The following is a 72,089-nucleotide window of genomic DNA, read 5'->3' on the forward strand; positions in this document are numbered from 1 at the left end:
GTTAGTGTACTATGAGCCATCACATCCAAAGTCATAGTAGAGGGTACAGCTTTGTTAACCTATGGTAGGGACTCTAGTGAAACTTGGCAATAAATTTAAGGAGTGATGTTTTTTGTTTGAAGTATAGTTTAGTCTAGACTAACTCCTTGTGAACTCAAGGACATTAGCACACCAGGCCTGTCAACAGCTGTTTTTTTTTTTCGTTGTAAATTCATATTCATTACTGCATCAGTGTTCTGTTTCATCTTAGCCTCTACATCCCTCTTATTTTGCCTTTGATCTTTCCCAGCATCTTTCTTTTGTCTGGAGAATCCTGTTTTCACATTATGTGGCCAAAGTATTCAAATTGTAGTTTTCCTATCAGGTATTCCACTGTGGTTTCAAGGTTTATTTCCTTAAGAATTAACTGATTTCATCTTCCTGCAGTATATGAAATTCTCAGTCTTTTTATCCAACACCAACCAGAATTCTGAAAGATTGTTTTTTCCAATGCAAAGCCTTACTTATAGTCCAGCTTTACACAGCCATATATCAGTGGGAACACCATAATTTTGACTATATGCACCTGTGTTGATATTGTAATATCTTTGCTCTCAAATTGTTATCTAGACTTGCCATAGCAATTCCTAGAATTCAGCACCGGTTTATGGATTCAGTCACCACTAGCAGAGATCTTTAAGCCCAGTGAGATAGAAACAGCCTCCACTTTTCTCATCTCTTTGCAAAGAACTAGTCAGACAACATAACATAATTTTTATATACGCAAGCCAAAAAAACAAAACGAAAAACTGAAGTGTAAAATATCAGTTAATCACCATCCAAAAGCAAATATAAAACTTTAATACGTTAAGTGCTTTTGTTCATTAAGAACTTCTTCAGAACAATTGAAACTTCTAAGTCACACCCATAAATACCCCTTGATGTGTGACACATGATCCAATCATCCAATGTAATCACAGCACATAAATACATATAAAAAAAGAACATGCAAAAAATTACTAATAAAGTAATAATAATATTAATAATTTGTTATTAATTGTGCTAAAACTGATTAGTTTTAACTGGCCCCATAGAACTTTAGTTTTAATAAAGAATTGATACAACAGGAATCATTAAGTCCAGGATGATTTGTGGCATCCAATATTAACTGCCATTTGAGCTCATTTTTGTCCAGGTGTTCATTAATGACCCTTACCTCTATATCTTTTTAAACCTGCTCTATTATAATAAAATTAAAACTATGCATGCTACACCTATCAATGTGCCTATACAATGCATTGGTTAGTTTTTTATTTTTAATATCTAACATATGCTCATATATATGCTTTTTGAATTGTCTATTGGTCTTGCCGATATAGATTGCAGGACAACAATTAGATTGGGCTAAATAAACAACATTTGAAGTGTAGCATGAAAAATATCCTGCAGTTCTATATACCTTGTCCCTAACAACAAATCTTTCAGCAGTATTAATATAACTACATTGGGAACAGCTACCACATTGTGAAGTACCAAATTGCCTATTTACCTTTTTATCCAGTCTACTCCACTTCCTTTCCATAAAAACTTTCAAAGTTTTATCTTTTTTTTTTTTTTATATGTACCTAACTAAAGGCCTGTCTCCTAGTTTCTCAACCAGCTCAACATCCCTCAAGAATAATTCTCAATTTTTGTTAATACAATTAATAATAGAGGGACTATCCAAGGTATCAGTAGTTATAAAACTTCTAGTAGAATTAGAATTGTTAGGTGTCTTCTGCCAATCCTGTCTAAGTGTCTCTGATGTTGCATTCCATTGAAACCCAAAATGGGTGTGTAAAACCTGTTGTTTCTTTTATTAATTACTTTCTTTTTTATTTCAACCAAAAATTGTTCTGGGTATCATTTCCTATGAAACATTTCTAATACAGTATCACATTCAGAATAAAATGTATCCACATTAGAAATCATGCTAGCCAGATATACTAATTGGCCTTTAACCAGCACCTTCTTTTGAAATATTGGATGCCAGCTTGAAAAATGTAAATACATATTTGAAAATGTGGATTTCCTGAAAATATTAGAATTAAAAAAAAACTTATTTTCCACATCTTTACCCATTTCCACATCCAAAAAAGAAATCTTGAACTCATTAAACTGAGAAGTAAATTTTAAGAAGTCCGCTGTATTGTTGATATACATAAAAAATTCTAATTTGTCCCTGGTATCAACCCAAAAAATAAACACATCATCTAAATATTTAATATATAATGACCAACAGTTGGTATAAGTGCTTGCAAAAATATATTCTACTTCCCACTGGGCCATGACATAATTTGGAAAACTTGGGGTGCATGCCGTCCCCACTACGACTCCAGTGGTTTGTCTATACATCTGGCCCTCAAAACATATGGAATTGTTTTTTAAGACTATGTCCATTAAAGTGACACATGCATTGACCTTATTTAAATTTAAAGTCCCGATACTAAATAACTGTAATTTTGTGTGTGCGTGCGTGCATGCGTGCGTGCGTGTTACAGTTGGAGCTTAGAATGTTATCACTGAAATGCTTGCCTTGGAGTCTAATTGAGATCATTCTATTAATTTTGGGTGGTAACTAATGACTTCTTTTGGCATCCTTTTATTATCTATGAGCACTACTCCATTTCCTCTGTAAGATTCTTGTCCACAGTAGAACATCTGATGATTAGCTTGTAAAATGACAAATTCAAGTCCATTTTAGGTCACTGCTTCCCAAGGAGTTAGTGTTTACTTGTTATCTTATCGTTAACCACACTGTTGATATTGGCTCATCATTATTGTATTCCATATTCCAGTGGAGTATACTCCTTTGCAGCACTCAACTTTCTATTCATCTCTTAAGCACCCCAGTAGATGGATATCCTGTCTGCTTTAATATGTCTGTGTCATAACCTCTAGCTGTACTGTAAGTTGCTCTCTGCTCTTCCCCCAGTAGTATGCTGGACAGCTTCATACCAGAGGTTCTCATCCTTCAGTGTTAAATTGATGTGTTTCTAGTTGCTTATGTTCATTTTTTACAGTATCAAAATATTTTATTCTTAAGTTGTATGGGCCATTTATACAATGGATAATATATATTTAATTTTCTAGTCATATGGAGCCAGTGATATATTTCTTTGCTATGATAAAGGCAGCAGATGTCTTCCTACGGTGTTTTGTCCTGTGAAAAGACAGGCAAAAGAATACATGTCAGACTTTAAGCTTAACGAATGTGGTTTATATATTGTAAGGTAGGATTTCCTTCCTTGTTTTTGTAGGATCTTGCTTCTTAATTGCTATGTCCTTTACTTGATTTTGATATATTTAAGCAAAGAGTTGGATGGGTCTTCATTTGAATTTAGCTTATGGTTTATATGTAGCAGCAAAGTTTAAGCATAGTACCTTTATGTGTGATTTTAGATCATGGATATGACAATTCAAATTAATGTTGATTGGTATTTTTATCTAGCTAATATCCAGTGATTCAGCATGTGAGGAGCTTTCTCTTGTCTCTACAGTTGTGCTACATACATCTCAACCTTTTGGTGCAAGAAATCTGGACAAAGCCTGACATAATGGGGAACAAAGGCCCAAAAATAGGGAAACATTTTAAATATTGCTGTTATAAACCTAGAAAGTTGCTAGCATAATAGGATTTGTGTTAGCATGCATTTTCTGAAGGATATGAAGTCTGAAACTCAAATACATGTCATTATTTATAGGTTCTTAGGTGTGTACTAGGCTAGCCTTTACAAGCCTAGTCCAAAAAAATTGCCAAGGCACCGTATCACCCGATGTTAGTTCACAGTGCCCCTATCCAGTAGGGCAACTGGAATGATCCCTGGAGTGAACTTTCTGTTACCCATCCACTTGTCAAGATTCATCTGAAGAGGGCCAGCAAGGAGCTCTGCTTGACATGAATGGGAAGCTTATTCCAGAGTATGGGCAGTCTTTGGGAGGTGAACCTGTCCCTCCAGCATGTTCTGTTAATTGCAGTAATAAGGTTGTGATCTCTGGATTGTGTGGCATGGGTGGGAATTGGAATTTCTTTAGGTGTAGAATTTCAGTTTAGTGACCTTAATCCTTAGATCATCCTAGTGATTTGTCAAAAACACGCAATTTTTTATGAGGAACAGACCAAAAATATGAAGCAAAAATCTATACAGTTGAGAGGTATGTGCAACTATGGAGCATAGGATCATAACGAGTTACTAGGCTAATGGCCTTAGGGCTCTTACAAGCCTAGCCAAGTTCTACCTTTATTTCCACGTTCAGCACCTAATGTCCTTGTCCAAGAGGGACACAGGTGGAACCCCCAGGATGAATTTATGGTTACCCATCTAATCATCCAGATTGCATTTGATGGGTGCTAATGAGGTGCTCTGATTGACATGAAGTGGGAGTCTGTTCCAAAGGTGTGGTAACTTCTGGGAGACAAATGTCCCTCCAGCAGGTTTTATTAATGTCACATACCAAGTTAAGGACTTTAGAGCAAGCAACCTGTGTACCATTTGACTTGCGGTTATGTAGCATTTCCAGTAACACGGGCTGGTATTGCCTTATATGCAAGACAGAGATCTCCTCTGAGTAGTCTGTATGAAACAGAATAAAGTGACAGTGATTTCATACGACAGATGCTGAAGATTTTGAATTTTCCTTGTGAGGAACCTTTGTGGTTTCTCCAATTGCTGCAAGTGCTTGGAAAGGTACATACCAAAAGAGGCATTTTACTCAATTATTGGCCTGATGAGGGAAGAGTACAGGGAGGTTATATCTTCTTTTTTTCTGGAGGCAATGCCCTTATTTATATGAGCACTATAGAATGCCCTTCTTACCACTGTGGAGACATGGTGACCAAAGGTAAGATTGCTGCCAACCTGTGTGTCCAGGTCTCTCGCCACTGAGTGCATACTTAGGGTGTTGCTATTGATGTGGTAGTTAGAAGGAACACTGCTCTTACCGAAAGGGATGATAATACATATTTTTGCATTGAGTTTAAGGCCATGACTTTGGAACCCGTCATTTGTTTAAGACCCTATTGTAGGATGTTGACATCATTTGGAGATTCTATGACCACTCCCAGTTTGCAGTCATCAGCAAACGTTGTAAGCCACAGACCTTTAGTTTTTGCTTGTACTTTGGAAAAATAGATTCCAAACAGTAGAGGTCCCAGAACTGATCCCTGTGGAACACCTCTGATTACAGGTCTGCTGTTGGAGGTGGATTCTCCTATTTTGACTATGTGTTCTGTTAGTGACCCAGTTAGCAACCCATCTAATGATATGTGTTGATACCTAGCTGGGTGAGTTTGTCAATCATGTCTGAGTGGGTTATAGTGTCAAAAGCCTCGGCTAAGTCTAGGTAGGTTGTATGCACAGAATCTGATGGTGTCCATTTCATTATGCATCACAAATTGGTCTTCTGCTCCATCCTTGGATCGAACTCAGCCTTCCAGACATACGATCTGAGCCTCAAACTTCTCCCTCTCCCATGATACCTCACTCCTCTTCCAACACAGATCTCGTTTGCCACCTTCCAGCACAGACATGATTGCGAGCCTCTCTTCAGTTAAATAGAATTTTCTTTTGTCTTCTTGTAAATTTTCCCTTAATTTTAGAACTCTTTCTTCTTTATAGTATTTAGCGTACCTTTAGATATAAATATAACCTCCCTTCCCGTTAGACAGTTTTTTCCTTCAGTTTCTTCAGTTTTTCAGGTGCTAGGGCTTTTCCTGCCTTCCCATTTTTTCTTCCTGTCTTTCTCTCTTTACAATTCTCTCTCTTTTTAAACAAAAAAAAAAAGCATTCCCTCTATTTTTAGTTGTAATTTTAATGGTAGAGTAGTTGGTTGTGAGTGAATGAGTGTGCGTGTAGCGATTGGGTGAGTGCTTTTTTCCAGCATGTCAGATAAACCAGAAAAACCCTCTTGCTTTGAGAGATGTGCCTCTTGTTAGCATAAGATTCCCCAGTCGAATGCCCACAAGAAGTGCATTTATTGTTTGGGTCTGGGGCACTTGGAGATGCCATGTGACATCTGCTCGGCCTTCAATCCCCATGCCCTCGCCAGTAGCAGGAATAAGCTTATTTTAAGAGAACTTCTTCTTTCCCCTGGAGTCCAGACTCCTGTTCAAAAGAAGTGTGCCCCCTCTGCTTCCCCAGGGACATCGTCTTCTACTACAGAAAAATGCAGGAAGCTTTTGGATCTGTCAACATTGGATCCCTCCTGCCTTCTCTTCTTTTTGGCTCTGAGAGGCCCCTCAGATGCAGGGGAATCAGTGCCGACCAAACCTCCCACTCTGCTGGATCCCCTGACCTTGGGTCCGAGCAGCCACTCAGAGCTATTGGAAATCATGCATATCCACAGCTCCTAGTCTCTGGATCAGACTCCGGGTCACACCCAACAGTATCAGAGATCTCAGAGTCATACTCTGCACTGGAGCAAGTCCCTCTCAGTGGCTCAGACTGCACGGCCAAGCATGTCACCAGTTCAGTCAAGTCATTCCTCCCTGTCTTCTCAATGCTCTTGGCTCTCCCATGCTGATATGGATCAGATGATGAGGGGTTTGCTCAAAGCCCAGATCCAGCTGAGGATTTTGCTTTCTCTGACCCTTGCTGGACCTATGAGAACTCTGACCTTGATACAGCAACCTCCTCCTCTGCTCCAGTCCTCAGCTTCAGAGCTGCAGGGCCTAGTATTCCTAAGTGGACCAGCATCAGATCATGGAATATATCTTTCCCTGGCTCTGACAGTGTTCAAGATCGCCTCAGCCCTTATTCTGTCAGAGCAGAGGGGGTCCCGGATCTGAGGTGTCGGTGCTGGGTCCTCAGGGCTGGTGTTGGCTCCAACCTTCTCAGAGATGTCTCTTCCTCTGGGGGCCTCAGCCTTCGACAGCTCAGGTCTGGTGCCTTCTGGTGATGTCTGATCCAGGATGGCCTCATCTCTTTCTCCCTTAGGGGCTTCAGCCTGTGGGGGGGGGGTGCCAGGATCTCCTAGCATCCTTGGCATTCCAGGTGATAGAGAGGGCTTCCTCGATGCCACTAGACATGGTTCCTCCTCTGCCAGGCCCTACCCAAGCCCCTGTGGATCAAAGCTTTGCTCCCATCTGTCTGAGCCATGGTCAACCCCTCCTGGAAAGCCTCCAGCCTACCCTCAGCAAGCAGTTCCCCTGTCTTCTGAGTCCTTCCCCGAGTATCCTGTGGAGGAGGTCCCCTGGAAGCGTTGGCGCAAGAGAAAGCACATCGACTCCACTTTGGAGTCATTGACAGAGGACACTGACTTCGACAAAGGGGAAGGGTCCCCCTGATCTCCTCCCAATTATATCTCCTTTGGAGAGACCTTAGAAATCGTGAAACAAAAGGGTGGATGGTCTTCCCAACCCCCTTTCTTGGAGGAGTCAGTGTTCCTGGAGGCATTCAGGATGGGACTATCTACAGCCTGGGTGACCCCACTGGTGGATCAGCTTATTGACCTTATTGCCCACCGGGCTTGGAAGGACCCAGACACCATGGAACCAGTCCAGAAGTATGTGAATAAGTACCTTATCCTCCCTCAGGATCATCTCTTCTGGAGTAAAGGTGTCCTGGATGATGCCACTGTGGTGTCGGCAGCCACCATCAAAGCTCATTGAACAGAGTTCTACTCTTCACCCCCCCCCCCCCCGAACAAAGAGTCTTAGGCCTTGGACAGACATGGGAAGGGGGTGTGTGCCTCAGCCACTTTTTCACTGAGAGCATTGAATTACCTGGCACACTTCACGCACCTCCAGAGAGACCTGGTGAAGGAAATCTCCACCTCTCTGATGCAGTCACTGTTGGAGGAAAACTTCAAAAAGGTTTCCACCTAGCTAAACACTATGGCTTCTATTGCTAACTCCTTGATGAAGTTAATCTCCCACGTGGCACAGGGAACCTCTGGAGTGGCTGGTTCAGACAGCCCTTAGAAGACATGCCTGGATGAGATTGTGTGGGCTTGTGGACCCTTTTAAGACATAATTTATTAACACCCCCTTTGATGGTTCCTGCTTGTTCAGACCATCAGTTAAGGAGATTTTTATTTTACCCACAGCAAACAGGAGGGCAAGACCTTATCTGCCATAGGGTTGTAGTTATCTTCCCCCCAACAGACCTTTTCCAGGAACCAATTGAGCGGGAATAAGATGTCGTTCTGTAAATTCCAAGGGCCTTTTCTTGATTCACAAGATGAATCCTCTTCTAGAGGCAGAGGGAGAGGATTCAATAGTAGATGCTGCCCTAGAGGGAGAGGGGATCCAAAAAAACAGAGCTTCAGGGAACCCTTCTCTGACAGGCCTTTTCAGTGCTCCTGCAGCACTGCCCGACTGTCCTACTCAGGATGCAGTCGGGGGCAGACTATCTTTATACCCAGAAGTCTGGACAGACATAACAAGTGATGCCTGTGTGTTAAACATAATTTCCAGACGTTACTATATTCCCTTTTCCCTTCCTCCTCCCTGCATCTCCCTGATGTGCCACCCATCCAGAGGGAGAGTGTCCTTTTAGAAGTACCTAAACTTTTAGACAAAAAAGTCTTCCAGTAGGTACCACACAAACAACTAGGATGTGGAACTTACGCTTCTTTCTGGTCCCAAAGAAGACTGGTGACCTTCGACCCATCCTGGATCTGAGCAGTCTGAATCTATTTGTCAAGAAGGCACAGTTCCACATGGTTACAGTACAGTCCATTCTGCTGCTCCTGTTCAAGGATGACTGGATGTGCTCTGTAGATCTCTAGGATGCATACTATCATATCAAAATAGACAGGTGCTCCAGAAGATATCTACTCTTCCAGGTGGGGGCCGATCACTGCCCTTTGGCCTCACCAAATGCATGGCAGTAGTTGCAGCACACCTCTGTCTGCAAGGATTCCAGGTGTTTCCCTACCTGGACGATTGACTCCTAATGGCACCCACAAGGCATCAACTACTCCAGGTGATTCAGGTGATGGTGCACTTGTTCTGTCACATGGGAATCATAAGTGAACATGGCAAAATCCAAAATGACCCCAGTACAAGATATCAAATTCATCAGGACACAATTGAACACAGTCACTTAAGTTGCAGCCCCACCCATACATAGAATAAGATCTCTGAGATAGCAGGTTCAATGCCTACTAGTCCTCATGGCCTTAGGTTCCATGTCAGCTGCCATTCTTCTAATGCCCTTAGCCAGGTTTTTCATGCAAGTTCTCCAGTGGGCTCTGGCACTACAATGGTCGGTTCAATATCACCCATTATCAACCCCAGTCAGGCTTACTGCAATTTGCAGGCATCACCTGCAATGGTGGATGATTACAGACAACCTTCATCTTACCAGACCCTTCGATGTTCTTCGGGTTTCACTGTTGCAGTCATCACATTTGGGTGATCCCTGCCAGGGTAGCCCTCAGCCGCCCCGAATACCAGAGGCTTAGTATTTCTGTGTCAGTTGCTGTCGTTTCAGGACTGATGTCAGGTCATCAGTAGTATAAAGTAAGGCAGCCGACACCATTACATCAGTCTTTCTTGCCGAGGAGCCCGAAGCAGAAGCAGTTCACATGAGTGCCGGTCGGCCGCTACCTGAGTTTCATCTTCCGAATTGAAGCTTAAGTCTTTTAAAGCTAAGTACCCTGTTGGGGATCCTTTTTTCTTGCTCTAACTGATGTCAGAAAAAGTTAACAATCGTCTTGCCTGTGGAAAGCAAATACCACACCGAGACTTTCATTCTTACTGCGTCACTTACTTAGGCCCAGACCACAATGTCCGTCACTGTCACTTTTGTGCTTTGTTCAATGCCAGAACTATACATCGTCAGGCCCTTTTTGAAGCTAGATATTTTTGCTCACAGTCCTTGAATTCCGATATGGCTTCAGTAAGCCATCCGACAGCAGATCTTCCGAAAAAAATGTAAGGATAAAGACAGAGACAGACCGCACAGGTATGCTGCAAAATTCTTTTTCGACTAAGGATCCTGCAGTTGTCTCTACCATGGATGGGTCCGGAGCCGCTAAGCAGGCACCTGCTTCCGAGGAAGTACTTCACACTACTGATTCTCGATACAAACCGACTTCTTTTGTGTCTACCATTCTTTTGAAAACTACTGAGTTTCTAAGACCCAGGGTACGAACCACACCCAAGAAACCGACGACCCAATCTCAGACAGCTGCTTCATTGCCTCAGACTCAAATGCTTAAAATGGCAGAAGATCTTATAATGGTGACCAGGGGAAGCCAAGCTACCCCTTCCAAAAGAAAAAGAGATCTGTCCCCAGTAGTTTTATCTGAACAGGAGTCTGATGACAATGATGCATCTGAATATGAAGACATGCATCCCCTCTCTATGAGGATTCTGATGCAGAGGAATCCATTACTTCAGCCTCTCCACCCAATGACTTTTCCTTTGGGGAAACCCTTCATACTTTAAGGGAGCATTTCCAGTGGGAATGTCAGGACTACCCTCAGTCTAAAAAGAGACTCAGAGAATACTTAGATCTTCCACAGCACAGACTCCTGGCCATCCCCCCTGTCCTGGATGTTGTGGATGATGTTTTCATGGAATCTAGTTTGACTCCTGACACCCTCCCTCCTGCTCCCAAAAAACCTGACAGGTATTACAGAGTCCCTGACTCACACAAATTTCTTTTAAAAAAATCCTACTGCTGATCCTGAAGTTATTTCCCAAGGGCCTAAAGGAATTAAAGCAACTTCTACTAAGAATCCCACCCCCTCAGATAGGGATTCCCGAGCACTAGACAGATGGGGTAAAAAAGTATACACCTCTGCTACTCTTGCTATCAGAGCACTAAATTGTCAGTTCCATATGCTAAAATTTCAGCAACATACCATGGAACTCCTCAAATAAAAAATATCATCCTTTCCTGCTTGTGCAGAAAATAGAGTTACAAGATTTAATGCATTCTGCAAGTCAAGTAACTAAGCACACCTTACACTGTGGTTTTGATGCCCTAGAAGCTTCTTGCAGGGCAGCAGTTACTGGTTGTGACATTAGAAGGTGTGCTTGGCTTAAGGAACAGCCCTTGCCAAACCATGTCAAATCTAAATTATTGGATGCACCCTTGCACAAAGACAACTTATTTTGCACCAAGGCAGAGGAGGTCTTAAAAAAGATGGAAGAAAAAGCTAAATCTATGCAGACAATTAAGGATTTCCTACAGGTCCAGCCACCCAGGTTCAGTAGGCATTGCCCTTCCAAGCACTGGTCCTTTCCTGTCCCCTCCAGGTCAGTTCATCCCAGACCCCAGGGAAGCAGACCCCCCCCCCCCAGACAGCAGCCAAGGGAGTGCAGAGATCAAAGCAAAGGAGTTCCTCCACTTCCAAACCAGGGAGTGCAAAGCCACCCCCTCATGGTAAGAACTCACAATGACTCTCCACCACAACCCCTTCCCTCTGCCCACCTGCACTTGCCCCAGGAGGAAAACTCTTCTTCCACGCAAGCACCTGGGCCACCATTACGAGCGACTGCTGGGTCTTCAACATAGTGTCCCAGGGATACAGATTTTCTTTCTACACTCTCCCAACCCCAAAAGGGTTCCCAGATCTTCCTCCAAACCAGTGGGCAGAGGCAAAAAAGCAAGTCCTTTCCCTGCTCTCTATGAGGGCAATATCGCATGTTCCTGCAGAACAGATAGGCCAAGGTTTCTACTTCAGACTTTTTCTGGTACCCAGAAAAGAGGGCACCTGGTGCCTTATCCTCGGTTTAGCCATTGTAAACACCTTCCTGGTGATAGCAAAATTCAGAATGCTCACCCTCCAGCAACTACTACCTGTGCTCTCCAAGAATGCGTGCTAGACCTAACGCAGGAAATATCTACGTTTCAGGGCAGGATCTCTGCACTTTCTATTCTATGCGCTTCCCTTTGGCTTATCTACTGCTCGCAGAGTTTTCACAAAATGTATGGCTCCTGCCATTGCCTTTTGCAGACAAAGAAATATACAAATTTACCCATACTTAGACGACTGCCTAATTCAGGCAGACAGTCAGAAAAAGCTGCTCAAGCACTTGGCCTTTGTAAAGTCCCTACTGTCCTTCCTAGGGTACACTATCAACAAAAAGAAATTCAAACTAGTACCCACCCAAATGATTGTATTCCTGGGAGCAAACCTGGACACAGCATCCCAGATGGCATTCCTTACACAGAAAAGCAAACTTATCTGACAGCCTACTTCTCTCAACTAGCCACCAGACCCCAGTTATCTGCAAGGAAAATCCTGCAAGCTCTGGGGTTCATGGCATCTTGCATTCTACTCATTCCATATGCCAGACTGCATATGAGTAAACTTCAGTGGTACCTAAAAAGCCTGTGGTGTCATCACTGTCAAGACCTGGAAACTCTTATACCAATGATACCTTTCCTAAGGAAAGATTTTCTTTGGTGGGCAGAAGCATGCTCCTACAACAAGGGACTACCTTTCTCAACAACCCCCACCACCCAGACCCTCACCACAGATGCATCAGACTATGCTTGGGGTGCACACCTGGATGGCAGGTGCATACAGGGCCAATGGAGCCCACAGCAAATACATCTGCACATCAACCAAAAAGAGATGTTAGCTGTCCAGCACGCATTGACATCTTTCAGGCACCTTCTATTCCCAGAGGCTCTCCTGATCAAAATAGACAATACCACTGTGATGTGGTATATCAACAAGCAGGGAGGCACTCACTCCTACCCTCTCTGCAGGCTCGCCATGACCCTTTGGCACACAGCCTCAGCCATGCAACTACATCTGTTAGCACAATTCCTGCCAGACTCTCTAAACTCTCTTGCAGACAACTTAAGCAGAAATCTTTTGGACCCGCATAAGTGGCAGCTAGACCAAAGAACCTTCACCCTAATAACTCAGAAATGAGGCACCCCGAAGGTCAACCTCTTTGCTTCTCACTCCAACCACCAGCTCAGCAAGTTCTGCACCAGGGAGCCTCACTGCAGGGCCTGGAAAGTGGATGCCCTATCCTTCCCCAACGTCAACCTCTCGGTTTATGCATTTCCCCCACTATCTGTCATAACCAGGGTACTGCTCAAAATAAGGGAGGAAAAACCAAGGACAATTCTGATTGCTCCAGACTGACCTCACCAGCACTGGTACCCACTGCTGCACAGCCTGTCCCCACTGCCACCATGGCATCTCCCACAGACCCCAACCCTCTTGACCAAGAGGGAAGGAGAATTTATGCATCCCCAATTGCAGACCCTCAATTTAGCAGCCTGGCTTATTCCCTGACCAGTGATCAAGCTGCCAATCTCAGTAAACAGGTTGTAGATGTTATACGTGAGGCTAGACGCCCTAGCACTAGAAAGTCTTATGCTGATAAATGGAAAAGGTTCTGCACCTGGATTCAGGCTAAGGGAACAGATATCGCCCAGCCCTCCCAAACTCTCATCCTGGATTACCTAGCTGACCTACTACACAGTGATCTCTCCTTTTCCTCTATTAAAATTCATGCCGCTGCTATCTCTGCTCATTTCAACACCGAGCACCCACTTTTCTCACACCCTCTGATCAAACAGTTCCTAAGAGGGGCTAGCAATTTGAGGCCACCCAGAAGAGCACCCACCCCAGCTTGGGACTTAACTTTGTGTTGGAAAAGCTCACCCTACCCCCTTTGAACCAACATCTTCAGCAGAGTTAAAGTTTCTCTCCTAGAAGACAGCCTTGCTTCTGGCCATCACTTCAGCCAGAAGAGTATCCAAGCTACAAGCACGCATGGCTGTAAAGCCCTTCATTATCTTCCATGCTGACAGGGTGTCCCTCAGGACTAACCTATCCTTCATGCCCAAAGTGGTGTCCAGTGTGGCTCTCAACCAATCCATTCATTTGCCCACCTTTTTCCCCTAACCCACAAAACAAGGGGGAAAGGATCCTGCACTCTCTAGATGTGCACAGACAGCTCAGATTCTATCTAGACAGGACTAAATCATTCAAAAAGACTGATCAATTGCTAGTCAGCTTTGCTGCAGGGGCAGAGGGCAAAGCCATATACAAACAAACCATTTCCAAATGGATAGCACACTGCATCCATTTCTGTTACTAGCAACACGGGAAACTTCCCCCTAAGGAGGTCAGGACTCACTCTACCAGAGCAGTCTCCACCTCTGCAGCTTTCCTCAGAGGAGTCCCCACCAGGGACATCCTGGAGGCTGCCACATGGACATCTGTTCACACCTTCACCAAGCATTACCACCTGCCTATCTTCACCAAATCCAGAGCAGGCTTTGCCACTGCAGTCTTGTAGGGCATCCTAGCCAGCCCCTCGTCTCCTTGACTGCCTCCACCCTTTTCCTCAGCTTTAGGAATCAACCCAAATGTGATGACTGTAACCATAAAACTCGAAGAACATAGTGCAGTTGTGTACACTTACCATAAATGTAGATGTTCGAGTGTATTCACTGTTGCAGTCCTGGTTTCCCTCCCTCCATCCCCCTTTTCTTCTCTCTCTCTCTCTCTCCTTACAAGGAACTTTTTGGTATTTACTTTCTACTGGTGGGATTCTTCCACCATATCCTGGCTCCCACTTGGGGGCTCCCGACAGTTAGTGCAAGAAAAACTGATGTAATGGCGTCTGCTGCCTTACTTTATACTACTGACGACCTGACGTCAGTCCTGAAGCGACAGCAACTGACGTAGAAATACTAAGCCTCTGGTATTCAGGCCGGCCAAGGGCTACCCTGGCAGGGATAACCCAAATGTGATGACTGCAGCAGTGAATACACTCAAACATCCACATTTATGCTAAGTGTACACAACTGTACTTTCTGCCCCCTTTGGTCACAGTGAGCATGGATTCCTCCTCCTCCTTGGGGTGGGGGTGGGCCATTTTCAGGGAAAGATGGTCCAAGGTACATGGACCCCACAGAGACCAGATTGCACATAAACATTCTGTAGATGAGGGTGGTTCTTCTCACGTTGCAAGCCTCTCAGGACTGCCTTCCTCTGGGGACAATTGCAATTTCGACAGACAATATGTCGGTGGTATGGTACATCACCAGGCAGGGGGGAACCCATTCTTACCCACTCTGGAGAGAAGCCATGAGTGTTTGGGAATGGGTGATTGCATCCAACTGCTTTCTCATTGCAACCCACATCTGGGGTGAATCCAACTTCCTAGCGGACAGTTTGAGCAGGTCAATATTAAGTCCTCATGAGTGGTCCCTGAACCAGTCAGTAGCAAAGCAGATATTCAGTCATTGGTTCTAACCTTGCTGCAACCTCTTTGCCCCTCCTCTAAACAACAAGTGCAGCAAGTACTTCTCATTTCCACTTCTCATTTCCTTACCCTTATGCCATCATTAACCCATACCCCTATACCTTCACACTAACCTTTACCTCCATGTATCCACTTCTTGATCAAATAAAGATTCACTTGATATACTCCTTTTATAGGTTCATAGGCTCATAGGTTCATAGGTGTTAATTAGGCTAATGACCAGAAGGGCCTTTTTAAGCCTAGCCATGCACCCCAAATATCTGACGAGTTCTGATACCCTGGTAAGCCTGGGAGATGAGCCATTTACAGGTTACCTGTTTGGATCAGAGACATAGGTGCCAAACCAGGGATGAATTTCCAGTTTCCCATCCATTTGTCCAAGTTGCATTTGAATTGGATTATTGAGGAACTTTGCTTCACATGGATGGGGAGCCTGATCCATAGACAGGGTAGTCTCTGGGATACATACCTATCTCTCCAGCAGGTCCTGTTTATATCACAGGCAAGGTTTAAGTCAGAACAGGTAATTCTGGTACTGTTTGTTTTGTGGATATGCAGGAGGTCCATCAGAGCTGGGTCTGACAAGGCACTGCATGCCAGGCATAAATCTCCCCTCAGAACCCTGTAGGAGACAGAATACAGGGATAGGGCCTTGAGGTGGTCTGCGTAAGACATATTACTTATGCAAAACAAAAACAATGTGGAAATCTGTGCCAAAGAGAGCAAAAATGCTCCCTCACCCTCAAAAATGCTACTAGCCCTTACAGTGCACATTGGTGTTGCTACTAGCCCTTGCAGTGCTCTGTGTACCTAAATCTCTTATGTATTACTTATGCCCTGTATTCTTTTAGGGAGGAGCCTCTGTGGACGTTCCAGTTGTTGGATATGCCTGGTTAGGTGCATACCAAAGGGGGCATTGTACTCAATGATAGGTCTGATGGATGCCGAATATAGTGGAACAATGACTTCCTTGGCTTAGATGCCATACCTTTGTTTATAAGTTGCGCAACATAGAATGATTTCCTCACCACTGTAGACACGTGATGATCAAAGGCTAGATTACTATCTATGTGTATCCCTAACCCCCTGACTGCTGGGTCAACTCTAAGGGGTGTGTTGTCAATATGATAGTTACCAGGGATGGATGATTTCCCAAAGGATACTATTATACATTTCTTGGCATTTAGTTATAGTTCATGATTCTGACACCAGTTGTTTGTCTGTGTCACCTTTCCTGGAGAACATTTGTGTCAGTGTGAGATCCAATGACAGCTCCTAATTTGCAATCATCTACAAATTTAGTCAGCCAGAGACCACTGACATTGGCCTTGACTTTTGAGAAGTAAATGCCAAAAAGGAGCAGTCCAAAGGACTGATCCCTGAAGGACTTCACTTGTGACTGGCCTCTTTGTAGAGGTGGACTCCCCAATTCTAATTTCTTGGGTCTTGTCTGTAAGCCAGTTGGCTATCCACTGGGTGACATACCGATTTGTCCCTAACCTTTTCAGTTTGACAACAATGCCCGAGTGGGTATTGTGTCAAATGCCTTGGCCAGGTCAAGGTAGGCAGTGTGAATGATTTTGTCCTCATCCATTGCTTTGGTGACCTTCTCAAAGAAGTACACTAGGTTGAATAGGCATGATCTGCCCTTTACGAAACCAAACTGGGTTGGGTCCAGTGTCTGGAGGTTTACTATATCTCTGTTGATCATCTCCATGATAAATTTTTTCCATGGAAGGCATTACAGTAGGGGGTGTGCAGCACTCCCCCACATTGGTGAGGACCAGTTCCAGTATGGTTGCACCCTTTGTTGGTGTATTGACTATCTGGTCCAGGGAGTTTGTGTTTACAAAATTCAGGAATCTCTGTGCATGTACGTTTGATGTCATATAGAATTTCCAGTTAATAGTGGGGTAATTAAAGTCACCCATGAATATGGTATTGGGTTGGACGGTTAGTGTTTCTAATAAGTGTAAATACATGGTATGGGTTTCCTGTGTCATAGAGGGGGACCTATAGCTTGCAAGGAAATGGTAGTGAATTTTACATATGGTGATTTGAACATAGAGCAGCTCAAGTGCATTGTCCTGTCTGACCAGCTTTGAAGTATATTTATTTTTGATGTAAATAGAGACACCTCCACCTTTAGTCCCTGTCTGTGAAGTAGCTGGTCTAAATGTGTGGAAGGCATTATAACCCTGCACTGTTGATATGTTGTCTGTGGCTTTAAACCACGTCTCTGAGACTGCGCAGACATTTTCTTTTGATTATAACAGCTTGTTCTCTATTGCCAAACACCACTGTATTATGCTTTACATGATGTACTAGATTTCTTTATTCTTACCCCTATGCCTTCTCACTAACCTTTACTTCCATGTTCCCACTACTTTATCAAATAAAGATTCAATTGATATACTCCTTTACTTTTGAGTATAACAATTTGTTATTCTCTGTTGCTAAACACCACTGTATTATGCTTTGTATGATGTACTAAATTTATTTACTGAATCATACTTTATAATATGTGATTTTTCTTTTGTGTTTTCCAATAAGTTTATCTTTCGTCTGTAATTTTATATACTATTTTTAAGATACTTTTTATGTAAAAATATGTCTTAATTGTGTTTTATATACTATGTATGTTCCCTGAAGCTTTTCTGTCTAGGCCTGCACTGAAAATGGGCTAGCCTGGCCCAGTGGATTTTCCTGGTAAATAAATGTCAATAAATAAATAATAATTCGCTCTGATCCCTCCTGTGGGGGAGTTACCAAGGAATGCTGTAGTCCACGATTGGCCCCCGGGTCTCCTTTATGCTTGTCCTCTGATTCCCAAAGTTCTACAGAAAGCCAGCAGGTTGAAGACCAATCTAATCCTCCTTGCCCTGGCCTTGTCAGGTATGGTTCCCCTTCCTGCAGTCTCACAGCAAATATCCTCCATGGATGCTGGATCGACAGGATCTGATTTCCCATCTGTCGGAATGACAGATTCCCTATCTCCGATCCCTCAAACTAACCGCTTGGTCTCTCCACTTCCAGTGATTTTGCTGAAGTCCAGGCTACCTTCCCCAGTCCGCAAAATTATCTTTGCCTCTCAAAAGCCCTCCACCAAGAAATTATATTGTAGCAAACAGAAGAGGTTTTCCATCTGGGCCTCCTTGTTCAGTTTCTTTTTGGATGTCCTTGGGTTCCTAAGATCACTTTTCCATGATGGAACTAGTTATTCTACCATAAAGGTGCAACTTGTGGCTATTACAAATTTCCATGTGGGGAAGGTAGTTGGGTTTTCCTATATCCTTTCCACTTCCAGAATGTGTCAGGCCTTTCTAAAAAGGGTTTTTCATGTTAGGCCTCCGATCAAAGATCCTTCTCCTCCTTGGAATCTTACATTGGTACTACAGGGACTCACCCGGAAATGCTTTGAACCTGCTAGTACTTGTAAGTTAAAGTATTTCTCATGTAAATAAATAATAAGATAATCCTTACTAAAAGGATGCAAGGCCTACATGGACCACCTCAAAGCACAAGTTCCTCAATATCCCAAAGTTCAAAATTTTTATGTTGCAAAAACTAGTGTCTATTATCTTCTGAGATGCCTTCATGGTCACTCTAGGCCTATAAGACACTTACCTCCATGTCCTCATAGCAGACAGTCACAGAAAGTACTGATGGTTTGTACCAACAGGCTCTCTCTCTTCCAATTCTGTGCTTTACCATTTGGGCTCTGTTCACTGCTTTCAGATCTTTCACAAAATGCCCAGCTTCTCTGATACCACATTACAGAACTCTAGGGTTCATATTTACTCTTACATAGATGACCATCTCATTCAGGGAATATCCACAGCAGAAATCCTAGACACTTTGGAGATTACTGTAAACTTCTTTCAGAAAGTAAGTCTCGCCTTAAATCTTCTAGGGTCACAGACTCTTCCTCAAACAAGGATCCTTTTACTGGGAGCCCTCATAGATTCTGTCCAGCAGAAAACCTTCCAGGACAAGATAGCTTTCCTAACAGGCTAACTGACCAGCCTGCTTACAAAACAACACATGCCAGCAAAGAAGTTCCTGAGGATTTTGCGGTACATGACAACCTGCATTCTCATAATCTCCCTTGCAAAGTTACATATGAGAAAACTTAAATTGTTCCTAAAAATGCTTGGAAACAGCATTCTTAACCCCCTGGAAATCCTACTGCCTCTCCTTTCATGCCTGAAGAAGGAGCTTTTATGGTGGAAGAACACCATACAGTAGAACCCAGGGGCAAATTTCTCTTTGTCATACGTAGACAAATCCATCACCACAGACATTTCAAACATAGCTTGGGGGGTCCACTTAGGTTCCCTGAAAGTGCAGGGCATCTGGACACTTGCGTATAAATCAGAAGAAGCAACTAGCTGTCTATATTGCCATAAAGGCTTTTCAGCAAAACTTAGGCCCAGGGACCCTGCAGATCTGGACAGGCAACACCACAGTGATGTGTTGCATAAACACGCAAGGGGGAACACTCTCCTACCCTTTGTGCAGTATTTCAAGGAAGATGTGCATGCTGGCTCAAGAAAGAGGGCTAACCCTCATATCTTCTTGCATTCTGGGTCAGAACAGTACCCTGGTGGATTCTCTGTGCAGGGAGCTTTTTGACCCCAGTGAATGGATGCTGAAGAGATAGGTCTTCCTGAACCTAACTCTACAACTGGGAGTCCCCTCAAGAGACCTGTTCACTTCTCACCAAAACAAACAACTACAGAAGTTCTGCTCCTGAACATGGTGATAATGCAGAACACTGAGCTGAAATAGCATCTTTGTATGATGGTTGAAGTGTTGTGTTAGCAGCATAGTGGTACAAATACATTGTTATAACATTTGAACACTGGGCTGAGCATAACTTGTGTTGGGTAAGTAGTAGGGATAGGTCTAAAGTCTTTATATGGGGGAAATATACAACATTTCTTTAGATACTAGCACCTTTAACTGTGCTAACTGAAACATGCAAACTCAGAATCTAATGTCGATAGATATGTAAATGAATGGTCTTTCTCTCTACATAAATTGTTTTGCCTATGAAGCGTCTTTCCTCAGGACTTTACATAAAAGGGACACGTGTACCACCCAGACTATCCTGCTCACCAAAAATAAATAAAACTGATGTAAACCCCTTAAAGGTAAGTTTCCCTCCACACAAACAGTAATCTATAAATCCTGCTCATATTTTTACAGTGGTGTATTAAAGAACAGCATTTTCTCTCTGGGACTCTCATTGAAACAGGGCAGCATTTACTCAGTTGGACTACTCGAGTGAACAATCCAGAAATGAATTAAAACAGTTAATAAAACCAAAACATCTGCAACTGACCAATAAATAATAAATGTCTGTCTTTAAAAATAATGAAAACATACTTAGCAAAAGTGCTCATAATACTCCCTCAACATAAGTAAACACGGAAACGCAACTTAAAATATTGACCAATTTTATATAGGAACACTACTGACACTCAAAATGCTTCTTTTAAAATGCGTCTTTCAAAAGCCTGATGCCTCCCAAAAATGCTGTTTCCTTGATTCAATGGCATAACATCATTGCCTACAAACCATTCCTCCACCGAGTAACAACATAAAAAATAGTGGAAGCTTACAGTCAAACCCAGAAGAAATAAGACCAATGAGGGGGGCCCTGACTACTAAAAGCTGGAGCGATCGTTACACTAAAAAAAACCCCAGCAACCCTGGTAACAGTAACAAAGCACCAACATTACAATTAAAAAAAAAAAAAAAAAAACTCGGACCTACATTTTTCAGCAAAAATGGAGAACACTGGATTGATTGTAACTCACATACATATTCATAGATGTGAGTTACACTCAAGCCAGTGCTCTCCATTGTCCCTCAGAACTCAACAGATGGGGACTTGGGAAATGGATGATTTCTCTTTCACCTGGACAAACTGGTTCCCGTATCTATTCTTGCTCTTGTCTGTGATTCCCAGGTTATTCACAAAGGTCAGGGTGGATAGACCCATCATGATCCTAATGGCCACCTTCTGGCTGAGGCAACACTGGTTCTCCCTTCTTTTAATCCTCGGTGAGGGGAGATTCCACACCATACTGCAGGAAGTAGAACTCCTCAACCAAGCCAGAGGATCTGTTTTTCATCCTGACTTATCCACACTCTGGTTAACAGCCTGGAGGATTGGATTTTAACACCAAAGAATGCCTCCTACCTCAAGGATGTGCTTTCCATTCTAAAGGAAATCCAATACCAGAAAATCATACATGGCAAAATGGAAGAGATTTTCCACCTGATGTCACATCAAGAACACCAACCCTTCTCAGGCAGGCATCAAATCAGTCTTGAGGTACTTGTCAGGCCTGTTTAGACAGGAGCTTTTCTACTTCATTATCAATGTACATGTATCTGCCATATCAGCTTGCCTACACAGTCCTCCACCTATCTTCCCACACCCCCATATCAAGTTTTTCCCTAAAAGGTGTAATTCACTTGAGACCACCCAGAAGGACCCCATTCCTGCCTGGGATCTAAATTATGTGTTACAGAAACTAGCAACACCCACCTTTGAACCTGCTGACAATGCCTCTGTAAAGGTGCTCACCTAAAAGACCACCTTTCTAATAGCTGTCATATCAGCAAGGAGTGTTTCAGTGCTTTAGGCCCACATGTAAAGAACCTTTTACTATCTTTCACAGGATAGGGTAAACCTTAGAACAAACCCATCTTTTATGCCTAAGGTGGTTGCAGAACTTCCCTAAACAAAGCTATTCGCTTACTAGTCTTCCTAAATTCACAGAATAGGGCAAAGCAATTCCTTCATTCCCTGGATGTGCACAGGCAGATCAGGTACTACCTACACAGGATAAAACCCACTAGTGCAGCAGAGCAACTACTGGTGACTTTCGTAGAGGGTAAACGGCAGACCTGTCTTCAAACCTTTTAAAAATGGATATCTAACTGCCTTAAGTTCTGTTATATACAACATGGGAAAGATCTATCTGGGCATATTAAATCCCACTCTACTAGGCATGGGACAACTGCCATGGCTTTCCTCAAAGGAGTCCCTGTCCAGTCCATCCTAGAGGCAGCCACATGGAACTCTGTGCACATCTTTACAAAATGCTATATCCTAGGCAATGTCTCCATGGCTAGAGCAGGATTAGCTACTGCTGCCATTCTGAAAAACCTTATTTCCTAGGGTCATACACATCTGTTAGCTTTGGGAGTCCTCCCAAGAATGAGTACTGCAATACTGACTGTAAAGAACATAGTACAGTTGTCTAATTGCAATAATTGTAGATGTTAGAATAGATCATTGTTGCATTACACACTCCCACCCTTCAACCCCAACTATCTGCTGACCACTTTTGTTTCCCTTGTTGGGTGCAAGGGCTAGAGGAGTTCTTATCTCCATCATCTGTTCTCTGACAACTGGGGTGGTTGTGCTGTCCTCAAGTATCAGACTGCTTGTCCACTGCTTAGAAAGACCTGAAGATGGAACTGACTGACACCCTTCTTATACCCTGATGTCCAGACATTGATCATTGGACGTCCGTTGGTTAGGAATAATGCAAAGAATCTGGAAATCAGGCTGGTTGCAGGCTTCTGCATGGCAGGAAGGCCCCAAGCATCAGTACTGCAACACTGATCTCATACTTAGAAGAGTGACTCCTCACAGTGGCAACCAGAGAGTCTGTACTGTCAACCAGATTACTTTTTACAGCTGTGCCTATCTTTAGGTATTTCTGCAAATCACAAACAATCATGCCTCCATCCATCCCCCGAAAATTTCCTTATTGATTGCCATATGAATGCAAAAACTTGAATGATCAGTCTTCCTCCAGACAGTATTTAATCCATCAAAGCTGCATTTTAAGCACTTTTACAAACCACACTCCACCAGCCTGCTTGGTTCTCAATATCGTACGTCTGAAGGCTTCTTCTTTCATCACTGTTACTAACACTTGCCTTCACAAAAGGATACTGCAGTGGTTACTTTCTACTAGTGGTCTCAAATCTCAGATGAATAATCCACACAAGTTTGCATAATTCATCTCTGGAGGAGTCACCTAACAGTCTCTGTAGGTTGATCCTTTGTATTACCCACCTCCATTGATTACAGTAACTACAGACACCTCATCCATGGGTTGGGGATCACTTCAAAGGGAGAATCATCCAAGGAGCTTGGATGTAGACATAATCCAGTCTATACATCAATATCCTAGAGATGAGGGCAGTTCTTCTCGCACTGCAGAAATTTCAGAAACTTCTCTCCTGTGAGTGATTACTATTCAGTCAAACAATATGTCTGTGGTATGGTATATCAATAACTAAAGCAGAGCCAAATCCTACCCCTTTTGCAAAGAGGCCATAAGAGCATGACAATAGGCAATAACATTGCATTGATTTCTAGTTGCAATGAACATTCTGGGGGAAAGTAAGCTGTCTGGCAGACAAGCTCAGCTGTTCCAGCTTGATGCCTCACAAGTGGACATTCAACCCTTCAATGGCTCAACAAGTTGTCAACTGCTGGGTCCAGCCTAAATGCAACCATTTTGTATCTCCTTCCAACACTAAATGCAGTAGCTACTTCTCCTTGATCCTTCTTGAGGGTCAATCATCATGGGATGATCAGGTCTGTCAGTGTTTCCCTGGACTTCTATATACCTTTCCTTCCATTCTCCTAATTTCCAAATTTCTACAGAAAGCTAAAGCATGCAAAGGTACAGTAATTCTCAGTGCCTCCCCTCCTGTCCCAGGCAAATCTAGTTCCTCCTGTGTAGACCTCACTTAAGGAAGCCCCCACAGCTTCTGGATCCCCACCTAGATCTCTCTCACCCATTTAGACAGCCTTATCCAGACTTGCAAAACTTCTAGCTACCTCATGGTTTCTCCATTTCCCATGATGGCTAAAAATCCGTTATCTCAGGTTGTAATAAATATCTTGTTTGCTTTGTGAAAGCAATCCACTCATAAACTTGACAAGAACAAATGGAAGCAGTTTTCCATATGAGCTACAGGACAAGGTTTAGATCCATTCTGTACCTCCATTATAGAAGTCTTCCAGATGTTCATCGTGTTACACTTCAGTTTTTCTTGCCCCAGATGTCAGGTGCCCCCAAGTGGGTAGGCAATACATATTGCTAATCAAAAATATACATATAAAATAAAAACAATACCTTCAGTTACCAGCAAATACACCCCAAAGGTTGTATAGCATAGAAGGGTATAGATAAGTCCAGCTAGTTCAGAGGGGATGGAGGGAGGGTAACCTGGACTGCAGCATTGTGAACACTCGAACATCTACATTTATGGCAGGTACAAAACTGTACTATCTGCAAAGCAAACAAGACCACACAGCCAACGGGGCTCGGACTCTGTAAAAAGCAGACAAGCAGTAATAAATCCAAACCCCAACAGCATAAACAGAGTCCTACGGCAGAGGCGATGTCAAAGCCTAAATGTTCACAAAGGTTCCAAAGTGAAAATAGCAAGTGCAATAAAGCGAACAGTTAAACTCAGAAAAACGTTTTTAATTAAAACAGACGTGAGCGCTTTCACCATTAGGCTTCCTCAGACGTTTCATGAAAACACAACTACAATACATTTAAATACTGATACACAAATTTCAGTATGTTGTATTCATGAGCTGCTTCATTAGTGACTTTGTACACGTGATGATTTTTACTTGCCAATAAGAATTTGTGTATCAGTATTTAAATGTATTGTAGTTGTGTTTTCATGAAACGTCTGAGGAAGCCTAATGGTGAAAGCGCTCACGTCTGTTTTAATTAAAAACGTTTTTCTGAGTTTAACTGTTCGCTTTATTGCACTTGCTATTTTCACTTTGGAACCTTTGTGAACATTTAGGCTTTGACATCGCCTCTGCCGTAGGACTCTGTTTATGCTGTTGGGGTTTGGACAAAACTGTACTATGTTCATCGTGTTACACTGTTGCAGTCATCACACTTGGGTTGAATCCCAAAGCTAAGCTTGGGTGGCTAGTCTATAAAGAGTTAGGATTGGCTAAGAGGCCCTGCAGAACTGCAGTGGCAAATCCTGCTCTGGATTTAGAGTAAAGAGGCAGGTGGTAATGCTTGGTGAAGGTGTGCACTGAACTCCAAGTTGCAGCCTCCAAAATTTCCTTGGTAGGTACTCCTCTGAGAAAGGCTTCTGAAGTGGCTGTTGCCCTGGTGGAATGAGGTCTAATGTTATTAGGGACTGATTTTCCATGCTGTGTGTAGCAGTACCAGATACAGTGTCCTATCCATTTGGATATAGTCTGCTTTGAGATAGCCTTGCCTTGTAATCCTGCAGCATATGCTACAAACAGTTGATCAGTTTTCCTGAAAGCTTTTGTTTTGTCCAAGTAGAAGCGTAGCTGCCTGTGTATGTCCAAAGAATGCAGAAGTTTCTCCCCTTTATTTTGGGGGTTTGGATAAAAAGTAGGCAAATGGATGGTTTGGTTAAGAGCCACACTAGATACCGCCTTTGGCATGAAGGTAGGGTTTGTCCTTAAAGATACCCTATCCTGATGAAAAATTATAAAAGGTTCCACTGCCATTAATGCCTGTAGCTCTGAGACTCTTCGTGCTGAAGTTACTGCCAGGAGCAGAGCTGTTTTCCATGATAAAAAATTTAGATCGGCTGTATTGGCTGGCTCAAAAGGTGGTACGGTCAGTTTTTCCAAAACTAAATTGAGGTCCCAAGTTGGTGTTGGTGCTCTCCGGGGCAGTCTTATGTTTTTAGCCCCTCTGAGGTACTGCTTTAGCAAGGGATGAGAGAATAAAGGAGGATCCGTGTTGTAATGTGCAGAAATGGCAGAGGCGTGAATCTTAATTGATGAAAAGGATAGGCCTCTGTCCAGCATCTCAGTTAAGTATTGTAAAATCTGAGGAATGTTTGGAACAAGAGGGTCAAGGCTGTGAGCCTGGTTCCAGGCGCAGAATCTCTTCCATTTTTCTGAGTAAGCTTTCTTGGTGCTAGGCCTCCTGGCCTCCAAAATGACATCCATAACAGCTTTAGAGAGAGGTGTTGCCTTTTTGCCTAAAGTATCTGCCATGCAGCCAGGTTTAGGGTTTTGAGCTGACTGTGCAGGATCTGATTGTTTTGTTGAGTCAGAAGGTGTGGAATTTGGGGCAAAATCCATGGCGGGCCCTGAGCCAAGTTCCTTAAGATAGGGTACCAGTGCTGGTGTGGCCAGTCTGGAGCGATCAGGATCGTCTGTGATGTTCATCGTGTTACCCTGCTGCAGTCATCACACTTGGGTTATCCTGTCGTCAGGCGGTCCCGCAGTCGGCCGGAATTCCAAAGTCTTGGTCCGGCGTCGGTTGCTGTCGCTTCTTCCCTGATGTCAGTGCGCCAGGGGTATATATAATGCATCCAATGCCATTTTCTCCAGTCTTTCTTGCTGCGCAGTGCCCAAAGCAGAAGCAGTTTGCAAGTGCCGGTCGGCCGACTACTGAGATTTTCGAAGTCGAATTTCAGATCCGAAGTCTTCAATAAAGCTAAGTACCCCGTTGGGGAAACTTTTCTTGCCTCAGACCGATGTCAGAAAAAGTTAACAATTGTATTTCTTGTGGGAAGCAAATACCTAATAAGGATTTTCATTCTTACTGCATATCTTGCCTAGGGCCAGACCACAACATCACTTGTTGTCATTTTTGTGCTAGGTTTAATAAGTGTACTATAAAAAGACGCTTTGATTTTGCACGACACTACTTCGGTAGAAAATTTAACTACACTATGCCATCGGAACAACCGACCACCGGCGTGCACAAAAAATGCAAGGATAAGGGCAGGCAGCCTAGACCCAAGCCAGACTCCGAGGCCTCGGCTGGTCCGGTGTCCGGTTCACCGGTCTTCAGTGAGGCTCCGACGCAGCCCCTGATTACCGCAGATCTGGAACCCGAGACCACTTCGGAGCTTTTGGCGGAGAGTACTAGGCCGACGCAGCCATTTTGTTTAGCCCCCACCAACGACACTGCTGAAAAAGATGTCGGTGCTGCAGAAACACCTTCGGTTTCTGAAGGCGTCTTCAGACTGACGGCGCTCACCATAAAAACGTATCCTAAAACTAAGACTCCTATTAAACCAAAAAAGACTGCACTTCAGTCTCCAGTTCAAGGCCCCATGCCTAAGAAACAGATGCTTAAAATGGCTGAAGATTTGATCTCTTTAATCAGGGGTTCCCAACCCCCACCCGACAAAAAGCCTAGACAAGAGGAAGATTATGCCTCCTCTGAACAAGTGTCTATTTTCTCAGGCTCTTCTGAGGACCAAGATTACTCCTTTTTCCCTTATGAAGATTCTGATGCTGAGGATTCCATTCACTCAGCTTCTCCTCCTGAAGATTACTCCTTTGGGGAAACATTACACACTATGAGGGAACATTTTCACTGGGAAGGTCAGGACTACTCTGACTCAAAGAAAAGGCTCAGAGAGTTCCTTTTACTCCCCCAGCACAGACCACTTGCCATCCCCCCAGTTTTAGACATTGGAGATTATGTTTACTTAGAATCCAGTTTGAACCCAGATTCTCTGCCTCCTGCTCCGGCCAAACCTGACAGATACTATAGAGTGCCTGATTCCCACAAATTTCTTTATAAAAGCCCTGTTGCTGATCCAGAGACTATCTCCCAGGGTCCCAGAGGGGCTAAGGCTTCTATGGCAAAAAATCCTGTACCCTCTGAAAGGGACTCCAGAGCACTAGACAGGTGGGGGAAAAAGGTTTACACCTCAGCCACTCTAGCTATGAGGGCACTAAATTGCCAATTTCACATGCTAAAATATCAGCAATTTCTACTGTCTCGGTTAAAACAAAAAATGAGCACACTCCCTCAACAATCTGATTTGAAAGAAATGCAGGATCTGTTGCATGCAACTGAACAGGTGGGCAAACATACTTTACAATGTGGGTTTGATGCTTTGGAGGCTTCCTGCAGAGCAGCTGTCACTGGGTCTGTTATACGTAGGCATGCTTGTTTAAAGGAACAAACTCTGCCTGATCATGTTAAAGCAAAGCTTCTAGATGCTCCCTTACAGCAGGATGTTCTTTTTGGAGTTAAAGCAGAAGAAGTCTTAAAGAAAATGGAAGATAAAGCAAAATCTATGCAGACATTCAAAGATTTCCTACAGGTACAGCCCCCTCGCTTCAGCAGAAATTGGCCAACAAAAAATAGGTCCTTTCCAGCTTCTGACAGACCACAGAGGGGTAAATACAGATGTCCAAGAGGCAGAGGACAACCACAAGCCCAGTACAAACCTCGCCAATGGGGCACTGCAACACTGAAGGGAGGAGAAGACAGGTCCCAAACTACCAGAAGGCAAACTCAATGACTTGCACCTCATCTGGCCAAGCAACACTCTCTTGGCAGCCCCCTTGGGAGGAAAACTCGCACTTTTTTCAGACAGCTGGCACATTGTCACAAAGGACAAATGGGTCCTAGACATAATTTCACAAGGATACAGATTCCATTTTCACACCGTGCCAATGAAAAAAAAGAATACCAAACCTGCCACAAAATCAATGGGCAGAGGCACAAAAACAAATTACAGCTCTCATGGACATGAGAGCCATTCAACTGGTACCTACTCGAGAGCAAGGCCAAGGATTTTACTCAAGACTCTTTGTATTTCCCAGAAAGGACAATGCCTGGAGACCAATTCTGGACCTTTCAATTCTAAAAACCTTTTTACAAGTACCCAAATTGAAGATGCTAACACTACAGCAGCTTCTTCCCATGTTGGGCAAGAAAGCATGGCTAGTAATGTTGGACCTCAAGGAGGCATACCTGCATGTCCCTATCAGACAAAGTTGCAGAAGATACCTCCGTTTCATTGCAGGTTCAACCCATTACCAATTCTCTGCACTGCCCTTTGGCTTATCTACTGTGCCCAGGGTATTCACAAAATGCCTGGCACCAGTAATTGCATACTGCAGACAAAGAAGAATTCAAATATACCCATACCTGGACAACTGCCTCATCCAAGCAGAAAGCAAGGACATCCTCTTACAACATCTGGCTTTTGTAAAACATCTTCTAAGTTGCCTGGGGTACACAGTAAACGAAAAGAAATCAAAACTAGTACCCTCACAAAATATGACATTCCTGGGTGCCAGCTTGAATACAACGGCCCAGAAGGCTTATCTGACGCCAGACAAACAACTACAACTGACTCGATATTTCAAAACAACTGCAACAAAGACCCAACTACCTGCAAGAAAAATTCTGCAGGCCTTGGGCTTCATGGCATCTTGCATACTACTAATACCATTTGCAAAGCTGCATATGAGGAAATTACAGTGGTACCTAAAAAGCGTATGGTCTCAACACAGCCACAGCTTGGACACAATGATATCTCTCATTCCCTGCCTACAACAGGAGTTTCTATGGTGGTCACAGGCAAGTCACCTCAACAAGGGTCAGCCTTTCACCTTGCCACCAGCCAGGCAAACTATGACAACAGATGCATCGGACTACGCCTGGGGGGCACACATGGCAGGACAGTGCGTTCAAGGCTTATGGACTGCAGATCAAAGGAATCTGCACATCAATCAAAAAGAGATGCTAGCTGTACAGAATGCTCTGACAGCCTTCAAGAATCTATTACATCCAGGACAACTTACAATAAGGACGGACAACACCACAGTAATGTGGTACATAAACAAACAAGGGGGTACACACTCCTACCCTCTATACAGGCAAGCAATGACCTTGTGGAACACAGCTCTGGCTTACCAAGTTCAGTTACAAGCTCAATTCCTGCCAGGAAAAAAGAACACATTGGCAGACGACCTCAGCAGAAACATCATGGATCCCCACGAGTGGAAACTGGATCCACAAGTATTTGCAATGATAACTCAAAAATGGGGCCTTCCAGACATGGACCTGTTTGCCAGTCCTCAAAACTATCAACTAACAAAATTTTGTACAAGGACACTTCACCATCAAGTTTGGAAAGTGGACGCACTCTCATTCAGTTGGAAAAACCTGACAGTATATGCCTTCCCTCCACTGCCCCTCCTCACAAAGGTGCTTTTGAAAGTCAGAAAGGAGAGACCACGACTGATACTCATAGCCCCAGACTGGCCACGCCAGCACTGGTACCTACTATTGAAGAATATGGCCCAGGGCCCACCTTGGATTCTACCACAAATTGCCCATTTGCTCACACAGCAAAACAATCAGATTCTTCACAGCCAGCTCAAAACCTTAAATCTGGCTGCATGGCAAATCACCTAAGCATCCGGCCAGCTCCTCTTTCCCAAGCAGTTATGGATGTTATTCTGGAATCTAGAAGGCCCAGCACCAGGAAGGCCTATTCGGACAAATGGAAAAGGTTTTGTGCCTGGAACCAAGCTAAAGGCCAAAACACTCTTCAGCCTCACATGCTTCAAATTCTACAGTATTTAACTGAGATGTTGCACAATGGACTTTCTTTTTCTTCCATTAAAATCCATGCATCAGCCATTTCAGCCCACTACAACATGGATCCACCCTTATTTTTGCATCCACTTCTAAGGCAGTTCCTCAGAGGGGCAAAAAACATTAGGCCCCCCAGGAGAGCACCTACACCAACATGGGACCTCAATTTTGTTCTGGAAAAACTTACGCTGCCTCCCTTTGAACCAGCTTTCTCTGCAGATGTACAGTTTCTATCATGGAAGACTGCCCTGCTGCTAGCAATAACTTCAGCTAGAAGAGTACCAGAACTGCAGGCACTAATGGCAGTGGAACCTTTCCTCATTTTCCATCAAGACAGAGTTTCTCTACGAACTAACCTTTCCTTCATGCCTAAGGTGGTTTCCAGTGTGGCTTTAAATCAAACCATCCACTTACCCACCTTCTTCCCAAATCCAGAGAACAAAGGAGACCGACTCCTGCATTCCTTGGACATTCACAGGCAACTTCGTTACTACTTGGATAAAACTAAGGCTTTCAGAAAATCTGATCAGCTCTTTGTATCCTATGCTACAGCTTCACAAGGGATGGCTATATCAAAGCAAACCATTTCCAAATGGATAGGACATTGCATTTATTTTTGCTATACCCATCATGGAAAACAAGTTCCTGCTACCATTAGGTCCCACTCTACCAGGGCAACAGCTACATCTACAGCCTTCCTCAGGGGGGGTTCCAACCAAGGAGATTTTGGAAGCTGCAACTTGGAGTTCAGTACACACCTTTACCAAACACTACCACTTACCACTTTACTCTAAGACTAGAGCTGGCTTCGCCACTGCAGTTCTGCAGGGCCTTCTAGCCTCCTCTAACCCTCTATAACTCCTCCACCCATCCTTAGCTTTGGGATTCTACCCAAGTGTGATGACTGAAGCAGGGTAACACGATGAACATAGTACAGTTTTGTACCCACCATAAATGTAGATGTTCGAGTGTACACCCTGCTGCAGTCCAGGTTACCCTCCCTCCATCCCCTCTGATCTAACTGGCTAAATCTCTACAATATCTTCCTGATGTATTTGCTTATAGCTGGAGAGATTTTGTGTTTGTACAAAAATTACTTAATTTGGTACTAATTACTGATCACCTTTTTGGGGGCACCTGACATCTGGGGCAAGAAAAAGTGAAGAAAATGGCATTGGATGCATTATATATACCCCTGGCGCACTGATGTCAGGGAAGAAGCGGCAGCAACCGACGCCAGACCAAGACTTTGGAATTCCGGCAAACTGCAGGACCGCCTGAAGACAGGATAACCCAAGTGTGATGACAGCAGCAGGGTGTACACTCGAACATCTACATTTATGGTAGGTACAAAACTGTACTTTTTTTCTTGTCTGGCTTTTAGGAGTACCTTTGAAAGGAGAGGCAGTGGTGGGAAGGCATAGACTTTTAGGTTTTTCCAGCTGAACAGAAGAGCATCCATTTTCCATGCTTGTTTGTGATAAGTCCTTGTGCAGAATTTTTGTAGTTGGCAATTCAGAGGGGAGGTAAAAAGATCTATGTCTGGGCATCCCCATTTTTGTGTTATCATGCTGAAGATTTGTGGGTTCAATTTCCATTCGTGAGGGTCCATGATATTTCTGCTTAGGTCGTCTGCCAGAGTATTTTTCTTTCCTGGCAGGAATTGTGCTTGCAGGTGAACTTGATACGTTAGAGCTGTGTTCCACAAGGTCATGGCTTGCCTGCATAGGGAATAAGAGTGAGTGCCCCCTTGTTTGTTTATGTACCACATTACTGTGGTGTTGTCTGTCTTTAGTAATAGTTGTCCTGGGTGTAGAAGGTCCTTGAAAGCTGTTAGGGCATTTTGAACAGCCAACATCTCTTTTCGATTGATGTGAAGATGCATCTGGTCTGTGGTCCACTTGCCCTGAATGCATGTTCCTGCCATGTGTGCTCCCCAGGCGTAATCCGAAGCATCTGTTGTTAGAGTTTGCCTGGCTGTGGTTTGGGTAAAAGGCTGACCCTTGTTTAGGTGACATGCCTGTGCCCACCATCGAAACTCCTGTTGTAGGCAGGGAATTATTGGAATTACTGCTTCTAGACTGTGAGAATGTTGAGTCCAAACACTTTTTAGGTACCATTGTAATTTCCTCATATGCAGTCTGGCATATGGTATTAGTAGTATGCAGGGTGCCATGAATCCCAGGGCCTGCAGAATTTTTCTTGCAGGGAGATGGGACGTTTTTGCCAGTATGTGAAAATATTGAGTTAGTTGCACTTGTTTGTCTGGCGTGAGGTAAGCCATCTGGGCCATTGTATTTAAGCTGGCACCCAGGAATGTAATCTGTTGTGAGGGCACTAGTTTTGACTTCTTTTCGTTTACTGTGTACCCTAGAGAAATTAGCAACCTTTTCACAAATGCCAGATGCTGTAGAAGATTGTCCTTTGTCTCTGCTTGAATGAGGCAGTCGTCCAGGTATGGATATATTTGAATTCCTTTTTGTCTGCAAAATGCAATTACTGGTGCCAGGCACTTTGTGAAGACCCTGGGCACAGTAGATAAGCCAAAGGGCAATGCAGAGAATTGGTAGTGCATTGTACCAGCTTTGAATTGGAGGTATCTTCTGCAATTTTGTCTGATAGGGACATGCAGGTATGCCTCTTTGAGGTCCAGAGTAACAAGCCAAGCCTTCTTGCCCAGCATGGGTAGAAGCTGCTGTAATGTCAACATTTTCAATTTCAGAATATCCAGGTAAGTATTCAGAATTGAAAGGTCCAGTATAGGCCTCCAGGTTTTGTCCTTTCTGGGGACCAGGAAGAGTCTTGAGTAAAATCCTTGTCCTTGTTCCTGTTGTGGTACTTTTTGTATAGCTCTCATGTCCATAACGGTTGAAATTTGTTTTTGTGCCTCTGCCCATTGGTTTTGTGGCAGGTCTGGCATTCCTTTTAGCTTTGGAAAGTATGGAAGTGGAATCTGTAACCTTGAGACACAATATTCAGGACCCATTTGTCTTGGGTGATTGTTTGCCAGTTTTGAGAAAAAAGTGCTAGTTTCCCCGTAAGGGGGCTTCCAGAAGGGACGTGCTTGGCGTACGCAAGGGAAAGTCATTGTGACTATTTCCTGTAAGGTTGAGACTTGTCCTCACCTCCTTTTGGGGTTGAGGTGCCCCACTGTCGTTGTCTGTTTGAGCCTTGGGGTTGAGATCTGCCTCTTGGGCGTCTGTATCTGCCTCTCTGTGGCCTGTCTGACACTGGAAAGGACCAATTTTTTGTTGGCCAATTTCTGCTAAACCGAGGTGGCTGTACCTGTAAGAAATCCTTGACTGTTTGCATAGATTTAGCTTTATCCTCCATTTTCTTTAACACCTCTTCTGCCTTAACACCAAACAAGGTATCATGTTGTAAAGGAGCATCCAATAACTTTGCCTTAACATGTTCAGGTAAACTCTGTTCTTTTAACCAAGCATGTCTTCGAATAACAGAGCCTGTAACTGCGGCTCTACAAGAGGCCTCTAAAGAATAAAAACCACATTGCAGAAAATGTTTTCCCACCTGTTCAACTGCATGCAATAAATCCTGCTTTTCTTTACAATCAGGAGCTTCTGAGCTAGCAAGCATTTTCTGTTTTAACTGAGCCATTAAATATTGTTGGTACTTAAGCATGTGAAACTGGCAATTTAAAGCTCTTAGACGTGTATACTTTCTTCCCCTATCTATCCAAAGCTCTGGAATCTCTGTCAGAGGGTACTGGATTTTTTGCAATGGAAGCCTTAACCCCTTTTGGACCCTGGGAAATAGTTTCTGAATCAGCAGAAGGGTTTTTGTATAGAAACTTGTGAGAGTCAGGGACTCTATAATACCTATCTGGCTTGGCTGGAGCAGGGGGCAAAGAGTCAGGAGATAAGCTGGATTCAGAGAACACATCATCCACAATGTCTAGTACAGGCGGAATAGCCAGGGGCCTGTGCTGAGGCAATAAGAGGAAATCCCTGAGCCTTTTCTTGGATTCTGAGTATTCCTGACTTTCCCAATGGAAATGTTCCCACATGGTATATAAAGTTTCCCCAAAAGAGTAATCCTCAGGAGGAGAGGCTGAAGGGATAGATTCCTCAGCATCAGAGTCCTCATAGGGGGGTAAGGAGTATCCCTTGTCTGAAGAGGAATCAGAGGAAATGGAAACCTGATCAGAGGAGTCATAGTCTGTATCCTGCCTAGGCCTTTTCTCAGGAGGGGGATGGGAACCCCTGATTAGAGTAGGTCTTCGGCCATTTTAAGCATCTGTTTCTTAGGCATGGAGGACTGTCCAGGAGAATGCTGTACTTGTTTCTTTGTCTTTAATGGTACCTTTGTCTTGGCTGTTGATTTAATGGTAAGTTGTGAAGGTCTGAAAACACCCTCAGAAGCCGGTGCCTGCTCAGCGGCTCCGGACCCATCTGAGGGATTAGTTTCTGTAGGCCCAGTACCTTGAGTTTCCAGAGGCCTAGTTGTCTCCACGTGGGAGTCGGAGGCGACCTGTGGCTGTGAGGTAGCGGGTGTCAGGGGCTGCGAAAGCGCCTCACTGAGAACCGGTGACTGGCCTAGAAGAGGTTTTGTTGTCGGTTTTGGACCTCGGATGCCTGTCTTTATCCTTGTCTTTGCGTTTTTTTGGAATTGCGGTCGTCGGTTGATCCGACGGCATAGTATAATTGAACCTTCGGCCAAAGTAGTGCAAAGCAAAATCAAAATGTCTTTTTATAGTGCGTTTGTTAAATCTGGCACAAAACCGACAACTAGTGACGTCGTGATCAGGGCCTAGGCATGGAATACAGTAAGAGTGGAAGTCCTTATGAGGTATTTGCTTCCCACAAGAAATACAATTCTTAACTTTTTCTGACATCGGTCTGAGGCAAGAAAAAAGTTTCCCAACGGAGTACTTAGCTTTATTCAAGACTTCGGATCTGAAATTCAACTTCGAAAATCTCAGGAGTCGGCCGACTGGCACTTGCGAACTGCTTCTGCTTTGGGCACTGCGCGGCAAGAAAGACTGAAGAAAATGGCATCGGATGCATCTTATATACCCCAGGCGCACTGACGTCAGGGAAGAAGCGACAGCAGCCAATGCCGGACCAAGACTTTGGAACTCTGGCTGACTGCGGGACCACCTGACAGCAGGATAACCCAAGTGTGATGACTGCAGCAGTGTGAACACTCGAACATCTACATTTATGGTAGGTACAAAATTGTACTTTTCTTTCATACTTATTTGATGCTGGCACCAGTTATTCTACCATTAAGGTAAAACTAGCACCCATTTCAAAATTGCACATTGGTTTCCAAAATCATTTTCTGGCTTTTCACAAGCTCTGTAAAACTGTCCTCAAAAGTATTTTTTTTTCTTACACTCTCCAGTAAAAGATCCATCCCCTACATGGGACCTTTGTTTTCTACTAGAGATTCTAAGGCTCTCTTTTAGTCGGTTTCTTTTACAGACCTAAAGTTTTTTTTTTCTTGGAAAACTCTGTTTTTGGTTGCAATCACATCAGCCAGGAGAATTTCAGAGCTACACCCATTATCATATACTGTGCCATACTTACTCTTTAAGAAGGACTGTGACTCTCTGAGAACCAGAATTGGCATCAGACCTAAACAAGTCAACCCATTTACTGGTATATTTTCCTTGTCACTCTAATAAAGGAGAGTATCCTCTACACACCTTGGATGTACAAAGACCACAGAACTAGACTATTGAAAAAGGATGCTCAGTTATTCATATCCTTTACCTTGGAAACTTTCTTGTCTATCTTATCTGGGGCAATGTCATCCAGATGATTTTCCGACTGTATCTTGTTCATTTACTCTTCCAGAAATAAAAGCTTACCATTTAAACAAAGACATGACTTCATCAGATCTGCATCTGTTTCCATTGCCTTTTTCAGAAATTCTAATGTGGATGAAATTTATGCTGCAGCAATGTGGCCTATTTTTCTTACCATCACCAAACATAAACTGGATATAATATCTAGGTCTAGAGTTTCCGTCAAAGCTACAGTTCTGAGAGGTATCCTGTCATGATGCCTTCAGAGACATTATGTAGCTTTGGATTCTGTCCCAAAAGTTAGATCAGGCAGGAACAGATGAAATACAATGCTGAAGTTATGTACTTACTGTAATTCGGGATCCTTTTCATCCTAGTCTCTGATACAACATCCTTCCCTTGGTCTCAATCCAAAGTGTTGCCTCGATGTTCTTTGTGTTTCACTGTTGCAGTCATTACATTTGGGTTATCTGCTTGCAGGTAGCCCTCAGTCAGCCTGATTATCAAAGTCTTGGGTCCTGCGTCAGTTGCTGTCTCATCTTCCATGACGTCAGGTAGTCAGGGGTATAAGGCATGCAGCCGACGCCATTACATCAGCCTTTCTTGCTGTCTGGTGCCCGAAGCAGAATCAGTTTGCAAGTGCCGGTCAACCGACTCCTGAAATTTTCGTTTCGAGTTTCAGATCCGAAGTCTTCGAAAAAGCTAAGTACCCTGTTGGGGATCCTTTTTCTTGCTCTAAACTGATGTCAGTAAAAGTTAACAATTGTATTTCTTGTGGAAAGCAAATACCTCATAAAGATTTTCATTCGTACTGCATTCCTTGCTTAGGCCCAGACCACGACGTCCCTCGCTGCCTGTTTTGTGCCTTATTCAATCTTCAAACTATTCGTCGTCGGTTCATTTTCACATCTAACTATTTTGGTGCTTGGTTCAATTATCCAGAAATGGCTTCGGTAAGCCATCCGACTACCGACATTCCGAAAAAATGTAAAGAAAAAGACAGAGACCGCATAGGTCCAAAGCTGCCGATGATGCTTCCATTAAGCTAGTCGCCAGTTCACCGGTACTCAGTGAGGAGCTTTTGCAGCCCCTGATACCCACTACTTCGGATTCGCAGGCATCTACTGAGACCCATTCAGAGTCCAGTATGCCCTGAGATGCTTCTTCAACTAAGGAACCTGCAGATGTCTCTACCTTGGATGGGTTTGGAGCCGCTGTGCAGGCACCGGCTTCTGAAGGTATATTCAAGCCTACTGACTTGCATATCAAACCGACGCCATCTTCTTCTTCAAGGCCTAAAACTCGATCCACGCCTAGAAAACTGATGCCCAGACCACATGGTCAGGCCCCTATGCCTAAAAAACAAATGATAAGAATGGCTGAAGACCTTATTACTCTAATCAAGGGAAGCTACCCTTCTCCCTCTAAGAGACCTAGAACTGATTTTCCTTCTGATTCTTTGGATCAGGATTCTGAAATTTCTGTTTCTTCTGATGACCAGTATTTGCCCTTATCTACCTATGAGGATTCTGATGCAGAGGACTCCATTCCCTCTACTTCCCCTCCAGAAGATTTCTCTTTTGGTGAAACTTTGCATACCCTTAGGTAGCATTTCTGCTGGGAAAGCCAGGATTACTCTGACTCTAAAAAGAGGCTTAGGGAATTCTTACTCCTACCTCAACACAGGCCTTTAGCAATCTCTTCTGTACTGGACATTGTAGATGATGCCTTCATGGAATCTAGCCTGGGCCCAGACACTTTACCTCCAGCTCCCAGGAAACCTGACAGGTATTACAGAGTACCTGACTCTCACAAGTTCTCTTTAAGAATCCTACTGCAGATCCAGAGACTATTTCGCAGGGACCCAAAGACATTAAGGCTACTACTGCCAAAAACCCTACCCCCTCTGATAGAGATTCCAGGGCCCTGGACAGATGGGGTAAGAAGGTATACATGTCTGCTACTTTGGCCATTAGGGCCTTAAACTGTCAGTTCCATATGTTAAAATATCAGCAGCATATTATTGGATTCCTGACTGTGCTTAAAATAAAGAATTACAGGATTTAATGCATTTTGCTGAAAAAGTTGGTAAACGTACTTTGCAATGTGGTTTTGATTCCTTAGAGGCATCTTGCAGGGCTGCTGTCGCTGGGTCTGTACTTAGAAGGCATGCTTGGCTTAAGGGGCAAACTTTACCAGATCATATTAAAGCTAAATTACTGGGTGCTACCTTAAACCAAGACCACCTGTTTGGCAACAAAGCAGAAGAAGTACTTAAAAAGATGGAGGAAAAAGCTAAATCTATGCAAAATTTTAAAGATTTCCTGCAAGTACAGCCTCCCAGATTTAGTAAGCACTGGCCTACTAAGAATTGGTCCTTTCTTGTCTCTTCCAGGCCTTCTCAGTCCAAACTCAGGACCAGCAGACCACCCAGGCTTCAGTCTGAAGGTAATCACAGGCCTAAGTAGTGAGGGGCTCCCTCTTCCAAAGCTGGAAGTGGTAAGGCACCCCCCTGTAGTAAGCTGTCACAATGACTTAACCGTAAACCTTCCCAGCTCTTCTTAACTGACTGTTCCTTTAGGGGGAAAGATCGCTCTGCATGCAAAAAGCTGGGAACTCATTACCCAAGACAAATGGGTTCTAAATATAGTTTCCCAAGGATACAGATTTCACTTCCACTCCTTACCAACCCCAAACAGTTGGCCAGACCTACCCCAAAATCAGTGGGCAGAGGCTCAACAGCAGGTTCTTAATCTTCTAAGTATCAGGGCTATTCAACCTGTCCCAGAAGAGGAATGGGGACAAGGTTTTTACTCAAGACTTTTCCTTGTACCCAGAAAAGACAATACCTGGCGTCCTATCCTGGACTTGTCTATCCTAACCACCTTTTTGGTAATCCCAAAATTCAAAATGCTAACTCTTCATCAGCTGCTTCCCATGCTAGGCAAAAATACGTGGTTGGCAACATTGGATTTAAAGGAAGCTTACCTGCACATCCTAATAATGGAAAATTGCAGAAAATATCTACGCTTCAGAGCAGACTACATGCACTATCAGTTCTCTGCACTGCCCTTTGGCTTATCTACTGCACCCAGGGTATTCACAAAGTGCCTAGCTCCAGTCATTGCATTCTGCAGACAAAGAAATATTCAAATATACCCATACCTGGACAATTGTCTAATTCAGGCAGAAAGCCAGGACATACTATTAAATCATGTGGCATTTGTAAAGAAACTGCTAATCTCACTAGGGTGTACCATAAACAAAAATAAATCTCACCTAGTACCCTGCCAACAAATTGTATTCCTGGGAGCAAGCTTGAGTACAACTTCCCAGATGGCTTATCTCACACCAGAGAAACAAAATTGTTTGACAGCCTACTTCAAACTACTGGCCACAAAGACCCAGCTATCTGCAAGGAAAATACTGCAAGCCCTGGGGTTCATGGCCTCTTGCATTCTACTAATTCCATATGCAAGACTGCATATGAGGAAACTACAATGGTATCTAAAAAGCCTATGGTGTCAACATTCTCAGGACCTGGAATCAATGATTCCCATCATTCGTTGTATATAGACAGGGTTCCTTTGGTGGGCAGAGGCCTGCCACCACAACAATGGACTGCCATTCACTCTACCCCCTGCCGCCCAAACCCTAACAACAGACGCATCAGACTATGCATGGGGGGCTCACTTGGCAGGGAAGTGCATTCAGGGCAAATGGAACCCGAGTCAAATGTACCTGCATATATCAATCAAAAAGAAATTTTAACTGTACAGAATTCTCTGACAGCCTTCAAGGACCACATTTTTCCAGGACAATTATTTATAAAGACGGACAACACCACAGACAAGCAGGGGGGAACTCACTCATACCCCCTCTGCAGACTAGCCATGGCTATGTGGAACACAGCCTTGCACTACCAAGTGCACCTACAAGCTCAATTCCTGCCAGGCAAGCTAAATACACTGTCTTTCTAGTTGCCCGCCTCTTATGTTAATCTGACCATATGTCTCATTTCTCTCTACTTTCACTGGCTTATGTGAGTAATCACAAAACCATCATTTTTGAAATCCCACCCCTTCAATTATTTAAATTTATTGGCCATCCTACAGTATTTCGTAGTACCAAAATACAAAAGTGACCACCCCTTTCAATCCATCTTGCTGTTTTAAAAATAGTAACTCTCCACTAAACCTTAACTTTTTAAACAGGTAAAACTCAAGTTACCTACTTTCACATCTAACTTCTCTAGTGCACACTGCAAAGTGCATTCTTTTCAATCTTACCTTTAAGCATCCCTGTGACTAGCACTTTCTCTAATACCTGCTGGAAAGCACTAGGAAGCCTTAAACTCATACAAACACTGAACTCTCCTTGTTAACAAGGAGAAATTAATAGTAGGCACTAAACAGCCTATAATTGCAAAGTACCTTGCTAAGGAAACAGCTCCTATACTTTACAAAGAAAAAAAAAAAGCCCCAAACCAGGCATGTCCAGGGGTCAGCTTCCGGTGATTTCTCCTGTCCACCTGGTGAATCTGGGCATACTAGGGCAATGCAGCAATTGTCTCATGTACACAGACAACCCTCTTCTCCTACCACCCAACACTACAACCTGTGAGAGATGCACTTACATAGCCAAAATGGAAGCAAAGCTCTCTCCACCCAAGATTGTGCTAAACAGTCAAGAGGAGAAGGTTAACACCCACACTACACCTCAAGCAACACATAGCCCTTCTAAACCCGCACCACCAACACCCACATATAGCAACACTAAATCCACATATGCAGAGGCCCTTAACTGTAACCTGCCCAAGCAACAAAGACCTCTGAAGCTGAAACATAAACAAACACCAATCACAACCAATGTGTCACATAGTTCACAACACCAGTGTGCCACCCAGCAACAGCCCCTAAGGCAAGACAATGTACCTAACACTGTAGTCATAGGTGACTCTATAGTCCGGCATACTGATGTCCCTCTCACCAGGTTGAATAAGGAGAAAATTACAGTCAGCTGCCTGTCGGGTGCCAGGATCCGCCACATAATGCATGCACTCAAGTCACTCCACAACAAGTACAAATATGACTCTGTCATTGTCCATGTTGGAGTGAATGACATGAGACGTACCTCCCTGGACTACATGAAAAGAGACATGGAAGAGCTTTCAGATCATGTGGCCCAGGCAGGTACGACCCTAGCCCTGAGTAGCATCCTGCCTTCACCCAGAATGATACCACAATATAAGGATAAAATGATTGACTTCAACAATTGGCTGAGCTTATGGTGTCATTCAAAGGGGATCCAGTATCTGTCTGCCTGGGATGACATGATTGACAGACCACGATGCTTTGCCAGAGATGGTCTGCACCTGTCGCCCCTGGGATTCAGGTTACTGGCTAAGGCTCTTACCACCCCTATAGTGCCTTTTTTAGGCAAACTTCAAAGGACAAAACCACCACCGTAACAGGTACAAGCATGCAAAATCTGAAGGTAATGCTACTCAATGCTAGAAGTCTAAACCTCAAAATGCACTCTCTCGAGGCACTCCTAAAATGGAGAACATCGATATCTGTGCAGTAACTGAGACCTGGTTCAAGGCTCCAGAGAGCACCCCTGCAATACCAGGCTACAACTCTTACCACACTTTTCGGCCACCAAACCAGGACCGAAACACTAAAGGTGGAGGAGTGTCAATATTCACCAAGGATATTCACACCACCAGGCTAGTTGGCCAACACAATGTGTCTGAAATTCTCCAAGTGCAACTAACACTAGGTAAGACTGCAATCCAAATTGTAGCTTGCTACAGATCCCCACCATACCCCAAGATTCTCACTACACCTTTCTAAACATACTGGAAAATATTAAGATAGAACCAAACACCCTAATACTGGGTGATTTTAACTATCCTGCCATTAACTGGGAAAACTACTCATGTCCCAACACCTTTGTGCAACGGTTCTTGGAATTCATAAATTCCAACGCCCTGGATCAACTAATCCATAGTCCCACCAGGGGCTCCAATATCCTAGACCTGGTCATTACCAACATGGGAAATCAATGCTCCATACCTATGGTCACCCCCTCGTTAGTCAGGTCTGACCATAAGCAAATCACCCTTAACATCCACATCCCACCCCCACCCCCCAGTAAAGAAACCACCATAAAAAACTTCTCCAAAGCCAACTTCATGCTACTCAAGTCAGAAGTGACAAACTTCATGACACCCATGCAGACGAGAACTCAAAGTTCAACTGCTGAATCCTACACTAAGGCACTGTACTAGCACATCCACTCATGCATGAATCGTGCCATCCCAAATAGAACCAAAATGCTCTCATCCAAAAAAAGGAAGCCAATCTGGTGGTCCCCTGCCATAAACAAACTTTACAACAAAAGGAAGAAACTTTTGCAGAAAAGAGGAAAATCCCAGGATGCAAAAAACTCCCTTACTAGCCTCAGTAAGAAACTGAGATGCCTCATAAAATCCTCCAAAGCTAGTTACGAAAATAAAATTGCCAAAGATTCCAAAGACAACCACAAAGCATTCTATACCTATGTCAAGAATCTAAATGGCAATGCTCAGATCTGCTCTGAGCTAAAACAGAATGGCATTAAATATACTGATCCGAAGGATATTGCCAATATCCTGGCAGATCGATTCAGTGCCGACTTCACCCCCCTCTCACCCCCTAAATGGCCCATCTCAATACCGGAAGATTGCCAAATTCCAGTAACAACGGCCACACAGGTACAAAACGCACTCTCTAAAGCCAAGAATACAGCATCCATGGGACCAGATGACATCCCGGGCTGTGTACTACATGAACTACAATATGAACTGGCACCTCACCTAAGTGTCATGTTTAATCATAGCCTCACCTCAGGTTTCGTGCCCACTGAGTGGCGCAGAGCTACAGTTATCCCAATCCACAAGGGGGGATCCACCTTGGATCCCGGAAACTACCGTCCCATCAGTCTGACAAGCCTTATCTGCAAGGCCATGGAGCGTATTATCATGGAACTTATAAACAAAGACATTGGCAACCTTCAAACACTGGACCCCACCCAGTTTGGGTTTGTGAAGGGCCGATCTTGTCTCCTGAACCTGATTGACTTCTTTGAATCAGTCTCCAGAGCCATGGACAAGGGTAAGCTGGTCCACACAGCCTATCTAGACCTTGCCAAGGCCTTTGACACCATCCCCCACTCTGGAATCATAGATAAACTTACTAAGTTGGGCATTAATCCCTATGTCACCCAATGTGTTGCTAAATGGCTTACTGATAGAACCCACACTGTAAAAGTAGCCAACTCCAAATCCAGCTCCAGACAAGTGACAAGTGGAGTACCTCAGGGTTCAGTCCTGGGGCCGCTCTTGTTTGGCATCTACTTCTCTGAAGTACAGGTCAACACTAAGGGACTCTGGCTAACAAAGTTTGCAGATAACTGCAAACTGGGAGCCATTATTGAATCCCCAAATGATGTGGATACTCTACAAAAGGGCCTTAGAGAAACAGATGCTTGGTGCCAGAGCCACGGGCTCAAGCTCAATGCCAAGAAATGTATTGTTATCCCCTTTGGGAAAAAACATGTATCCATGAATTACCATATAGGTGGCAGTACACTAAACACAGAAAGTGTGATAAGAGACTTAGGGACACAGGTGGACAGTGGTCTCACCTTCGATAACCACATCGCCACAACAGTCAGGAAATCCTTCTATGTGGCACACCTCATCACGAAGGGCTTTTCATCCAGAAAAAAGGAGGTCATTGTCCCACTGTACTCATCCCTCATTAGACCCATTATAGAATACAACGCCCCATTTGGTATGTACCTCTCAAGACATCTGCAACAACTGGAAAGGCCTCAGAAATACCTCACTAAAAGAATCACAGGCCTAAAGCAGATGCCCTACGCTGACCGCCTTAACAAACTCCAGCTATACTCTGTCGCAAATCGTCTACTCAGAGGCGATCTCTGCTTAACATACAAGGCCATGTCAAACCCAGAGCTGTTGGACATGCTACACTTAAAGAAATCCCAATCCCTCAGAGCTACACGCTCCAGGGATCTAAACCTTGTCATCACAATAAACAAAACATGCTGGAGGGATTGGTTCCTGACCCAGAGACTCCCCAGACTCTGGAATAGATTGCCCATACATGTCAAGCAGAGTGCCTCTTTGGACCTCTTCAAGAGGAACCTTGACGATTGGATGGGAGAAAGGAAATTTACCCCAGGGATCACGTCAGTCACCCTGCTAGACAGGGGTCCAGGAAAGTAAATAATATGGGAAGAAATAGCCAGGGAATTGTTATGGCTAGGCTTGTATAGGCCCTAGTGTTGATAGCCTAGTACCAACCTATGAACCTATGAACTGCACTCCTTGGATGTGCACAGACAACTTGGATTTTACTTGGACAGGACCAAGCCTCTCAGGAAATCTATTTACTAACACCATTGGAATCTTTTGGAATAAACTTCCAAGTAATCTTATATCCCTTTCATCTACTCCACTGTTCAAAAAGCATCTAAAAACTTCCTTAATTCACAGTGGCTGTGTCCATGCACCAATCCTGGCTGAAACTCTTTTTGTCACAACTAACCTTTCTAGTTTACTAAGTTTTCTGCTTTAAACTCTTGTCAAAAGTGTCTATTTTTGTCTTGTACCTATTATTCTATATACCAAGTTATATGTCCTTTATTTATCGCTGTTCCTTTTTGTTATGTAATGTAAATAAGCCTAACTCGTAGGGGGGGTTTATTACTATGTATAATCCAATGTTTGATTAGTATCCCCTTATGTTTATATTTATTCATGTATATTAGTTGTATGCAGCTGTTGTGGAGCTTTTATCCCCGGACCTCTACTGAAAATGGACATATATCCAGCTAGACTAGCCCGGTCAACAAATGTAAAATTAATGTAAAATAAAAAAATAAAATAAAATAGTTGCCTTTGCTGCAGGGGCAGAGGCAAAGGCCATTTCAAAGCAAGCCATCTCTAAGTGGATAGGCCATTGCATTCTTTTCTGCTATAAGCACCATGGAAAACCTACCCCACAGGGGATACGACCCCATTCCACCAGTGCTGCATCTACTTCTACAGCCTTTCTCAGAGGTGTTCCTACCAGGGACATCCTAGAAGCTGCTACCTGGAGTTCTGTACATACCTTCACCAAGCATTACCACTTGCCAATTTTTTCTAAATCCAGAGCTGGTTTTGCCACTGCAGTCTTGCAGGGTCTAATAGCTAGTCCTAATGCTCAATAACTGCCTCCTCCCTTCCTTAGTTTTGTGAATCTACCCAAATGTAATGACTGCAACAGTGAAACATGAAGAACATAGTACAGTTGTGTACACTTACCATAAATGTAGATGTTCGAGTGCATTCACTGTTGCAGTCCTGGTTACCCTCCATCCAGCCCCCTGACTTCTATTGGCTATACCTCTCTTCTTGTTTACTATACTTAAGCTTTCTGGTGTATTTGCTTTTTTGTTGGAGGTGTAACCTTATATTTAATTGCTTCCCATTATGGGGGCACCTGACATCTGGGGCAAGAAAAACTGATGTAATGGTGTTGGCTGCATGCTTTATACCCCTGACTACCTGACGTCATGGAAGATGAGACAGCAACTGATGCAGGACCTAAGACTTTGATAATCAGGCTGACTGAGGGCTATCAAGCCGACCGAGGGCTACCTGAAAGCATATAACCCAAATGTAATGACTGCAACAGTGAATACACTCGAACATCTACATTTATGGTATATGTACACAACTGTACTTTCCAAGGTACCTGCAGAGTAACCTGAAGCTCTTCTACCTTTCCACTTGTGATTATGTCAGTCTTTTCCTTGGTTCCAGCCTTCCTGGCCAGCAGACTCTCTCTAAGGTTAGTGTGGGCAAAGAGGGATTTTGAAAGAGAGCAAGCAACTCAGTACCCCACAGTCATATTCGATGGACTCGTAAGAAAAGGATCCCACATTATGGTAAGTATGTATCTTCCATTTAAGAAAGTAGAAGGAAGAAAAACAGACATAGCAGACAAATAAAAAAGCAAACAAGTCACAATAATCATTACAATAACTACATCTATCAATTATAATGTCCTACATACAGAGAGACATAAAGTTATAAAATACCAAGATATGCAAGCAGAAACTAGAGCAATATAAAATAAAGACACCCAGGTAGTTCCAATAGTATCGAGAATAGTAGGGTTAATTCAAAACAATTTTTAAGCATACTTAAATATGTTACCAATGCATGCAACTCCATATGAACTGCAGAAGGAGGTGATTCTGCGTATGTTGTGGATGCTGAGAATAGATTCAGAGGTTCATAGGTTGGTACTAGGCTATCGGCCCTAGGGCCTATACAAGCCTAGCCATAACAATTCCCTGGCTATTTCTTCCCACAATATTTACTTCCCTGGACCCCTGTCTAGCAGGGGTCTATATTATAACTTCGAAGATGTAAAACTTCAAAAGTTATAATATCGAACCCACTACATTGAAGGATGAAAATAGCGAAGCCCTGGAACATTAAAATCTTACCTAGGGCAAGATTTCAGTGGGCCGTTCCATGGCTTCGCTATTTCCCCCACTGTGGTGTGAGTGTTACGGACCTTAGGGTTAGGGTGCAGGTTAAGATAAGTGGATAGTTAGTAATGTATGTATGGTGTAGTGTAGGGTTGGGTTTTGTTAACTGTATGTGTGTGTATTAACTAGTTTGTTTGTGTATAGTTTTGTAGGGTATGTTTCCGATAGTTATGGACCTTAAGGTTAGGGTGCGGGTTAAGGTAAGTGGATATGTGAACGTAGAAACACGCTGGTTATACACGGCAGTGCAATTGCATAAAAACTTTAATCTTTGATGGCAGAGAAGTAAGCGCTTTCACAACCAATAACAGTTGCTTCATCAGACTACATATAAAATCAAACATACCCATTTTATATTTGTGATGCAATACAAACTGTTCAATCAGTGAGATACTAATTAACACTTGAAAAAATTTAAAAGGTCAAGTACACATTTGTGAAAATGCTTATAAAAAATATATCTATATACATATATACATCTAGGAAATATATATACACACACATGTATGACCAACCTACAAGTCAGAAATTAATAGGCACATGCATTATACTTATAATGAATAACAAAAAATACAAAATTTGTGTTTAAAATATTATAAATTCAATGTTTCAAACTCCCTGATTTGAGGGCGGATTTAAGTGACATCCTGCTGTTCAAACCAGGAGGTCTGTCAGCATTAAGCAGCAGTATCCACCTCTAGTCAGCCTTCTCGGTTTTATGTCTAGCATCACCTCCCCTCATACTCATCTTAACAATATCTAAAACTAGAAACTTAAACGTATGACTGACACCTTCCTTTTTAACATGCATGGCTAAGGCATTACTCTCGTTACAATTTCTTATATCTCTGAGGTGTTCTAGGACCCTTTCCTTAAATAAACGATTAGTTTTACCTATATAAAAAGAGTAACATTCTGTGCAATAACAAAAATAAACAACATTCTTTGTTGTACAATCAGCGTAGAAGTTACAACTAATGTAAAAACCTAACGTGGGGTGGACAAAGACTGCGCCTCTGTGAATATAGGTACAGGCTGTGCACCTCGTGCAGCTATATGTCCTTAGTCTATCAGATGTGGTAATTCCCTGGGTGTCATTAGTCTTATAACATAAGTGTCTTTTCAAGGATTTATTATTTTGGAAGGAAAATTGAGGTGTATTACCTATCAATCCATCTAATTCACTTATGGTAGATAAAATATCCCAATTATTCTTGATTACATCACAAACCACTTGAGTATTACTAGAGAAAGTGAGAGGCATTCTAACTATGTCATCTCTCATATGTGGCTTAAGGAGAACTAGTGTTCCACCATTATGTGATTGAGGCTCAATGTCTCTCTTGGTGTAGTAAGGTGCACACCTATCTTGCCTATGTTTCCATGCTTCTCTGATCTCAAAATTGATGTCATGCTCTTTATAGCCTCTATCTATAAATTCTTGTTTCAACGTGCCCAAGGCAGCTCTCAATTGTTCATCATGGTTATATAAATGCATAATGCGGTAAATCTGCCCTTTTAATACAGTCCGTTTAGTGTGTTTTGGATGCATGCTCTTGTGTAGGAGATTGTTCTTCCTTTTTGGTTTCCTATATAACGTTGTTGAAACTGAACAGATGTCATCTGTAGCCACTCTTACATCTAGGAACTCAATGTTAGTCAGGGAATAGTTATGTGTAAACCTAAGAAAGGTATTCAAAGTATGTATATATCTCCAGAACCCATGCAAACGTTCCTTTGTGTCATTCCATAACAAAAAAATGTCATCTACAAAATGTTTATACCAAACTATCGAGGTACAGAAAACATTGTTAGAGAGAATATACTCTGTCTCCCATTGAATTAGCGAGAAATTGGCGTAACTATTGGCACAGGCTGTGGCCGTTACCACGCCAATCTTCTATAGGTAATGTTTCTGATAGAAAATAAACACACTATTCTCAAGTATAATCTCAAGTAGGGCGCACAACAATCTAACTCTGTCATAGCTCATGCCCTTACTTAACAGTAAATCTGTAATGTTCTCAATGCCCCAAGAATTAGGGATCCTGGTGAAAAGTGATTCTACATCTAAAGTTGCAAAATAACATTTAGTATCAATAGATTCAAGTCGATCACTCAGTTCTATCAAAAAACTCTTAGTGTCCATTAACACAGTCTCACATTGTTCAAAAATCGGGTGTAAATGTTTTTCTGCAAAAATGGACAGTGGCTCAGTGGCCCAACCTCTACTTGATACTATTGGACGCATGGGAGGATTTGTTTCACTTTTATGGATTTTGGGTAGTCCATACACTGTATCACTGGGTGTTCCACCTTAAAATATTCAAAAATAGGTTCACTAATCATGTGACTAGTCAGAAGATCAAAAAGGCCCTAGGGGCCTATACAAGCCTAGCCATAACAATTCCCTGGCTATTTCTTCCCACAATATTTACTTCCCTGGACCCCTGTCTAGCAGGGGTCTATATTATAACTTCAAAGATGTAAAACTTCAAAAGTTATAATATCGAACCCACTACATCAAAGGATGAAAATAACGAAGCCCTGGAACATCGAAATCTTACCTAGGTCAAGATTTTGGTGGGCCGTTCCATGGCTTCGCTATTTCCCCCACTGTGGTGTAAGAGTTACGGACCTTAGGGTTAGGGTGCAGGTTAAGGTAAGTGGATAGTTAGTAATGTATGTATGGTGTAGTGTAGGGTTGGGTTTTGTTAACTGTATGTGTGTGTATTAACTAGTTTGTGCATAGTTTTGTAGGGTATGTGTGCGATAGTTATGGACCTTAAGGTTAGGGTGAAGGTTAAGGTAAGTGGATAGTTAGTAATGTATGTATGGTTTAGTGTAGGGTTGGGTTTTGTTAACTGTATGTGTGTGGTTTATTTATTTTGTTGTGCTTGTGTTGTGTGCATGTTTCTCAGAACAGCAATTTTTTTCCCTGGGAAAAAAATTCACTATTCTGAGCGTTTGATGTTATCATAATTCGAAATTCCAAGTTCAAACTTATGGTGTTCGATATTTTGGAATTTTGAATATATGATATAGACCCTTCTAGCAGGGTGACTGATGTGATCTCTGGGGTAAATTCCCGATCTTCCATCTAGTCGTTAAGGTTCCTTTTGAAGAGGGCCAAGGAGGGACATGTATGGGCAGTTTATTCCAGAGTATGGGGAGTCTCTGGGTCAGGAACCTATCGCTCCAGCATGTTTTGTTCATTGTGATGACAAGGTTTAGGTCCCTGGTGTGTGTGGCTCTGATGGATTGGGATTTCTTTAAGTGTAGCATGTCCAACAGCTCTGGGTTTGACATGGCCTTGTATGTTAAGCAGAGATCACCTCTGAGTAGACGATATGCGACAGAGTATAGCTGGAGTTTTTTAGTCGGTCAGCATAAGGCATCTGCTTTAGGCCTGTGATTCTTTTAGTGAGGTGTTTCTGCGGCCTTTCCAGTTGTTGCAGATGTCTTGTGAGGTACATACCAAACGGGGCGTTGTACTCCATGATGGGTCTAATGAGGGATGAGTACAGTGGGACAATGATCTCCTTTTTTCTGGATGAAAAGCCCTTAGTGATAAGGTGTGCCACATAGAAGGATTTCCTGACTGTTGTGGCGATGTGGTTATCGAAGGTGAGACCACTGACCACCTGTGTTCCTAAGTCTCTTATCACACTTTCAGTGTTTAGTGTACTGCCACCTATGTGGTAATTCATGGGTACATGTTTTTTCAAAAGGGGATAACTGTACACTTATTGGCATTGAGAGTGAGCCCATGGCTCTGGCACAAAGCATCTGTTTCTGTAAGGACCTTTTGTAGAATATCCACATCATTTGGGGATTCAGTAATGGCTCCCAGTTTGCAGTCATCTGCGAACTTTGTTAGCCAGAGTCTCTCAGTGTTGGCCTGTACTTCAGAGAAGTAGATGCCAAACAAGAGCAGTCCCAGGACTGAACCCTGAGGTACTCCACTTGTAACTTGTCTGAAGCTGGATTTGGAGTTGGCTACTTTTAGAGTGTGGGTTCTGTCAGTAACGTAGGGACTTATGCCCAGCTTAGTAAGTTTATCTGTGATTCCAGAGTAGGAGATGGTGTCGAAGGCATTGGCAAGGTCCAGATAGACTGTGTGGACCACCTTACCCTCGGCCGCAGCTCTGGAGACTGATTCAAAGAAGTCAATCAGGTTCAGGAGACAAGATTGGCCCTTCACGAACCCAAACTGGGTGGGTTCCAGTATTTGAAGATTGCCAATGTCTTTGTTTAAAAGTTCCATGATATTGCCTGAGGTGAGACTATGATTAAACATGACACTTAGGTGAGGTGCCAGTTCATTTTATAGTTCATATAGTACACAGCCTGGGATGTCATCTGGTCCTATGGATGCTGTATTCTTAGCTTTGGAGAGTGCGATTTTTACCTGTGTGGCCGTGATTACCGAAATTTGGCAGTCTTTCTGTATTGAAATGATCCCTTTATGTGGTAAGAGGGGGATGAAGTTGTCACTGAATCGATCTGCCAGGATATTGGCATTGTCTTTGGGATCAGTATATTTAATGCCATAAGCAATATATTTAACATGTAGCCTTATTGGAACAGAGGCTGATAAAATGTGCTCATTATTATCAGTGATTCTTGAGAATAACTATTTTGCCTATGGACAATCTATCTACTGGCAGCATTTGGGGGTTGCCATGGGCACCCCCTGCATGAACAGTTATTCAAATCTTGCATTGGCAGAATGGGAGCGTACCCATATACTCAGCCCCACCAATCCTTGGCATAAGAACCTTTTATTCTACAACCGTTTTGTGGATGACCTTTTTGTACTTTGGGAAGGAGATGAGAATCAATTCCTTTTATTTTTGGAGGACATAAATGGAACTACCACTTTTTTTAAACTAATAGCAGAATGGTCTTGAATGTCTGTCAACTATTTGGATGTTAATATTACATTGGAGGAAGGAAATAAAATTAGTACAACAATGTGCAGAAAAAGTACATGGAGGAATCATTATCTGCACAAAAGTAGTATGCATCCCAGGCATATTACAAAAAAATAGCATGCAGAATGAAACTACAAGGATTTTGAAAAGATGCACCCAAAGTACAGTTATAGAGAAAGAGATCAAGAAACTGCAAAAGAATTTAAAAGCACTTGGCTCCAGTGAAAAGGATACCTATGTTTCAATGGGCATTATAAATAAAGAAATAACTCATGGAAAAACTACATTTGAAGCATGTAGGAAACAAAAAGGGAGTAGTGAACAGAAGGACAACAGATTAAGGGCGATGATGACCTACAGCACAGATAATGCACAGATTCAAAAAGTAATACTTCAGTTTTGGCCCATCTTAACCCAAGACCCCAAATTAAAGGAGATAGTAGGAGAGAATCCAAGTTTTGTGTATAAGAATAGGAAGAATATCAAAAGATTATTATGCACAAAAGATGGCTTTCCAAAACCTCAAATTTTGGGTCTCTAAAGGACATTTCGATGTGGAAACTGCTCAGCTTGTGAGCACATTGATTGTAGTAATTCCTTTTTCCAAACAAATTCTGGAAGGGAATACACATTTAATTTGAAAACTACATGTAGCACCCCAAATGTTGTGTATTTGGCAATCTGTACATCATGTCCGGCTTATTATGTCAGCAAAACAAATCAAACCTTTAAAAATTGCATCCTGAGACATTTGAGAGACATCCATGGAAAGGACCTACATAATTCCCTTGCTGCACATATTAATACTTTCTCTACACATTCCTTTTTATTTAAAGTAATAGAACAGGTCTTTGTGGGAATGAAACAAGGAGATGATAATAATCAAACAGAAAAGAGAGAGATCAGATGGATAATTAACTTAAGAGCAGATCAATTTCCTGGTCTAAATGCGGTGATTCCGTTTAGACCAATGCTGAAAGCTAGAAGACCAACTATTGGCTGAAAAGAAGGAGTGTCTATTTTAGACAATTGTGATTGGATGAGAGAAAATCTTCCTGTTTTCTCTGAAGCTGAAAGCTAGTATAATGACTATTGGCTCTTAAGAAGGTGTGTCCACTTTAAACACTTGTGATTGGTCCATTTTTAAGGAGGAGAAAAGTCCGCGTTAAACTTTGAGTATTAAAAAACATTCTCAGTCCCAATTTATCAGCGATCTGATGAAGATTTATCGAAAGCGCTTATCATTTGTGAAATTCAAGGGACTTTACATCCTTTTAGCAGTGTTTAATATTCTGATTAGAAAATCTTAATTTTTCAAGTTTTCGAGTGCTATAGTCATGGAGGTGTAGCTTGTTTATCGCTTTACATTGTGGTTTTTACTGGCTACCCCTAGGCAGTGGGATATATTCTTCTTGTTTAATATTTGTTGTTGTATTATACCACTGCACATGGCTGAAGAACAAGGTAACCATATTGTTAGCAAAGGACAGTTTAATATGGATTTTATGAAAACTAACAAAAGGGTTGAGCGGTTAGAAGTAAATGCCAACCCACTGCTGAATTTGTGTTTTGATTCAATTGAAATACATGAAATGGAAGATGTTTGCAATGACGGTAAAGTTGATAAAATACTGAGTGAAGTGAAGTCAGCAGCTTATCGGCTTAAATGGCTCATATGGCAGCGGTTTCATTTGGAAGCGAGCCTGCATAACCAAGTCATCCCAAGGGGGATGAGAGTGAAATGTATGCCCAGTTATGGGAATCAATATCCGGACCTACTAGTGAAATGGCAGGCCATTAATTTAGAAACTAGCTTCTGATATATGAAGCTGCTAATTGATTATTTTAAACCGGAAGAAGAAAACATTGCCAAGCAGATTAAAATGAAGCAGTTGGAGCTTGAGAACTTCAATTTGAACTCTTACCAGGTGAATAAAATAGAAACGCTGCAATTTACTTGAACCTATATGACTTTAAACTAAAGGACCATGCCTTTTAAACTTGGTTGACTTTTTCGAAACAGTCACCAAGGCCATTGACGAGGGAAAGGCAGTCCATACAGCCTACCTAGACCTGGCGAAGGCTTTTGATACAATACCTCACTCGGGTATCATTGAAAAACTCATCAACTTAAATGTAAACCCATACATTACAAGATGGGTTGCAAACTGGCTGAGTGACAGAACCCACAGGGTCAGAGTTGCTGGCGCCATGTCAGACTCAAAGCCTGTCACAAGTGGTGTCCCACAGGGCTCAGTCCTGGGCCCACTCTTGTTTGGCATCTACTTTTCTGAAGTACAAGCAAACACAGGAGGGTTATGGCTGACAAAGTTTGCAGATGACTGCAAACTGGGCGCCTTAGTTGAAAACACATCCAACACAGATATCCTTCAGAAGGGTCTCACAGAAACGGATAACTGGTGCCAGAGCCATGGCCTAAAGTTAAATGCCAAGAAATGCATAGTCATACCCTTCGGGAAAAATAAGGTTACCCCTAGCTACCATATAGGTGGCAATCCCCTGAACACAGAAGAAGTTATTAGGGACCTGGGAACCCAGGTTGACAGTAGCCTTTCATTCGACACTCATATTGCTAAAGTAGTTAGGAAGACCTTCTACATTGCCCACCTTATCATGAAGGGATTCACATCTAGATCAAGGGAAGTCATAGTCTCCCTATACTCATCACTCATCAGACCAATGATCGAGTACAATGCCCCATTCTGAATGTATCTGACCCGACACTTGCAGCAGCTGGAGAGGCCACAAAAGTTCCTCACCAAAAGGATAAAGAGTCTCAAAAATCTGTCTTATGCTGCCCAACTGAAAGAACTCCAGTTATATTCAGTTGCTTACCGCTTGCTCAGAGGTGACCTATGCCTGACATACAAGGCCATGTCAAACCCAGATTTGATGAACATGCTTCATCTCAAAAAATCTAGATCCCTCAGAGCCACAAGGGCGGGAGACTTAAACCTCGACACGGTTATTAATAGGACGTGCTGGAGGGATAGATTCATCACCCAAAGACTCCCTATGCTGTGGAACAAAATCCCGGTTTATGTGAGGCAGAGCACCTCGCTGGCCTTGTTCAAGAGGAATCTTGACCAATGGATAGGAGATCGCAGATACACCCCAGGGGTTACCTCAATGTCACTGCTCGACAGAGGCACAGCAAAATAATGGGCATAGTTTCTCCAAACTAAAGGGGTGGCGTAAGCCACAAAACTATGGGCTAGGCTTATAAATGCCCTCGGGCAGATAGCCTAGTATGAACCTATGAACCTATGATAAAGAAATTAACTAGAGATGTTTCAGATTTAAAGCAAGGATGCATTTTTGAATAGTCCAGGGAGGAAAGGAAATTTGAAACTCATATAGTAGGTGGGGACAAGGGACCGGCTAAGTCTAAAAGGAATCCTGTTAATCTGAGCACTGCAGCAGCTGAGGTAGAACAACTACAAACAAGGGAGATTGTTTCTGACTCTCCGGGCACTGGAGAAGTCAATACACTTACACCTTATTCATCGTTAGAAGGCACTAGCAGCTCGAATCAAATAGGAGCTGTACCGAAGAGAGGAGTAGTGCACATACCGGTTAGTCATAATCTACTGGGTTTTTTTTAAACAAACCCAATACAGAAATCAATGAACCCAGAGTCAGGATCGATAAAGAAAACTAGGAGTTAGCTGAATTGTCACTAGTGGTGAACATCTCTTACTACATGTTAACTCCGGCTGAACATGCAGTTTTAGAGAAAGGACTCACTTTTATTCCTTCCTTAAAATCAGACTTAAGTGAGTTTGTCATAGATTTAAAATATTTTGGACGGAATGTTACATTGAAGAGCATTTATGGGACTCAAACGTCTGGCATATAGGCTGTAAGAAACCCAGCACCTTTGTTTCCCCTCAGTCATCCAGAGGTTGAGCTTTTCACATGTTTATGCAGTAATGAAGTTGAAAAGATAAGGGCAGAAGCAAGTAATAAGCTTTTTCACAACATTTCTTATGAGGAAAGACAGGCCCTTTTTGATTTACAGCAGAATGAAACATTGTGTTGAAACCCGCAGACAAAGGATGGGCCATAGTGGTACTTGAGGCAGATTGGTATAGATTTAAAATGTTAAAGATGTTAAAAGACAAGAACACAGATATAGAAGTAACACCTATGGCCTTTAAAAATGCCACACAAAAAGTTGAAACACATCTAAATGACATGCTATTGGAAGGAGTTATTGATCTAAATTTGTTTAACTTTTTTCATATGACACATCCAACTTCACCTTTGATAAGTGGATTACCAGAAATCCACAAGGATCTGTATGACCCTCCGTTATGACCCATAGTATCTAGGCAAGGGTGGGTCACAGAAGCTATGTCTTTATATGTAGAGAAAGAGCTTAAAATACTGATTAATATTGAGACAGTTCTGCAAGACACAGGTGACTTTCTTAGGAAATTACATAGAGCTATGGATACAAATAAGAACAGTTGTAACCTTCTGTTGACCACCATGGATGTGAACAATCTTTTTATCTCCATACCCAATGACTTTGGGATTGAGACTACATGGGAATTCCTAACATGTAGCCTTAATGGAACAGAGACTGACAAAATGTGCTCATTATTGTCAACAATTCTTGAGAATAACTATTTTGCTTATGGACAATCTATCTATTGGCAGCGTTGGGGGGTTGCCATGGACACCCCCTGCGCGAACAGTTATTCAAATCTTGTATTGGCAGAATGGGAGCGTACCCATATACTCAGCCCCACTAATCCTTGGCATAAGAACCTTTTATTCTACAACCGTTTTGCGGATGACCTTTTTGTACTTTGGGAAGGAGCTGAGAATCAATTCCTTTTATTTTTGGAGGACATAAATGGAACTACCACTTTTTTGAAACTAACAGCAGAATGGTCTTGAATGTCTGTCAACTATTTGGATGTTAATATTACGTTGGAGGAAGGAAATAAAATTAGTACAGCATTGTACAGAAAAAGTACATGGAGGATCATTATCTGCACAAATGAAGTATGCATCCCAGGCATATTACAAAAAATATCATTCGGAATGAAACTACAAGGATTTTGAAATGATGCACCCAAAGTACAGTTATAGAGAAAGAGATCCAGAATCTGCAAAATAATTTAAAAGCACTTGGCTACAGTGAAAAGGATACCTATGTTCCACTGGACATTATAAATAAAGAAATAAATCATGGAAAAACTACATTTGAAGCATGTAGGAAACAAAACAACAGATTAAGGGTGATGATGACCTACAGCACAGATAATGCGCAGATTCAAAAAGTAATACTTCAATTTTGGCCGTCTTAACCAAAGACACCAAATTAAAGGAGATAGTAGGGGAGAATCCAAGTATTGGCTATAAGAATAGGAAGAATATCAAAAGGTTATTATACACAAAAGATGACTTTCCAAAACCTCAAATTTTGGGTCCCAAAGGGACATTTCGATGTGGAAACTGTTTAGCTTGTGAACACAGTTTGTAGTAATTCCTTTTTCCAAACGAATTCTGGAAGGGAATACACATTTAATTTGAAAGCTACATGTAGCTCCCCAAATGTTGTGTATTTGTTGATCTGCACATCATGTCTGGCTTATTATGTCAGCAAAACAAATCAAGCCTTTAAAAATCGCATCCTGAGGCATTTGAGAGACATTTGTGGAAAGGACTTGCATAATTCCCTTGCTGCACATGTTAATACTTTCCCTACACATTCCTTTTTATTTAAAGTAATAGAATGTGTCTTTGTGGGAATGAAACAAGGAGATATTAATAATCAAACAGAAAAGAGAGAGATCAGATGGACAATTAACTTAAGAGCAGATCAATTTCCTGGTCTAAATGCAGTGATTCCGTTTAGACCAATGCTGAAAGCTAGAAGATCAACTATTGACTGAAAAGGAGTGTCTATTTTAGACAATTGTGATTGGATGATAGAAAATCTTCCTGTTTTCTCTAAAGCTGAAAGCTAGTAAAACGACTATTGGCTATTAAGTAGGTGTGTCCACTTTAATCGCTTTAAACTTTGAGAATTAAAAAACATTCTGAGTCCCAATTTATCAGCGATCTGAAGAAGATGAAGATTTATCAAAAGCACTTATCGTTTGTGGAATTCAAGGGACTTTACATCCTTTTAGCAGTGTTTAATATTTTGATTAAAATGTCTTAAATGTGAAGTTGTTCTATCTCGCCGTTTTGTTCTTACACGTGGGTCGGAGCCGATCCCTGGGCTCCGAATCGGCCGCTTTTCAAGCTCAGACTCTCAGAGAAGCTCGAGACCTAGTGTATATCCCATGATGCTCTACTGTACATCCCCAGATCTAGTTTGCCACTGCAATGGATCAACAGCTCGTCGGAGTTAGCTCGGGCTAGTGAATTTAAATTTCTAGTTATAACTTCTTTTTTCTCAAAATTTGTTCTTTGTGTCTAAATATTATATATATAGAGAGTGTTTAATAGTATAGTGTTAGGATTCTGGTTAGTTAGATTCTTAGAACGTTAAATACTTCCCTTTCTTCAGGTCTTCAGCCTTTCCTGGGGCGTGACAGGGCTCTGTCAGCCGTTTTGTGTGTGTTATTTTATATTTATATATATATATATATATATATATATATATATATATATATATATATACAGTTAGAGTGGTAATTGTTATATATACCTTAGCTAATAGTAGTTGTTTGTTAGACTTTTAAAACTCTATACTTAGATGATTTAGTAGACTGTTAAGATATATACGTTTATACATATCTTTAACTATATCATAGGGTGTTGTTATTGTTAAACCATGTCTGAAAAACAAAACTCAGGGTTTAAAAGGTGTGACTGTGGTCAGAAAATGTCTGTTACAGACAATCACTCCACCTGCGTGTACTGCTTCGGCTCGGTACACCTGCAAGAGGTGTGCTCTATCTGCCATTCCTTTAGCGCCAGGGTCTTCCTGGAAAGGCGCAGGAAATTGGTGGATAGAGGACTCCTAAAACCTGAATTTCAGGCTTCTTTAGATAAGGCTGACACTTCTTCCAAGGCTTTGAAGGGGTCGAAGTCTTCCAAAGGATTCCCGGAGCCCAAGTCATCGGCTCCGAGTTCCTCAAGCATGGTCCGTGCATCGGCTCCACAGTCCTTGGAGCCGTGTATTGAGTCCTTGCCTCAGGGTCCAGTTGTGGAACCGATATTGGAGACTCCTCAGTCTCCAATTCTTCAATCAGTTCCATCTTCGACCCATCACTCAACTCATTCTTCCAGGCTTTCCGATGTGGATCTGGACCGAGTGGTTAAGAGGCTCTTAGAGAACCCAGCCCTGGCCAAAATGCTATCTGCTTTGAGCCACTCTGCTTCGAAGCCTGAAATGCCCCCCTTGGCTTCTCCACCTCCTCCTCCAAAGCCAATCAAGCATTCGGAGCCGGGTCAGACGGAACCGATATTGGTAGAACCCTTGGAGCCGAGGTTTGATCCTCCTCCCTTGGCTCAATCGACCTTGATCTCCTCGGTTCCGACCGAGGAATCTCTGGGCCGACAGTCCCTCGCCGGCTCCGGGGTGGAGAGTCGAACTGATACTTCGGTTCCGACTCTTCCACTTGGGGCTTCGGCGCAGGTGGCCTCGGCTCCGTCCTCTGGATTGGAGCGGAGGGTCTTGGTCCGGGGAGAGCTGCCGGTCTCTTCGGAGGCGACTGACTTCTCGGACCAGGATTCTGGTGCCTTCGATGCCATGAGGAAGGTCATGGCTGCCAAGACCACTACCTCCTCGGATCCGTCTTCACCTTCCCCAAAGGGGCCTCGTTCTACCTCTTCCCTGCAGATCCCCACAAAGCATCGAGATCCAGGACCTCAGGTATCCCCATTGGGTGACCCCTCCTCTCTGGGAACCTCACCGGACACCCCCACCGATGAAGTCCCTAGGAAGAGATTGTGCAAGAGGAGGCACATGGATTCCCCACAGGAATCTCTAACATTGGATATCGACTTGGAGGAATCAGAAGGGTCCCCACGGTCCCCCTCAGAAGATGTCTCCTTCACAGACATATTGGAAATCTTAAGGCAGAGGGATGATTGGCAGTCGCTTGCCCCTTCTGAGGATGAGTCGGTTCTCTCCTGGGTTACGCCAACTTTCGATGAGCTGATGGAACTGGTTGCTTGAAGAGCGTGGGAATCCCCTGACTCAGTGGAACCGGTCCCACAGAGGCCCAATAAATGTATTACTTCCCCCACCGACAAGGCCTTTCTTACAAAAGGAGTCCCAGCTGATGCCATGGTGGTGACGGCGGCCACCAAGAAAGAGATGTAGGAAACCTCTTTGGCTGTCCATCCTCCTAATAGAGATTCTAGGATGATGGACAGATATGGGAAACGCATATTTAGTTCTGCGGCATTTTCCATGAGGTCACTCAACTACCTGACACATTTTACCCGCCTTCAACGAGATCTCCTAAAAGAGCTGGGAGATACTCTTCAGGGTAATACAGTTGATGCAGTCTCGGAAAAGGTGACTGCACAACTCAACACCCTCAATTCAATAGTAAACTCATCCATGCGCCTCATTTCATATGCGGCCGATGGATCGAGTAGGGCAGCAGGCTCAGCGATAGCTCTTTGGAGGCAATCCTGGATGCGCCTTTGCTCCTTTGCGGAAGCCTTTAAATCTTCATTTGTCAATACCCCATTCGACGGGTCCGCCTTGTTCGGACCCAAAGTTAAGGAGACACTTACTAGGTGTGAACAGGAAGGGAAGACTCTGTCTGCTGTAGGGGTCCGTTTTTCCACTCCAACCAGACCGTACCCCAAAGGGCAACAAAGTGGAAAAATGTGGTTCCGAAAACCTCAAGGAGCTTTCCAAAACACACCTACTGATACCCCCTCTAGAGGCAGAGTAGGGGGCAGAAATGGAAGACGCCGTCCAAATGGCAGAGGCGGTCCGCAGAACCAGGGTGACAGGGACCAGTTCTCTGGTAAGCCCTATCAGCATTCCTGAAAGGAAGCCTGGCTGTCCTACTCTGGAGGCAGTCGGGGGTCGCTTGGCTTTATACCCAGACACCTGGCTAAATATTACAATGGACTCTTGGGTAAAAAGCGTCATTACCAGAGGTTATTACATCCCCTTTATAAAAACCCCACCTATATGTACAAGGATCCCAGACGTATCACCCAGTCTGAGAAAATTAGCAGCCGTAGAAATCGAAAAGCTGCTAGACAAAAGAGTCATCCAGCCAGTCCCGGCGGACCAAATAGGATCCGGAACTTACTCAAGGTTCTTTTTAGTTCCAAAGAAAACAGGGGACTGGAGGCCCATACTAGACCTCAGCAAACTCAACACCTTTGTCAAGAAGGAAAAGTTCTGGATGGGTCACGCTGCAGTTGATTCTCCCATTCTTATCAACGGGCAATTGGATGTGCTCTATAGATCTCAAGGATGCTTACTACCACATCACAATGAACAGATCATCCAGAGATCACTTGCGTTTCCGGCTGGGAGCCAGTCATTACCAGTTCAGAGCCCTGCCCTTTGGCCTCACCACAGCCCCCAGGGTGTTCAAATGTATGGCAGTGGTCACAGCTCACCTGAGACGGTTGGGATTCTGAGTGTTTCCATATCTGGATGACTGGCTCCTCACCGCCACCTCCAGGCATCAACTAATCCAAACAAGAGACTACACCATAGACCTTTGTTCCCAGTTGGGCATAACCCTAAACTTTGAAAAATCTGCATTATCACCCTTGCAGCATATTACATTTATAGGGGCAGAACTGGACACCATCAATGCTAGGATCAGGTTGCCCCAATCAAGAATCGTAACTCTAAAAAATCAAGTATCCAGTCTCTTAGCCCGCAACAAAGCACCAGCGTCCCAGATACTACAACTCTTAGGAACCATGGCAGCCACATTGATAGCAGTCCCGTTAGGCCGCATGCACATGCGAATACTCCAGTGGTTACTCTTCGCACAATGGTCTTACCAACAACTACCCATGTCTCATGAGATCAGGTTAACCAATCTTTGCAAGAAGGATTTTAGCTGGTGGTTGAACAGCGACCAAGTGATAATGGGTCGTCCCTTCATTCTTCCCCAATCCACAGCCACAGTGACCACGGATGCTTCCCTGACAGGGTGGGGGGGGGGCTATTTCAGGGAAAGACTGTCCAAGGCACTTGGTCAATCATAGAAACACACTTGCATATAAATGTCCTAGAGCTGAGAGCAGTGTTCCTAGCGTTGCAACACTTTCACGACTCTCTTCCTCCAGGCACAATTGCTATCCAGACAGACAACATGTCGGTTGTCTGGTACATCAACAAACAAGGGGGAACCAGATCATACCCTTTATGCCGGGAGGCCTTAAGGATTTGGCAATGGGCTGTATCCACCAGATGCTTTCTGATACGCAACGCACATCCCGGGGTCATCCAGCGTGATAGCGGACAAATTAAGCAGAGCCATGCTTTTGCCCCACGAGTGGTCTCAAACAACAGGTAGCGGACAACATTTTCCACAGATGGGGCCAGCCTTGCTGCGACCTGTTTGCATCTCCGATGAATGCCAAATGCAGCAGCTACTTTGCCCTTTATCCCCACGGGAACAGACAGGGGCCTTCGTACGATTGGCCCCCGGGCCTCCTATATGCCTTTCCGCCGATACCCATAATTCCCAAATTCATGCAGAAAGCCAAAAGTCTGGGAAGGACTGTGATCTTAATAGCCCCGTCTTGGCCTCGACAGATTTGGTTTCCCTTCCTGCGGAAGTATCAACTGAAAGAACCATGGATTCTGGACCCAGTGCCGGATCTTCTGACTCATTCGTCGAGAGTTCTCCATCCCTCCCTCACTTCCCTAAAACTGACAACTTGGCTGCTCCAATTCCCTCATTAGCCAGGTCACAAGATTTGTCTGCTGTGGTCCAACACATTATAGTTTCCTCTCATAAACTATCCACCAGGAAACTATATAATAGCAAATGGAAACGGTTTGTTCACTGGGCTTCTCAACATGACACTGACCCTTATGTAGCACCTGTCCATACCATCTTAGAGTTCTTGTCTTCCTTGTTCCATGATGGCGCGGCTGCTGCCACCATTAGAGTTCAATTGGCTGCTATCTCAAACTTCCATGTAGGCTTTAACAGCTCCAACATTATGTCACACAGACTATGTAAAGCATTCTTAAAAGGAACCCACCACCTCAGGCCACCTATTAGGCATCCTGTCTACCCCTGGAATTTGAATCTGGTTTTATCCCAACTGATGCTCGCCCCCTTTGAACCTGCTTCATCTTGCCATTTAAAGTTTTTGTCTTGGAAAACTTTATTCCTGGTAGCCATTACATCTGCACGTAGGGTCTCCGAACTTCAGGCCTTGTCTTCCAAACCCCCATACTTGATTTTTCACCCTGATAGGGTATCCCTCAGGACTAATCCTACCTTTCTTCCCAAGATCACTTCAGAAAATAACTTAAATAAGTCCATTGAGCTCCCAACCTTCTTCAAACACCATACCAACAAACTGGAATATATGTTACACAAGCTTGACGTACATAGACAACTGAGGTTCTATCTAGATAGAACGAAGGATTTCAGACAATCGGATCAACTCTTCGTTTCTTATGCAGACAATAAGAAAGGTTTCACAGTGTCAAAAACCACACTATCCAAGTGGCTCTCTGACTGCATCAGATTCATTTATGCTTCCACGAATCAACAATTAGAAACTAACATCAAAGCCTACTCTACACGAGCTGTTTCTACATCATTGGCTCATGCAGCTCGCTTGCCTTTAGATACCATCTGTGCAGCTGCTACATGGTCAAAACCTCACATGTTTATTACTCATTACAAAGTGGATAGGACTTCCAGGGACAGGGCTACGTTTGGTTCCACTGTGCTCAGGAATGTTCTCCCGTGAGCCGTCCAGGGTTAGGGTGCTTGGGACGCTACCCACGTGTAAGAACAAAACGGCGAGATAGAACAACTTCACATAAAGAAGTTATGTCCTTACCATAACGTTCCATGTGAGTTGTTCATCTCGCCTTTTTTTCTTAAATTCACGCCCACCTTCCCCCTCCAGTCGAGGAGATAGTTGCCTTGGAGGATTGGTTCAGTTGTCAGTCTGTTAATACATTCCTACTCTTCTTGTTCCTTTTACTGTTATAATTATCTAAGCAGGTAGACTCCATAGTCTTATTCTGTCGGTAGGCTGTCTTGGTTGCAGCACAGTAGATCTGGGGATGTACAGTAGAGCATCATGGGATATACACTAGGTCTCGAGCTTCTCTGATTGTCTGAGCTTGAAAAGCGGCCGATTCGGCTCCGACCCACGTGTAAGAACAAAAGGCGAGATGAACATCTCACATGGAACGTTAAGGTAAGGACATAACTTCTTTTTTTTTTTTTTTCAAGTTTTCGAGTATTAGGGTGTTTTGTTGTAGCTTAATATTTTCCAGTATGTTTAGAAAGGTGTAGTGAGAATTTTGGGGCATGGTGAGGGATCTGTAGCAAGCTACAATTTGGATTGCAGTCTTACCTAGTGTTAGTTGCACCTGGAGAATTTTGGATGCATTGTGTTGGGCAACTAGCCTGAAGGTGTGAATATCCTTGGTGAATATGGACACTCCCCCACCTTTAGTGTTTCGCTTCTGGTTTGGTGGCCGAAAAGTGTGGTAAGAGTTGTAGCCTGGTATTGCAGGGGTGCTCTCTGAAGCCTTGAACCAGGTATTAGTTATTGCACAGATATCGATGTTCTCCATTTGTAGGAGTGCCTCGAGAGAGTGCATTTTGAGGTTTAGACTTTTAGCATTGAGTAGCATTACCTTCAGATTTTGCATACTTGCACCTGTTACAGTGGTGGTTTTGCCCTTTGAACCTTGCCTAAAAAAGGCACTATAGGGGTGGCAAGAGCCTTAGCCAGTAACCTGAATCCCAGGGGCGACAGGTGCAGACCATCTCTGGCAAAGCATCATGGTTTGTCGATCATGTCGTCCCAGGCAGACAGATACTGGATCCCCTTTGAATGACACCAGATGTTTAGCCAATTGTTGAAGTCAATCATTTTGTCCGTATACTGTGGTATCATTCTGGGCAAACGCAGGATGCTACTCAGGGCTAGGGTCATACCTGCCTGGGCCACATGATCCAAGGGCTCTTCCATGTCTCTTTTCATGTAGTCCAGGGAGGTACATCTCAAGTAATTCACTCCAACATGGACAATGACAGAGTCGTATTTGTACTTGTGGAGTGACTTGAGTGCATGTATTATGTGGTGGATCCTGGCACCCAACAGGCAGCTGACTGTAATTTTCTCCTTGTTCAGCCTTGTGAGTGGGGCATCAATGTGCCTGACTATAGAGTCACCTATGACTAAAGTGTTGGGTACGTTGTCTTGCCTTAGGGGCTGTTGTTGGGTGGCACACTGGTGTTGTGAGCTATGTGATACTTTGGATGTGATTGGTGTTTGTTTGCATTTCAGCTTCAGAGGTCCTTGTTGCTTGGTCAGGTTAATGTTAAGGGCCTCCATATATGTGGGTTTAGTGTTGCTATGTGTGGGTGTTGGTAGTGAGGGATTTGAAGGGCTGTGTGTTGCTTGATGTGTAGTGCAGGTGTTAACATTCTCCTCTTGATTGTCTCGCACAATCTTGGCTGGAGAGAGCTTTGCTTCCAGTTTGGCTATGTAAGTGCATCTCTCGCAGAATAGCATTCTTGGCAGACATCAAAGAATGAAGTAATACTAATTTCATGAACTTCAGGATGGGTCCTTTCATGTCACAATATTAGAACCCTAAAACATTGTGAGAAATTAAAAAAAGGCAACCAAAATAATACAGTTTAGCAGCAACAAAAAACAGTCCTATCAAATAAATTTGCCTTTATCTTGATCTCCTCTGAAACAGAAATTCTTGCATCACTAGAACTATGTCAGAGTGACTATTGACAGCAGCCTCTCTTGCAAACAACATATAAATGCAATAATAGAACTCCACAAAAACATGTGTATTATACAGACTTAAATACAGCCTTTTGCAAGAAAAAATGCATTTTTATTCTCAAGGTTACTCCGTGGAATCATTACTATGGAAAATCTAAACATGCATGTAAACAACCAACTTAATAAAAAAAAATACTTACATTTGTTGTAAATAAGCTATTCTACTTGCAGCACTGTCATGGTTCCTAGGATCATTCATTTAAAATAAGGTTCATACAAGTAACACTCACCCATAACCTACTTTAGAGGAAGTCATGCATTGGCTTAAACTCCTTAATAGACTGATATGTGCCAAGTAGAGAACCACATTCATCAAACAACTTCTGACACTAAACAAGACCAGCAACTTTCAAGTTAGTGCCCCTGGTTCGTCTGCTACTTCAGTGGAATGTGCTTCCAGATGGCCTAAAGACACCCAAATATAGTACCTACTTTAAACACCAATGGAAAAAAATCTCCTGCCCCTTCTGGCAACATGTGCAGCTTGCTGCACCACTTACCCTTTTACTTGTCTCATTAATATTGTTCAGTAGTAATATGCAAACTAGGTCTTAAAGGCCTTCTAAGAGCTTAACTTGTTACTTATATGACCTAACCATAAATTATTGTCATTTGATACTCGGGCAGAAAGTACTAGGTTCATAGATTCATAGGCTCATGGCTGTCTACTAGGCTAATAAACACAACAACCTTTTTAAGCCTAGCCATACATTCCAAATCTCTGACAAGTTCTGGTACCCTTGATAAGTGTAAGCAGAGGCTTGGGAGATGAAACATTTTCAAGCAGGGACATGGTAGATGAATCATTTATAAGCTGCCTGTGTCCATTAAAGACAAATGTGCCAAACCACCAAGGAATTCCCTGTTTCCCATCCAGTTGTCCAATTTACACTTGAATTGTGTTAGGGAGGAACTCTGCTTCACATGGATATTCCAGAGAAGGGCTAGTCTCCAGGATACATACCTGTCTCTCCAACAGGTCCTATTTATATCACAGGCAAGGTTTAAGTCTTTAAAGTTGGTACTACTGCTGCTGTTTGTTTTACTGATATGCAGGAGGTCTATAAGGGTGGGATCTGACTGTGCCATGTATGCCAGGCATAGATCTCCCCTCAGTAGCCTGTAGTAGACGGAATACAGGGTTAGGACTTTGAGGTGATCAGCATAGGACATGCTACTTACTCCCTGTATTTTTTTAGTGATGAGCCTTTGTGGATATTCCGATTGTTGCATGTGCCTGGTTAGGTACATACTAAAGGTTAATTGTAACCTCCTTGGACCTAGATGCCATACTTTTGTTTATAAGTTGCATAACATAGAATTATTTCCTCACTGTTGTAGATACTTTGTGGTCAAAGGCTAGGTTACTATGTGTGTCGCCAAGTCCCTGACTACTGGGTGTTTTGTAATTGCCAGGGGAGGTTGACTTCTTGAAGGATACTAATATTTATTTCTTGGCATTTAGTTTTAGTGCATGGCTCTGACACAAGATATTTGTCTGTGTCAGCCCTTCCTGGAGAACATTAGTGTCAGTGGGTGATTCTATGACTGCTCCTAATTTGCAATCATCTGCATATTTGGTCACCCAGAGGCCCTTGACATTGCCCTTTACTTCAGAGAAGTGAATGCCAAAAAGTAGAAGTCCCAGGACTGATCCCTGCTGGACTCTGCCTGTGACTGGCCTCTTTGTAAAGGTAGACACCTTAGTTCTAACTTCCTGGGTCCTGTCTGTGAGCCAGCTGGCTATCCAATGGGTGATGTACGGGTTGATACCTAACTTCTTGAGTTTATCAACAGTAAAATGCCTTGCCAGATCAAGGATAGGCAGTGTGAACCAGTTTGCCCTCATACATTGCTTCTTCTCAAAGAAATCCACCAGATTCAGTAGGCTTGACCTGCACTTGACAAGACCAAATTGGGTTGGGTCCAGTGTCTGGATGTTTTCTCTGTCATTGTTGTTCATTTCCATGATAATTCTTTGCATGGCTTTGCATATGAGTCATGTGAGATTTATGGGTCTGTAGTTTCCACAATCTTTAGATAGCCCACTTTGTGCAGAAAGGCGACTGTTGCTGTTCTCCATTTTGAGGCACAAAACCTGTTTGGAGGCTACAGTTAAATAGTGATTCCAGACAGCCTGATAGGTCATATTTTGTGCTATTTAGAGGGCATCCTGGGATATTGGATGGCCCATTGATGCAGTGTTCTTTTCCTTAGAGAGAGCATTGAGGACCTGTTGCCTAGTGATAGTAATGGGGAGCTTTATTTGATAGTATTTCTTGATGGATGGTTGATGGGGATTGAAGGGTAAAGTTAGAGCTACATTTTTCAGCCAGTAGGTATGCTATATCTCCTGGCTTAGTATAGGTGGCTTCATTAACAATGAGCTCTGCATGCAATTGAGGTAGTAGACATATCTAAAGAATGCCTTGTAGTTGTCCTTGGTCTAGGAGGCCAAATCTACCTCAAATTTGACTATGGTTGAATCTATTTTAGTTTAATAAGAGTGTCTTTACCTTGCTAGGTGCTACACCTTCTAATTTTTGCTATGATTATCTTTTATCTAGACTATTGATGATGTGATTCCACCAGGGTGGCTTGTTTTTTGAGTTAGTTCTTTACTTATTCCTAGAGGGTACAGCTGCCTCCATGCAGCTATTAACATGCTTCATAGGGTTTTTGTAAATGGTTCTGCATGGGCAGCAGTATTCCCAGAGTTTATGGGGGGGTTTGAAATTTTGACAGATTACCAATTAATAGTAGGAAGTTAGCCTTAGAGTAGTTCCTGAACATTCCAGAATTAGCCAGGGTTCCAGGTTTTATTTATACTTCAAAGGAGACCATTTTGTTGTCTGACCTTACCAGAGAGGACATTACACTAAGGGGTGTGTAGCGCTCTCCCATATTAGTGAGGACCAAATTCAGTATGTTTTCACCCCTGGTCGGTGCATTGACAGTCTAATCTGGGAATCTCTGTGCCTGCACATTTGGAGTCGTATATGATTCTCAGTTAATAGTGGGATAATTAAAGTTGCCCATGAATATGGCATTGGGTTGGACGGTGAGTGTTTCCAGTAAGCTTAAATACATGTTATAGGTTTCCTGGATCATAGAGAAGGACCTATAGTTTGCAAAGAAGTGGTATGGGATTTTGCCCATGGTGATTTAGACATGGAGAAGCTCAAGTGCATTGTCCTGTTTGACCAGCTTGAGGTATACTTATTTTTGATGTAAATCAAGACAGCTCCACCTTTAGTCCCCATCTGTCTAGTAGTTGGTCAAAATGTCTATAATGCATTATAGCATTGCACTGCCAGTGTGCTCTCTGTGGCTTTAAACTATGTCTCAGTGAATATACAGATGTCAGCATTCTGTAGGGTGAAGAGAGCTTACAGGGAGTGGAGTTTCCTGTTTAGACTGCTAACACTGAGCACTAACTCCTTTAGATTTTCTTGGTTTTGCTTTTCTATGCCGGAAGTTCTTTCAGTTTGGAATTGCCTAAAAAGGCACTATGAGGGAGTACAGTATTTTAGCTAGTATTTATAAGCCTAGAGGGGAGATATGTAGACCATCCCTTGCAAAGCAGCATGGTCTGTTAACCATCTTCTTCCATGCTGACAAATATTGAACCCCCTTAGAATGAATTAAGTCGATTATTAAAGTCATTCTTCTTCTGTTCGTATCGTGACATCATCCTTGGCGAAGGTAAAATGCTGCTAAGCCTAGGATATGTATTTCAAGATCTCCATGATGTCTTTTTGCATATAGTCCGGGGAAGTACATCTCAGGTCATTTACATCCTCAATGACTATGACTGAGTCATACTGGTATTTGTGTTCCAATGACTTGAATGTAAAAATGTTGCTGATCCTGGCCCCTGATAAGCAAATGATCGTGGCTTTCTCCTTACTCAGCTTTGTGAGAGGGACATCAATGTGTCTCACAATGCAGTCTCTAATAACCAGAATGTTGGCTTGTGTGGTGGCTTGCCTTATGGGCTTAGAGGTACAGGCTCCATGAGATGTTGCTGTATGTGTTGATGTGGGTGTTGTTTTGAGAGTGCATTTGAAGCTGCTGAGTGTATGTATTATGTGCACTTCATCTAGAAAGTATTTGAAGTTTAGGATGGTTACATTTAAGTGCCTCAGTAGATGTGGATTCATGTGCCTGCTTTATACTGTGTGTGATGGGTGCAGCATGTGTACTACTGACTGACATTAGAGTGCTTTGCCTCCAGCGATGGTCTGTGTAAATATGTCTTTTATATACTTTATCAGATTGTTTGAGAATTAGCTGTTTGTCAGTAAACATGAAGCAATTTCTATATTGCCTCATGATGCCCATATCAATCAAGCTGGTAATGGAGATAGTGTAAAAGTTCATATCCATGCAACAGGCCCTTTTTATTGATTGCGAAGTTGTGGCAAGAATATAAAGTAACATCATGAGTACCTGGTTTGCAGCACTGGGGGAAGAGCTTGCCTTGTGTGCAGCTAGGTATTGTGAAATTTAAAGGGTGCTTATACAGGAAAACTGTCAACTCAATGTGCCTGCATCTGTACAGGGTAATGCCAAACAATTGAGGGGAATCTACTAAAGTAGATCCTGATTTATGGACAAAGTATTTAGGGAGATGTTCTGAAGTTAGGTTAGTCAGTAGTTAATTAAATGGTACTTACTTACTTACCTACTACCTGGGTACAATCGGTGGTGGCCTTACCACAGCTTCACCCTGTAGGAATACAGTACCCCTTTGTTTCTTCTTTCACCAGAAGTAAAACAGTAGCAACAATCCCAAGATGAGAAGCAGGTCACAGGCTCTTTGGTGATCAGCAGTCTTGTCCCAGATGATGCAGATGTTTGTAGGCTTGTTGTAACCTTTTTCTTGTAGATGCCTTGAATAGCAACCAGGAAAGTTCCATGTAGACTCTCCTTGCCCAGCCAGAGACAGTCAGGAATCAATGGTCTATGTTCCTTCTCTTATCAGGAGCAAAATATAAGCACAAATTCGAAGATGGCACCTTTGAAACAGTTACTGAGCTTTTTGGTGATCACCAGCCTCCACAAAATAATGTCTCTATGTTCCTTCTGTCTCCTGTAGCTAAACAGAAGCACTAATTCCAAGTTGAGTACAGAGAGAATGTGGACTCTCTAATAATTGGTGGTCTTGGACCAGATTTTGCGGATTTTAAAGGTAAGATGGAAAATTGGGTTAATATCCTAAGAGTTGCAGTATGCAATAAACAGATTTGAAAGGGGGAGTAACTTAAGCTTTAGCAATCTAAGGGGAAAGTCACTAATTTTAAAACAGCAAGATAGATTGGATGGGGGTGGGCACTTAGTATTCTGGCTCTATGGAATACAGTGGGAAGGCCAATAAATTAAATAGCTGAAAGGAGTGACTTCATAAAATGATAATTTTGTACTTACTGACAATAGCTAGTGAAAGGTGCGAGGGGAGGAAATATGTGGTCAAATTAACATAAAAGGTGGACAGCTACAAAGACAGTTATGTTTAAAAACAAAATAGCAACAGGGTGGGAGGGTACAGAAAATGTAATTTCTGTATGATTCACAAGATATATAGCTCTGGTTTCTTTCCCAGTTTAAATATGCAATTAAAAGTATAATGTAATGAAAATGCATCGCAATATGCAAAATAGAAGAAGGTAATGAAGCAATACAAGTTACAAGAAAGCAATACAAGAAAAACTAACTAACCTTTCCCTCACAGCAGTCTATGTCAGAGTCTGAGTGAGTTTCTCTAGTAAAGCCTTGAAATGTTTTATTTTACACCTTAAATACAATGTTTAGTTTGTAGCCCCTTCCTTGTTTCACAGGTAATTAACTGTAATTGACCTGTTCTAATTTCTATGTGACTCACAAATGACACAACTCTGGTCTCTTTCATTGTTTAAATATGCAATTGAAAGCAGAGTACAGTTAAAACATAGCATAATGAAATGCACTACAATATGCAAAATAGAAGAAGGCACTGGAGCAATACAAATTACAAGAAAGCAATATAAGAAAAACAAGCTAACATTTCTCTCACAGCAGTCTATGGATGAGTCTGAGTAAGCTTTTCCAGTAAAGTCTTGACAAGTTTTATTGTACCC

The sequence above is a fragment of the Protopterus annectens genome, chromosome 2.part2, assembly GCF_019279795.1.
Source record: "Protopterus annectens isolate FY-2018-M chromosome 2.part2, PAN1.0, whole genome shotgun sequence".
Lineage (NCBI taxonomy): Eukaryota > Metazoa > Chordata > Ceratodontiformes > Protopteridae > Protopterus > Protopterus annectens.